The following is a 72,089-nucleotide window of genomic DNA, read 5'->3' as shown; positions in this document are numbered from 1 at the left end:
TGTTTGAGCTGGGGGTGGGGGAACTCTCTTGTGGCCGGCGGTACAGGCCCAGGGCCCCTCATGTTACAACAGTGTGTCTGACGTTGGGTGCGCACCACCACCGCCAGAGACACTTTATTGTACTATGAGGGACCCAGTGGCAGTGCCGTCGACCAAATGCGGGCACACCCACCTCTTCCGACAAACAGCACTCTCACGGGTGCTTGCGCCAAGTGGCGATACCACGGCCCTGTGTGGGGAGTTTGGCCATTTAGGGAGGTGTAAACATGTCATATGCTGGACAATCAGCTGCTGCAAATTACGAGATTGGAAAAGACATTCAGAGTAGTCCACAGGCAAGACCTTTTCATAGGAAAGCTAGGTGTCGGCCGGGCAAGGTGGGGCAAAAGAATTCGAAATCCAGTTGTGGTTCATTTTAATAAAGGTTAGATCATCAACATTTTGGGTAGCCAGACGAGTCCTTTTTTCGGTTAATATTGAACCTGCAGCACTGAATACTCTTTCTGATAGGACACTAGCTGCCGGGCAAGGAAGCTCCTGCATTGCATATTCTGCCAATTCTGGCCAGGTGTCTAATTTGGATGCCCAGTAATCAAATGGGAATGACGGTTGAGGGAGAACATCGATAAGGGATGAAAAATAGTTAGTAACCATACTGGACAAATGTTGTCTCCTGTCACTTTCAATTGATGCAGCAGTACCTGTCCTGTCTGCGGTCATAGCAAAATCACTCCACAACCTGGTCAGAAAACCCCTCTGTCCAACGCCACTTCTGATGTGTGCACCCCTAACACTCCTGGTCTGCTGCCCCCTGGAGCTCGTGTGAGAACGATCACGGGCGCTGTGTGCTGGGAATGCCTGAAGCAAACGGTCAACAAGAGTTGATTGTTTGGTTGCTAATATTAGTTCCAAGTTGTCATGTGGCATAATATTTTGCAATTTGCCTTTATAGCGAGGATCAAGGAGGCAGGCCAACCAGTAATTGTCATCGTTCATCATTTTAGTAATGCGTGTGTCCCTTTTGAGGATACGTAAGGCATAATCCGCCATGTGGGCCAAAGTTCCAGTTGTCAAATCTGCGGTTGTGCTTGGTTGAGGGGCAGTTTCAGGCAAATCTACGTCACTTGTGTCCCTCAAAAAACCAGAACCCGGCTTTGCCACGCCACCAATTTCCAGTGGCCCCGGAAAAGCTTCCTCATTAAAAATATACTCATCCCCATCATCCTCCTCGTCCTCCTCCTCCTCTTCGCCCGCTACCTCGTCCTGTACACTGCCCTGACCAGACAATGGCTGACTGTCATCAAGGCTTTCCTCTTCCTCTGCTGCAGACGCCTGATCCTTTATGTGCGTCAAACTTTGCATCAGCAGACGCATTAGGGGGATGCTCATGCTTATTATGGCGTTGTCTGCACTAACCAGCCGTGTGCATTCCTCAAAACACTGAAGGACTTGACACATGTCTTGTATCTTCGACCACTGCACACCTGACAACTCCATGTCTGCCATCCTACTGCCTGCCCGTGTATGTGTATCATCCCACAAAAACATAACAGCCCGCCTCTATTCGCACAGTCTCTGAAGCATGTGCAGTGTTGAGTTCCACCTTGTTGCAACGTCTATGATTAGGCGATGCTGGGGAAGGTTCAAAGACCGCTGATAGGTCTACATATGGCTGGAGTGTACGGGCGAACGGCGGATATGTGAGCAAAGTCCGCGCACTTTGAGGAGCAGGTCGGATAACCCCGGATAACTTTTCAGGAAGCACTGCACCACCAGGTTTAAGGTGTGAGCCAGGCAAGGAATGTGTTTCAGTTGGGAAAGGGAGATGGCAGCCATGAAATTCCTTCCGTTATTACTCACTACCTTGCCTGCCTCAAGATCTACTGTGCCCAGCCACGACTGCGTTTCTTTCTGCAAGAACTCGGACAGAACTTCCGCGGTGTGTCTGTTGTCGCCCAAACACTTCATTGTTGTGAATTCTGTGATCAAGCTCCCTCCTGTGGTCATGAGTGGTACTGTGGCTTCTGAGTTTCCTTCCTCAGGTGATGAGGTTAAGTCGTTAGGTGCTGCTCTATTTAACTCCACCTAGTGCTTTGATCCTGGCCTCCAGTCAATGTTCTAGTATTGGTCTTGCTTCCTCCTGGATCGTTCCTGTGGCCTGTCTGCTCAGCATAAGCTAAGTTCTGCTTGTGTTACTTTTTGCTATATTTTCTGTCCAGCTTGCTTTTTTGGTTTTTCTAACTTGCTGGAAGCTCTGAGACGCAGAGGGAGCACCTCCGTACCGTTAGTCGGTGCGGAGGGTCTTTTTGCCCCTCTGCGTGGTTGTTTGTAGGTTTTTGTGTTGACCGCAAAGCTATCTTTCCTATCCTCGGTCTATTCAGTAAGTCGGGCCTCACTTTGCTAAATCTATTTCATCTCTGTGTTTGTATTTTCATCTTACTCACAGTCATTATATGTGGGGGGCTGCCTTTTCCTTTGGGGAATTTCTCTGAGGCAAGGTAGGCTTATTTTTCTATCTTCAGGTCTAGCTAGTTTCTCAGGCTGTGCCGAGTTGCATAGGAAGCGTTAGGCGCAATCCACGGCTACCTCTAGTGTGGTTTGGTAGGTTTAGGGATTGCGGTCAGCAGAGTTTCCACGTCTCAGAGCTCGTCCTATGTTTTGTGGTTTTTGTCAGGTCACTTGTGTGCTCTGAACTTCAAGGTCCATTGTGGTTCTGAATTACCTATTCATAACAGTACTGGAGGCCCAAAGTACTATGCTTCTCAATAGAGGGAAAAAAGAAGTTCTGAGACCATTTTTTTTTCTTTGCACTGTGTTTTGCCTTTTTTTTCCCCTAGACATTTGGGTGGTTCAGGACACAGGTGTGGTGATGGACATTAAAGGTCTGTCTTCATATGTGGATCTTCTCACTGCAAGAGTACAAAATATTCAAGACTTTGTGGCTCAGAATTCTATGTTAGAACCAAGAATTCCTATTCCTGATTTGTTTTCTGGAGATAGAGCTAAATTTCTGAGTTCCAAAAATAATTGCAAAACTGTTTCTGGCGTTGAAACCTCGCTCCTCTGGTGACCCAGTTCAACAAGTTAAGATCATTATTTCTTTATTACGTGGCGACCCTCAAGACTGGGCATTTTCCCTTGCACCAAGAGATCCTGCATTATGTAATATTGATGCGTTTTTTTCTGGCGCTCGGATTACTGTACGATGAACCTAATTCAGTGGATCAGGCAGAGAAAAATTTGCTGGCTCTGTGTCAGGGTCAGGATGAGATAGAGATTTATTGTCAGAAGTTTAGAAAGTGGTCTGTGCTCACTCAATGGAATGAATGTGGTTTGGCAGCAATCTTCAGAAAGGGTCTCTCTGAAGCCCTTAAGGATGTCATGGTGGGATTTCCTATGCCTGCTGGTCTGAATGAGTCTATGTCTTTGGCCATTCAGATCGGTCGACGCTTGCGTGAGCGTAAATCTGTGCACCATTTGGCGGTATTATCTGAGCATAAACCTGAGCCTATGCAGTGCGATAGGACTTTGACCAGAGCTGAAAGGCAAGAACACAGACGTCAGAAGGGGCTGTGTTTCTACTGTGGTGATTCCACTCATGTTATCTCCGATTGTCCTAAGCGCACTAAGCGGTTCGCTAAGTCTGCCACCATTGGTACGGTACAGTCGAAATTTCTTTTGTCCGTTACTTTGATCTGCTCTTTGTCTTCCTATTCTGTCATGGCATTTGTGGATTCAGGCGCTGCCCTGAATTTGATGGACTTGGAGTTTGCTAGGCGCTGTGGGTTTGTCTTGGAGCCCTTGCAGTGTCTTATTCCATTGAGAGGAATTGATGCTACGCCTTTCGCCAAGAATAAGCCTCAGTATTGGACCCAGCTGACCATGTGCATGGCTCCTGCGCACCAGGAGGATATTCGCTTTCTGGTGTTGCAAAATCTGCATGATGTGGTCGTGTTGGGTTTGCCATGGCTACAAGCCCATAACCCAGTATTAGATTGGAAATCAATGTCTTTGTCCAGCTGGGGTTGTCAGGGGGTACATGGTGATGTTCCATTTCTGTCTATCTCATCATCCATCCCTTCTGAGGTTCCAGAGTTCTTGTCTGATTACCGGGATGTATTCGATGAGCCCAAGTCCAATGCCCTACCTCCGCATAGGGATTGTGATTGTGCTATCGAGTTGATTCCTGGTAGTAAGTTTCCTAAGGGTCGACTGTTTAATTTATCTGTACCTGAGCATGCCGCTATGCGGAGTTACGTAAAGGAATCCTTGGAGAAGGGTCCTATTCGGCCGTCGTCGTCGCCATTGGGAGCAGGGTTCTTTTTTGTGGCCAAGAAGGATGGTTCGCTGAGACCTTGTATTGATTACCGCCTTCTAAATAAAATCACGGTCAAATTTCAGTACCCCTTGCCGCTGCTATCTGATTTGTTTGCTCGGATTAAGGGGGCTAGTTGGTTCACCAAGATAGATCTTCGTGGTGCATATAATCTTGTGCGTATTAAACGGGGCGATGAATGGAAAACTGCATTTAATACGCCCAAGGGCCATTTTGAGTACCTAGTTATGCCATTCGGACTTGCCAATGCTCCATCAGTATTTTAGTCCTTTATGCATGACATCTTCCGAGAGTACCTGGATAAATTCCTGATTGTATACTTGGATGATATTTTGGTCTTCTCGGATGATTGGGAGTCTCATGTGAAGCAGGTCAGAATGGTGTTCCAGGTCCTGCGTGCTAATTCTTTGTTTGGGAAGGGGTCAAAGTGTCTCTTTGGTGTTCAGAAGGTTTCATTTTTGGGGTTCATTTTTTCCCCTTCTACCATCGAGATGGACCCTGTTAAGGTCCAGGCCATTTATGATTGGACTCAGCCGACATCTCTGAAGAGTCTGCAAAAGTTCCTTGGCTTTGCTAATTTTTATCGTCGCTTCATTTGTAATTTTTCCAGTATTGCTAAACCATTGACCGATTTGACCAAGAAGGGTGCTGATGTGGTCAATTGGTCTTCTGCTGCTGTGGAAGCTTTTCAAGAGTTAAAGCGTCGTTTTACTTCTGCCCCTGTGTTGTGTCAACCAGATGTTTTGCTTCCGTTCCAGGTTGAGGTTGATGCTTCAGAAATTGGAGCGGGGGCTGTTTTGTCGCAAAGAGGTGCTGATTGCTCGGTGATGAAGCCATGCGCCTTCTTTTCCAGGAAGTTTTCGCCTGCTGAGCGAAATTATGTTGTTGGCAATCGAGAGTTGCTGGCCATGAAGTGGGCATTCGAGGAGTGGCGTCATTGGCTTGAAGGAGCTAATCATCGCGTGGTGGTCTTGACTGATCACAAGAACTTGACTAATCTCGAGTCTGCCAAACGGTTGAATCCTAGACAGGCTCGTTGGTCGCTGTTTTTCTCCCGTTTTGACTTTGTGGTTTCGTACCTTCCGGGCTCTAAAAATGTGAAGGCGGATGCCCTGTCTTGGAGTTTTGTGCCCGACTCTCCGGATTTGCCTGAGCCGGCGGGTATTCTCAAAGAGGGAGTAATTGTGTCTGCCATCTCCCCTGATTTGCGGCGGGTGCTGCAAAAATTTCAGGCTAATAAACCTGATCGTTGCCCAGCAGAGAAACTGTTTGTCCCTGATAGGTGGACGAATAAAGTTATCTCTGAGGTTCATTGTTCGGTGTTGGCTGGTCATCCTGGAATCTTTGGTACCAGAGATTTGGTGGCTAGATCCTTTTGGTGGCCGTCTCTGTCGCGGGATGTGCATTCTTTTGTGCAGTCCTGTGGGATTTGTGCTTGGGCTAAGCCCTGCTGTTCTCGTGCCATTGGGTTGCTTTTGCCCTTGCCTATCCCAAAGAGGCCTTGGACACATATCTCTATGGATTTTATTTCGGATCTCCCTGTCTCTCAAAAAATGTCGGTCATTTGGGTAGTTTGTGAACGCTTCTCTAAGATGATCCATTTGGTACCCTTGTCTAAATTGCCTTCCTCCTCTGATTTGGTGCCATTGTTCTTTCAGCATGTGGTTCGTTTACATGGCATTCCAGAGAACATCGTTTCTGACAGAGGTTCCCAGTTTGTTTCGAGGTTTTGGCGAGCCTTTTGTGCTAGGATGGGCATTGATTTGTCTTTTTCCTCGGCTTTCCATCCTCAGACTAATGGCCAGACTGAACGAACCAATCAGACCTTGGAAACATATCTGAGATGTTTTGTTTCTGCTGATCAGGATGATTGGGTGTCCTTTTTGCCGTTGGCTGAGTTCGCTCTTAATAATCGGGCCAGCTCGGCTACCTTGGTTTCACCGTTTTTCTGCAATTCTGGGTTCCATCCTCGTTTCTCTTCAGGGCAGGTTGAGTCTTCGGACTGTCCTGGTGTGGATACTGTGGTGGACAGGTTGCAGCGGATTTGGACTCATGTAGTGGACAATTTGGCCTTGTCCCAGGAGAAGGCTCAACATTTCTCTAATCGCAGACGCTGTGTGGGTCCCCGACTTCGTGTTGGGGATTTGGTTTGGTTGTCATCTCGTTATATTCCTATGAAGGTTTCCTCTCCTAAGTTTAAGCCTCGTTTCATTGGTCCGTATAGGATTTCTGAGGTTCTTAATCCTGTGTCTTTTCGTTTGACCCTTCCATATTCTTTTTCCATCCATAACGTATTCCATAGGTCATTGTTGCGGAGATACGTGGCGCCTGTGGTTCCATCTGTTGATCCTCCTGCCCCGGTTTTGGTGGAGGGGGAGTTGGAGTATATAGTGGAGAAGATTTTGGATTCTCGTGTTTCGAGACGGAAACTCCAGTATCTGGTTAAGTGGAAGGGTTATGGTCAGGAAGATAATTCCTGGGTCTTTGCCTCTGATGTCCATGCTGCCGATCTTGTTCGTGCCTTCCATATGGCTCATCCTGGTCGGCCTGGGGGCTCTGGTGAGGGTTCGGTGACCCCTCCTCAAGGGGGGGTACTGTTGTGAATTCTGTGATCAAGCTCCCTCCTGTGGTCACGAGTGGTACTGCGGCTTCTGAGTTTCCTTCCTCAGGTGATAAGGTTAAGTCGTTAGGTGCTGCTCTATTTAACTCCACCTAGTGCTTTGATCCTGGCCTCCAGTCAATGTTCTATTATTGGTCTTGCTTCCTCCTGGATCGTTCCTGTGGCCTGTCTGCTCAGCATAAGCTAAGTTCTGCTTGTGTTACTTTTTGCTATATTTTCTGTCCAGCTTGCTTTTTTGTTTTTTCTTGCTTGCTGGAAGCTCTGAGACGCAGAGGGAGCACCTCCGTACCGTTAGTCAGTGCGGAGGGTCTTTTTGCCCCTCTGCGTGGTTCTTTGTAGGTTTTTGTGTTGACCGCAAAGCTATCTTTCCTATCCTCGGTCTATTCAGTAAGTCGGGCCTCACTTTGCTAAATCTATTTCATCTCTGTGTTTGTATTTTCATCTTACTCACAGTCATTATATGTGGGGGGCTGCCTTTTCCTTTGGGGAATTTCTCTGAGGCAAGGTAGGCTTATTTTTCTATCTTCAGGTCTAGCTAGTTTCTCAGGCTGTGCCGAGTTGCATAGGGAGCGTTAGGCGCAATCCACGGCTACCTCTAGTGTGGTGTGATAGGTTTAGGGATTACGGTCAGCAGAGTTTCCACGTCTCAGAGCTTGTCCTATGTTTTGTGGTTTTTGTCAGGTCACTTGTGTGCTCTGAACTTCAAGGTCCATTGTGGTTCTGAATTACCTATTCATAACACTTCATAGCCAATACAGCCTGCTGACGCTTGCCAGTAGCTGCCCCATAATGGGAAAACTGGTGTGCAACAGTGGCAGCTGCGGATGGAGTGGTTGGGCGACTGCGGTCTGTGGACGAGCTCTCGCTTCTGCAGGAGGACGAGGAGGAGGAGGAGGGGGTGCGAACGCCTACAGCCAACTGTTTCCTAGACCGTGGGCTAGGCAGAACTGTCCCGAAATTTATGTCCCCTGTGGACCCTGCATCCACCACATTCACCCAGTGTGCCGTGATGGACACGTAACGTCCCTGGCCATGCCTACTGGTCCATGCATCTGTTGTCAGGTGCACCTTTGTACTCACAGATTGCCTGAGTGCATGGACAATGCGCTCTTTAACATGCTGGTGGAGGGCTGGGATGGCTTTTCTCGAAAAGAAGTGTCGACTGGGTAGCTCGTAGCGTGCTTCAGCGTACTCCATCAGGGCTTTGAAAGCTTCGCTTTCAACTAACCGGTAGGGCATCATCTCTAACGAGATTAGTCTAGCTATGCGGGCGTTCAAACCCTGTGTACGCGGATGCGAGGATAAGTACTTCCTTTTTCTAACGAGAGTCTCATGTAGGGTGAGCTGGACTGGAGAGCTGGAGATCGTGGAACTAGCGGGTGTGCCGGTGGACATGGCAGACTGAGAGACGGTTGGAGACGGTATTGTTTCCACCGGTGCCCTAGATGCAGTGTTTCCTACTACGAAACTGATGATTCCCTGACCCTGACTGCTTTGGCCTGGCAAAGAAACCTGCACAGATACTGCAGGTGGTGCGGAAAATGGTGGCCTTACAGTGACGGAAGGGATGTAGCGTTGCTGACTAGCTTCATTGGCCGAGGATGCTACAACCTTAAGGGACGTTTGGTAGTTAGTCCAGGCTTGAAAATGCATGGTGGTTAAATGTCTATGCATGCAACTTGTATTTAGACTTTTCAGATTCTGACCTCTGCTTAAGGTAGTTGAACATTTTTGACAGATGACTTTGCGCTGATCAATTGGATGTTGTTTAAAAAAATGCCAGACTGCACTCTTTCTAGCATGGGATACCTTTTCAGGCATTGCAGACTGAGCTTTAACCGGATGGCCACGCTGTCCTCCAACAGGTTTTGGCTTTGCCACGCGTTTTGTGCCAGATACGGGCCCGGCAGATGGAACCTGTTGCGATGTTGATGCCTGCTGCGGCCCCTCCTCCTCCATTTCAGAACTACTGCCGCCTGCACCCTGTTCCCCCAATGGCTACCAATCGGGGTCAACAACTGGGTCATCTATAACCTCCTCTTCTATCTCGTGTGCAACTTTGTCTGTGTCACCGTGTAAGTCGGTGGTATAGCGTTCGTGACGGGGCACCATAGTCTCATCAGGGTCTGATTATGGATCAGTAGACTGCGAGGGCAATGTTGTGGTCTGAGTCAAAGGAACAGCATAGTAGTCTGGCTGTGGCTGTGCATCAGTGCACTCCATGTTCGATTCAACTAGTAATGGGCATGGCCTGTTAACTGTTTCACTTTCTAAGCCAGGGACGGTATGTGTAAAGAGCTCCATGGAGTAACCCGTTGTGTCGCCTGCTGCATCCTTCTCTGTTGTTGTTTTTGCTGAAGAGGACAAGGAAGCAACTTGTCCCTGACCGTGAACATCCACTAACGACGCGCTGCTTTTACATTTACCAGTTTCAAAAGAGGAGGCAAAAGAGCTAGAGGCTGAGTCAGCAAGGTAAGCCAAAACTTGCTCTTGCTGCTCCGGCTTTAAAAGCGGTTTTCCTACTCCCAGAAAAGGTAGCGTTCGAGGCCTTGTGTAGCCAGACGACGAACCTGGCTCCACAGCTCCAGACTTAGGTGCTATATTTTTTTTCCCATGACCACCTGATGCTCCACTACCACTACCATCATTACCAGCTGGCAATGAACGCCCACGGCCACGACCTCTTCCACCAGACTTCCTCATTGTTTTAAAAACGTAACCAAAGTAACGGTATTTGTTGCTGTCAAACAACTTACACGGTGAGCTATAACTTCAGTATGATTTAGATATCCCTTTACAGGTGGGTGAGACCGCAAGGAAAAGCAGGCACAATGTTACACACTCTGTTTTCTGTGGCACCAAATGAGAGAGATGCCACACACGCAGGACTGTCACTCAAGCACAAATGTCAATATTAATCTCCCACTGTTTTTTTTTATTTTTTCAGGGAGAATTTAGAAACCAAATAAAAAAAAAAAGGCTTTCTATGGCCCACTATTTGAGAGAGAGATGGCACACTCAGGAGTCAGGACTGGCAGACAATTAGAAAGGCCAATATTAATCTCCCACTGTTTTTTTTTTATTTTTTCAGGGAGAATTTTGAAACCAAATAAAAAATAAATAAATAGGCTTTCTATGGCCCACTATTTGAGAGAGAGATGGCACACTCAGGAGTCAGGACTGGCACACAAGCAGAAAGGCCAATATTAATCTCCCACTGTTTTTTTTTTTAATTTTTCAGGGAGAATTTAGAAACCAAATATATATATATATATATATATATATATATATATATATATAAAAAAGCTTTCTATGGCCCACTATTTGAGAGAGAGAGATGGCACACTCAGGAGTCAGGACTGGCACACAAGCAGAAAAGCCAATATTAATCTCTCACTGTTTTTTTTTTTTTCAGGGAGAATTTAGAAACCAAATTAAAAAAAAATAGGCTTTCTATGGCCCACTATTTGAGAGAGAGATGGCACACTCAGGAGTCAGGACTGGCACACAAGCAGAAAGGCCAATATTAATCTCCCACTGTTTTTTTTTATTTTTTCAGGGAGAATTTAGAAACCAAATAAAAAAAAAAATAGGCTTTCTATGGCCCACTATTTGAGAGAGAGATGGCACACTCAGGAGTCAGGACTGGCACACAAGCAGAAAGGCCAATATTAATCTCCCACGGTTTTTTGTTATTTTTTCAGGGAGAATTTAGAAACCAAATTTTTAAAAAAATAAATAAATAGGCTTTCTATGGCCCACTATTTGAGAGAGAGATGGCACACTCAGGACTGGCACACAAGCCCAAAGGCCAATATTAATCTCCCAGTGTTTTTTTTTTAGGGAGAATTTATAAACCCAAGAAAAAAAAGAAAAAAAAAAGGCTTTCTATGGCCCACTATGTGAGAGAGATGGCACACACAGGGATGGCACTCTAGCAGAAATGCCAATCTTAATCTCCCACAACTTAGTTTTTTAGGGAGAATTAAAAAAAAAAAAAAAAAGGGACTGTCCTACAATTACTATCTCCCTGCAGTAATCTCAGCCAGGTATGGCAGGCAGCAATAAGGAGTGGACTGATGCACAAATTAAATAAAAAGTTTGGACAAACAAAAAAGATAGCTGTGCAGAAAGGAAGGAACAACAGGATTTGTGCTTTGAAAAAAGCAGTTGGTTTGCACATCGGCGTACACACAGCAATGCAGCTATCAGGGAGCCTTCTAGGGCAGCCCAATGAGCTACAGCGCTGAGGAAAAAGAAATGTAGCTTCCACTGTCCCTGCAAACATAAGGTGGTGTTGGACAGTGGAAATCGCTACAGCACAAGCGGTTTGGTGGTTAATGGACCCTGCCTAACCCTATCCCTGCTTCTGACGAAGCGGCAGCAACCTCTACCTAGGCACAGATCAGCAGCAGTAAGATGGCGGTCGGCAGGAACGCCTCTTTATAGCCCCTGTGATGCCGCAGACAGCAAGTCAATCACTGCAATGCCCTTCTCTAAGATGGTGGGGACCAGGACCTATGTCATCACGCTGCCCACACTCTGCGTCCACCTTCATTGGCTGAGAAATACCGCTTTTCGCGTCATTGAAACGCGAAAGTCGCGTAACGCATGGCCGACCCCACACAGGGGTCGGGTTTCATGAAACCCGACTTTGCCAAAAGTCGGCGACTTTTGAAAATGAACGATCCGTTTCGCTCAACCCTAATGGTGAGTATGTACTCTATGTTATATGTACTGTATGTCTGTATGTATTTATTATATGTAATGTATGAATGTATTGTATGTAGTATGTACGTAGTATGTGTTAGGGGTCGAGTTCCTGCCTCTGCACAGGGGGAATCTCGGGCCATCTCCGCTGCAGTCTCCCATTCTTCTCCTGCCGCAGTGGAGCCTGCTCAGCGGAGACGTCGATCCCAGCGTCTTGCTCAGTCTGACTCTGTGCTAAAAGTTACTGCTGCATTTCCTGCTTCTGCCATTGAAGTCAGTGCTGAGCAGCGGCGAGCAGACACTTCTGGGACTATGTCCTGCTTTTCACGTTCTGAGCATGCCCAGAGTAAGATTTCTCAGTGGAGATTGAGGGTCACATGATCAGATACTGCAGCTAGGTCTTTGGTCCTTCTTGGAAGGTCCTTGTAGGTGCTAGGACTAAGTCCTGCTTTGCACTCTGAGCATGCCCAGGGCAAGATCTCTCAGTGGAGATCTGGGGTCACATGCTCAGGTACTGCAGCAACTCCTTTGGTCCTTCTTTCAAAGGTCCTAAACGTGCTGCAACTATTTAAGGCTCGCATGGCCGCACAGCCATGCGCTAGTATCAATTCTAATATGTGCTTTGCGCCAGTGTGGTTATGCATGTATGTGTTCAGGGACCCAGCTGAAATAAGCCCCTAGAATGCTGGCACCTCCGGTGAGGAGATTGTGTGAATCTGATTCAGGGACCCGGCTGAAATAAGCCCCTGGAATACCGGCACCTCCGGTGAGGAGATTGCGTGTGTGCATAACCACTGACTGCTATCAGTTCAGCAGTAAGCTTGTGCTCCTGTGAGGCTAGCAGGGTGCAGTGATTTCCTCTCCCGGCTGCTCTGTGATGTAACAGAGCTAGTCTATACTGCCAAACAGTGCCACCATTCACTAGCAGCAGGTTCCTCCTGCGCGGTGGACCCCGGGCTGCGAACACACCATTTATAATAAACATCTATTTTTACTCGGTGCGTTCCGCTAGCCCCAACAGTATGTATGTAGTATGTATGTAGTATGTATGTAGTATGTATGTATGTTGTATGTATGTATGTATGTAGTTTATTGTATGCATGTTGTATGTATGTGGTATGTTGTATGTATGTTGTATGTATGTATGTATGTAGTATGTCTGTTGTATGTATGTAGTATGTAGTATGTATGTAGTATGTTGTATGTAGTATGTATGTTTGTGGTTTTTTTTTTTTTTTTACATTCAACACGTTAGCCGGATGATGGGACTACTACTGTCCCATCATTGGCTGATGTGTCAATCACTGCCATTGTAGCAGGCATAGCACGATGGGACTTGTAGTCCCATCAGACGATGCCTGCACACAAAACACAAAGACCCCCGAGAAGCCTGTACAGACCCCCGGAAGGCCACACAGACCCCCGAGAGGCCCGTACAGACCCCCGGCAGGCCGCACAGACCCCCGGCAAGCCGCACAGACCCCCAAGACTCCCATACAGACCCCCGGCAGGCCGCACAAATCCCTGGCAGGCCACACAGACCCCCGAGAGGCCCATACAGACCCCCGCCAGGCCCACACAGACCCCCGGCAGCCCACACAGACCCCTGAAAGGCCCATATAGACCCCCAGCAGGCCCGCACAGACCCCCCACGGTCCCACACAGGCACGCAGTCTGCACCCACACACCACCCACACTCTTCCCCCCTCCGGAACTTGATGTGCAAGGAAAGAAAGGGTTTATTTTCCTTCCGATATTTGTTTCCTATTGACTTGTATTGGTTTCCGGTATCGGTATCGGCGATATTCGATATTTTTGGGATATCGGCCGATCCAATCCGATCCCGATATTTCCGGATATCGGAAGGTATCGCTCAACACTAATAATAACTGATCTGCTGTGAACATCCCTTATTTTTCCCATACTGTTATACAATTTATATATTTATAGCTATTTATTTTATTTAATCTTGAGATGACTAGTAGGCTTCCATTCTTGTAAAATTATCAAATAAGGTATTTAAGGGGTTCAGCAAGGACTTACTGATCTAGTACATCCATATTCTTTAGAATCAACTGCCAAACAGCACCATCTGCTCCTATGGTGATAAATATTGTGAACATTTCCTGCACTTGATGTATTAAGTCATGCAGTAGTAGTTTAACTGAATCATTTTCTGGTGAATTTCCTGGACTAGTGGGTAGAAAATAAGACCTATAAAAGACATTCAATGTTCAGAATTCCATGTTAAGATTGTGTGATTCAAAGTTAAAAAACCCATTAGGGTATGCAGTGTCAATTAAATGGATGATTAGAAATAAATTAAAGGGAGAATTTAGAAACCAAATAAAAAAAAATAAATAGGCTTTCTATGGCCCACTATTTGAGAGAGAGATGGCACACTCAGGAGTCAGGACTGGCACACAAGCAGAAAGGCCAATATTAATCTCCCACTGTTTTTTTTAAATTTTTTCAAGGAGAATTTAGAAACCAAATATATAAAAATAAAAGCTTTCTATGGCCCACTATTTGAGAGAGAGATGGCACACTCAGGAGTCAGGACTGGCACACAAGCAGAAAGGCCAATATTAATCTCCCACTGTTTTTTTTTTATTATTTTTTCAGGGAGAATTTAGAAACCAAATAAAAAAAAATAAATAGGCTTTCTATGGCCCACTATTTGAGAGAGAGATGGCACACTCAGGAGTCAGGACTGGCACACAAGCAGAAAGGCCAATATTAATCTCCCACTGTTTTTTATTTATTTTTTCAGGGAGAATTTAGAAACCAAATATGAAAAAAAATAGGCTTTCTATGGCCCACTATTTGAGAGAGAGAGATGGCACACTCAGGAGTCAGGACTGGCACACAAGCAGAAAGGCCAATATTAATCTCCCACGGTTTTTTGTTATTTTTTCAGGGAGAATTTAGAAACCAAATTTTTTAAAAAATAAATAAATAGGCTTTCTATGGCCCACTATTTGAGAGAGAGATGGCACACTCAGGACTGGCACACAAGCCCAAAGGCCAATATTAATCTGCCACTGTTTTTTTTTTTCAGGGAGAATTTATAAACCCAATAAAAAAAAAGAAAAAAAAAAGGCTTTCTATGGCCCACTATGTGAGAGAGATGGCACACACAGGGATGGCACTCTAGCAGAAATGCCAATCTTAATCTCCCACAACTTATTTTTTTAGGGAGAATTAAAAAAAAAAAAAAAAAGGGACTGTCCTGCAATTACTATCTCCCTGCAGTAATCTCAGCCAGGTATGGCAGGAAGCAATAAGGAGTGGACTGATGCACAAATTAAATAATAAGTGTGGACAAACAAAAAAGATAGCTGTGCAGAAAGGAAGGAACAACAGGATTTGTGCTTTGAAAAAAGCAGTTGGTTTGCACAGCGGCATACACACAGCAATGCAGCTATCAGGGAGCCTTCTAGGGCAGCCCAATGAGCTACAGCGCTGAGGAAAAAAAAATGTAGCTTCCACTGTCCCTGCAAACAAAAGGTGGTGTTGGACAGTGGAAATCGCTACAGCACAAGCGGTTTGGTGGTTAATGGACCCTGCCTAACGCTATCTTTGCTTCTGACGAAGCGGCAGCAACCTCTCCCTAGGCTCAGATCAGCAGCAGCAAGATGGCGGTCAGCGGGAACGCCTCTTTATAGCCCCTGTGATGCCGCAGACAGCAAGCCAATCACTGCAATGCCCTTCTCTAAGATGGTGGGGACCAGGACCTATGTCATCACGCTGCCCACACTCTGCGTCCACCTTCATTGGCTGAGAAATACCGCTTTTCGCGTCATTGAAACGCGACTTTGGCGCGAAAGTCGCGTAACGCATGGCCGACCCCACACAGGGGTCGGGTCGGGTTTCATGAAACCCGACTTTGCCAAAAGTCGGCGACTTTTGAAAATGAACGATCCGTTTCGCTCAACCCTAATGGTGAGTATGTACTCTATGTTACATGTACTGTATGTCTGTATGTATTTATTATATGTAATGTATGAATGTATTATATGTAGTATGTATGTAGTATGTGTTAGGGGTCGAGTTCCTGCCTCTGCACAGGGGGAATCTCGGGCCATCTCCGCTGCAGTCTCCCATTCTTCTCCTGCCGCAGTGGAGCCTGCTCAGCGGAGACGTCGATCCTAGCGTCTCGCTCTGTCTGAATCTGTGCTAAAAGTTACTGCTGCATTTCCTGCTTCTGCCATTGAAGTCAGTGCTGAGCAGCGGCGAGCAGACACTTCTGGGACTAAGTCCTGCTTTTCACGTTCTGAGCATGCCCAGAGTAAGATCTCTCAGTGGAGATTGAGGGTCACATGATCAGATACTGCAGCTAGGTCTTTGGTCCTTCTTGGAAGGTCCTTGTAGGTGCTAGGACTAAGTCCTGCTTTGCACTCTGAGCATGCCCAGGGCAAGATCTCTCAGTGGAGATCTGGGGTCACATGCTCAGGTACTGCAGCAACTCCTTTGGTCCTTCTTTCAAAGGTCCTAAACGTGCTGCAACTATTTAAGGCTCGCATGGCCGCACGGCCATGCGCTAGTATCAATTCTAATATGTGCTTTGCGCCAGTGTGGTTATGCATGTATGTGTTCAGGGACCCAGCTGAAATAAGCCCCTAGAATGCTGGCACCTCCGGTGAGGAGATTGTGTGAATCTGATTCAGGGACCCGGCTGAAATAAGCCCCTGGAATACCGGCACCTCCGGTGAGGAGATTGCGTGTGTGCATAACCACTGACTGCTATCAGTTCGGCAGTAAGCTTGTGCTCCTGTGAGGCTAGCAGGGCGCAGTGCTTTCCTCTCCCGGCTGCTGTCATGTAACAGAGCTAGTCTATACCGCAAAACAGTGCCACCATTCACTAGCAGCAGGTTCCTCCTGCACGGTGGACCCCGGGCTGCGAACGCACCATTTATAATAAACATCTATTTTTACTCGGTGCGTTCCGCTAGCCCCAACAGTATGTATTTAGCATGTATGTAGTATGTATGTAGTATGTTGTATGTATGTATGTAGTATGTTGTATGTATGTATGTATGTATGTAGTGTATAGTATGCATGTTGTATGTATGTGGTATGTTGTATGTATGTTGTATGTATGTATGTATGTTGTATATATGTAGTATGTATGTAGTATGTTGTATGTAGTATGTATGTTTGTGTTTTTTTTTTTTTTTTACATTCAACACATTAGCCGGATGATGGGACTACTACTGTCCCATCATTGGCTGATGTGTCAATCACTGCCATTGTAGCAGGCATAGCACGATGGGACTTGTAGTCCCATCAGACGATGCCTGCACACAAACACAAAGACCCCCGAGAAGCCTGTACAGACCCCCGGAAGGCCACACAGACCCCCGAGAGGCCCGTACAGACCCCCGGCAGGCCGCACAGACCCCCGGCAAGCCGCACAGACCCCCAAGACTCCCACACAGACCCCCGGCAGGCCGCACAAATCCCCGGCAGGCCACACAGACACCCGAGAGGCCCATACAGACCCCCGCCAGGCCCACACAGACCCCCGGCAGCCCACACAGACCCCTGAAAGGCCCATATAGACCCCCGGCAGGCCCGCACAGACCCCCCACAGTCCCACACAGGCACGCAGTCTCCACCCACACACCACCCACACTCTTCCCCCCTCCGGAACTTGATGTGCAAGGAAAGAAAGGGTTTATTTTATTCCGATATTTGTTTCCTATTGACTTGTATTGGTTTCCGGTATCGGTATCGGCGAAATTCGATATTTTTGGGATATCGGCCGATCCAATCCGATCCCGATATTTCCGGATATCGGAAGGTATCGCTCAACACTAATAATAACTGATCTGCTGTGAACATCCCTTATTTTTCCCATACTGTTATACAATTTATATATTTATAGCTATTTATTTTATTTAATCTTGAGATGACTAGTAGGCTTCCATTCTTGTAAAATTATCAAATAAGGTATTTAAGGGGTTCAGCAAGGACTTACTGATCTAGTACATCCATATTCTTTAGAATCAACTGCCAAACAGCACCATCTGCTCCTATGGTGATAAATATTGTGAACATTTCCTGCACTTGATGTATTAAGTCATGCAGTAGTAGTTTAACTGAATCATTTTCTGGTGAATTTCCTGGACTAGTGGGTAGAAAATAAGACCTATAAAAGACATTCAATGTTCAGAATTCCATGTTAAGATTGTGTGATTCAAAGTTAAAAAACCCATTAGGGTATGCAGTGTCAATTAAATGGATGATTAGAAATAAATTAAAAAGAGAATTGTCTTATGTGCTAGTAGTATCTCTTTATGCCACTTGACTAAACAATTAATTTCTTAGTAGCCTGGTACACAATATGTTTGCAGAACTAATACATCTACATTTTTTAGACATTAGGGCAGATTTTCCCTAATAATAGTGTCATGGTTCCTCCCCTCAGTGTGTCTGGGATGCAGTTACTGACAGCTCAGCCATTCAATCTGGTACAGGGGTGTGCTGAAGCTGTCAGTGCTTTAATTGACAGCTTAGTCATCTAGTCTGGTGCAAGGGCTGTCAGAGCTGTCAGTGTGTTGATTGACAGCTTTCCCATCCAATCTGAGACTGGGAGGCATCGGCTATCTCCAGGTGTTCATTATCCCCGGTAATTTCCAGGCTATGTAACTGAGCTGTTTCTCCCAGACTTCTGCCAAACGTACATTCAGCTACTGGGTGGTTTGTTCCTCTGTGCTTGCATTTTGTTTACAGATCTTTCGTTGCCTGACCTTGGACCTCATTTGACCATCCGTCTGTTTAACCCCTTCTGCTCTAATCTGCTATCCTCCTGATTTTCAGACTTTGGAACGTTACTTAACCGTGTATTTTTCTCTACCTTCTGTTTATAATGTACCCTCCTGGCTTTTGACCTTGGACTCCTTGACTATCCTGACTCACAGATTGGCCATGAGAAGTGACTCAGAGTCACAAATACTAAGAAAAGTTTAATACAAGAATAGTTCATTTTGTAACATTGCACAAGTGGAGATCAATGTGTCAGAATTTATTTAATAGAACTAACACATACACATTATCTCCATCATACACACAACATTGACACTGTCACAAAAGGAAAAGTATACTTTTATATAAGTTATCATGGCACTTTATGTGCATTGCATCCACTAAAGATCTTAATTATATTTCCAAATGACTTAGCAACTCTGCATTTTCTTCTCTCCTTTTATCACATATATCCATTGTCTTTTGTTGAATCAACAAAGTTGTTAATTCATTTAGATTGGGCATTCACTTCTTTTCTTTTGTAGATTTATTCTGTATTACGTGAATGTGCCTATATTTACTAGCATAATCCCATAATTGGGATTTCAATTTTAGGCTTTAGCCTGAAGCGAAAAACTGGTTTGCTGTTTGTTTTTATGACATTACATATTGCTTTTCGTTTTTCTATTATTTTACTCCATTGTACAGCCCTCTTTAGTTCGACCCTAGAATGGAACCGAACCCTGACCGATTTGACAATGATGACCTGTGGAAACCCCCTATAAAGCTGAGCTTAGCAATCCAAGTGTAAATAAAAGGCAATGTGAGTCAATGCTGCCCTCTGGCACTGTGTAACTAGATTTAATCAGAAACGGGAGCAAAGTCCACTGAGTAATGTGTTACATGGAACATACCGTGTACTTAAGGCTACGTTCACATTAGCGTTCCGCTAATGTGCGTCGCTGTTGCGTCGGCGACGCAGCGGCGACGCGCCCCTATGTTTAACATTATTATTGCGTTTTCCGACAAGTGCGTCATTTTCGACGCTAGCGTCGGACGCAAGAAAATGCAACAAGTTGCATTTTTCGTGCATCCGATTTTCGTCCAAAAACGACGCACGCGTCGCAAAACGCAGCGTTTTTGCGTGCGTTTGCGCGCGTTTTTTGTGCATCGTGCGTTGCGTCGCCGTTGCGTCGCCGACGCATCGGCGCGCAACGCTAATGTGAACGTAGCCTAAAAGAAAAATGTTTAAGGTGACAAGTAGAGATCAGTGAATACATTCGCATGACACTGTTTCATAAGCCACATCTGTAGTCCTTGGCTGCTGAATGGGTGCCCTGCAAGCTGCCTCCAGCTTGTTGGAATCTCCGAAGCCTTCTATGATTTGTAGGTGTAAGAAAATAAATGTCAAAAATAGCTCATTTGGAAAATAGGAACAGCATTACTGCCATAGAAAATAGGCAAATGCTACTTTAAGTATATATGGAATATTGGAAAAATGGAGCTGCTATTTTGCTACAAGAAAATTACAAAAAATGAAAGAAGGTACTTAGCACATAAATTAGCCTATTCATGGGAGTCCAACAGGTGTACCTCATTGTTGGGACCCTAGACTGATAATTCACATCTCTTGGGCTGAAAAGCCCACAATTTGTAGGGTAGGAAGGTTCCAGCTTATTAAAACTACTTAAGACACAAGCATGATGTCATACTACGCATTCTAATCAGAGAAGGATTCTGGCAGGCTGGGACTCCCATCCAGCTGGTATGGATCACTGACTTGACACTTGGACCTTTGTAATGTGAATCCATTTGTTCATCGCTATTGACCATAGAACCAGTATCAATAGACTCTACAAGAGTCTTGAAATTTTATGCTATTAATAAAAAGTTTTCCAGACCAATATTAGATGAACAAATGTTGATTATTTTTGCTGCCCTATACTAATTTTGATTAATGAAATCATCATAAATTACATTTCCTTTAATTATTTAACCCTCTAGTTACCAAGTTTATTTTAACCTTAATGACCTATAAGACACATATCCATTACTAATCCAATAGTTAGATTGTAAATAGACACACAGCAAGAATAGAGCATTTAATCTGAGATAAAAACAAAACACACTTTTCCTGTTTTTATTTAAAAATAACAAAACACGGTTATACTCACCTAATGCCCATTCCATTGAATCCCTCTGCTCCTGTAATTAAACAAAAAAAATAAAAACCACACTATCCTCACCTGTCCAACATTGTGTCCCATGCCTTAATCCATGTCTGGGGATAAATAGTGTTCAACCTGGACAGTGCCACGATGCGACCGTCCAGGCTGAGAACCACTGGAGAATGAGCTGGTCCTTTATCCATGGCCCCTTACCAGCCTGAGAATACCAGCCCCCAGTTGTCTGCTTTAGCAAGGCTGATGGTCAAAAATGGGGGGGGCCAATGCTGTTTTATAAAATTATTTATTTAAATAATTAAAAACAGAGTGGGGACCCCTCTATTCTTGATAACCAGCCCTCCTAATGCTGACATCTGAGGGTTGGAGTCACAAGACGTCAGTTTTGCCTATTTGGTTATAAAAAATACAGGGGACTCCATGACATTTTTTAAAATTATTTATTTAGAACACAGGCGTAGGTTGATGAATACTCCCATCATCCGCCACCTGCTTTTGCTGTTATTAGTGGCAGCAGGCGTAGGCTGATGGGAGCAGTAGTCCCACCAGCTGACGCCAGTGACCGCAGTGACTCACGCTGTCATTTGACAGTGTGGGAAACGCGGATGTCTGACTAGCGGTAGTGATTTTACCGCCAATGAAAAGCAGTGTTTGCCGCTCTGTCATGCATGTGACAGCGTGGCAAACACTGGATGTTTAGGCCCTTTATTCAACTGAATGGTGTCTGGGTTCAGGTTTGGTTCTGGTACCCGAACCCAAACTTCTTTTAACTGTTCAGCCACACCCGCTGAATCAAAACATCCAGGTGTCCGCCCATCTATATTCGTGATACATGACTCCATTCATCCTCCCTTCAATGCGGTGCTGTCATCCTGTCCCCTTTGCAGGAAAGCACCCCCAAAGTATGATGTTTTCTTTTCTTTCTTCTTGTACTTATCCTTCTTATTTCTCCAAATACGGTGAGTGGAGTTGGATCCTTCTTATTCCTCCAAACACGGTGACTGGAGTTGATACCAAAAAGTTCTATTTTGGTCTCATCTGACCACATGACCTTCTCCCATGCCTCCTCTGGATCATACAGATGGTCACTAGTGAACTTCAAACAGGTCTGGACAGGTACTGGCATGAGCAGGGAGACCTTGTATGCCCTGTATGATTTTAATCCATGACGACATAGTCTGTCACTAAAAGTAATGTTTGAGACCCATCTCACTCAACACCCCCCAACGGACCTATCCATTAAAGTAAATTGCTGCTCACTCTTCCCAATCCCACAAGCTCACTGCATTGGGGTAATCCTTGACTCTGATCTCTCCTTCAAACCACATATCTAAGCCCTTTCCATTTCCTGCTGACTTCTGCTCAACCAAGAATCTACAAAAACCCTAATCCATGCAATTATCATCTCCTGCCAAGACTAGTGTAACCCCCTACTTAGCGGCCTCCCTTCTAAAAGTCTTGCTCCCCTACAATCTATTCTAAACTGTGCTGCCAGACTAATCCACTTATCCCTCGCTATTCCCCGGCCTCTCCCCTCTGTCAATCCTTTCACTGGCTCCCCATTACCAGCGACTCCAGTTCAAAACCCTAACCATGGCATACAAAGCCATCCACAACTTGTCTCTTCTATAGATCAGTGGTCTAGTCTCCCGATACTTACCTGCACACAACCTCCGATCCTCACAAGATCTCCTTCTCTACTCCCCTCTTATCTCTCCACAATTGCATACAAGAGTTCTCCCGCTTATCCCCCCTACTCTTGTACTCTCTACCACAGCACATCAGACTCTCGCCTACCATGGAAACTTTCAAAAGGAACTTGAAGACCTACCTCTTCCGACAAGCCTACAACTTGCAGTAACTACCAAACCACTGCACGACCAGCTCTACCCTTATCTATTGTATCCTCACTAATCCCTTGTAGATTGTGAGCCCTCATTGGCAGGTCCTCCCCTGTACCAGTCGTGACATGTATTGTTTAAGATTATTGTACTTGTTTTTTTTTATTATTTATACCCCTTTTCATATGTAAAGCACCATGGAATAAATGGTGCTATAATAATAAATAATAATAATAAAAGACTGTGATCCCAGCTCTCTTCAGGTCATTCACAGGGTCCTCCCATGTAGTTCTGGGATGAATCCTGACCTTTTTCAGAATTATCATTACCCCACGAGGCGAGATCTTGCATGGAGCCCCAGACTGAGGAAAATTGACAATCATCTTGCGTTTCAAATAATTGCACCAACAGTTAATGCCTTCTCACCAAGCTGCTTGCCTAGTGTCCTGTATCCCATGTCAGCCTTGTGCAGGTCTACAATTTTATCCCTGGTAACCTTTGGACTTTGTCATGGTGGAGAGGTTGCAGTGTGATTGATTGTGTGGACAAGTGACTTTTCTGCAGAAAATGAGTTCAAACAGAAGCAATTAATGCAGATAATGAGTGCAGAGTAGGAGGGCTTCTTAAAGAAAAACTAACAGGTCTGTGTGAGCCAGAATTCTTGCTGGTTGGTAGGTGATCAAATGCTTTTTTTTTTGCAATAAAATTGTAGCGCTACTGCCTGCGCCCCTGGACGGTGTCCCCTTTTCATCCATGCAGGGATGCTGGCTTGCTCACCGTCTCAGCCATGTGACGTGGTCTTACGGAGTATCCCTCATGCTTCCTATTGTGTGCACTGCATTTCCCAGACCTGCACCTAGAAAACTCAGTGTCCTATTTCTGTCATACAACTCCAGAATTCAGTGAGGGTGTTGTCAGGTAAAAGACAAGCCCTACTCAGAAACAGTCAAGTCATGGACAAACAGTTTGAGCTCCAGATCGGAAAGTTACACACAGAGAAGATTGCCTTCCATGTGCTGTCTGATATTCCCACCAGTCATCCATAGCTGTGAACCCAGGTGCCTGTTCTAGTCTGGAGATCACACGTGGTGCTTTTTTGGGGACAGTAACCAGAGGTGTCTGGTCCCGATAAGCCCAGGTCAGCCAACACTGTTACCATCTTCTCCACCAGGTCTGCTAATTGCCAAGTAGCTGTTTGCTGGTGTCTCTGAAGAAAGGGAAGCAAAGGCAATGTCCCCACACAGTCCTGACTAGAGATGAGCAAAGCTTTCAAGGTTTGGTTCAGATTTGGTGTTCGCCAAACAGTTCATCAAACATATCCAAACCCCATTGAATTCAATGGGAGGCAAAAAACAAACACATAGACAAAACCTTCAGGGGTGCCAAAAAGCTGCCAAAAGAGCTCAAATTAGGGGCAGACACCTGGAAAGTGACATCAATTCACCTAGAGTACAAAATAGTATAATTGCACAGCATGGATGCATGGGATAGGGCCTGCAGCAGCATTTCTAGCTGAAACATTGATCAGTAACAGATGGATGAGTGACAGGTGTAGACCTGCTGCTTTAAGAGGTCTGCCAAATTCAGGCAACACACACGAAGTAGACCCAACTTGGAGTCCAAACATTTCCCCAAATTAGGGACAGACATCAAGAGAAGTGACATCAATTGACCTACAGTACAAATGTTATAGTGGCGCAGCAGTCCTGCATGGGCCATGTATGAGACAAGGTATGGCCCAGCATTTACAGCTTTGAAATTAAGTTGAAATAAAGAGATGGGTGAGGGATCGGTCTAGGCCTGCTGTGCTTGGAGCCCTGACAAATTCAGGCAACACACATGAAGTAGCTTGGAGTCAAAACATTTACAAAAATTAGGGGCAGACAACAGGACAAGTGGCATCAATTTACCCACAGTAGAAAATTGATAATGATACAGCAGCCATCAGCCATGTGCCATGCATGAGGCCTCAGGGTCTGGGTCAGCATTTATAGTATTTATTCAAGCTTAAATTAAGACTAGATGGGTCAAGGAGCAATGCAAGCATGCTTTGCTGGGAGCTCTGATACCTCATGCAACAGCTCAAACTGCTTTTCTGCTCAGCCATATTCAGGTGGCACGAATATCAGCTTGGTCAACTACTATTGTTAGAAACATTTAAGGATCGTAACACAGGTAGTTGACTGAAAGTAAGTGCAGGCCTGCTGGTCAGGGAGTCATGTTTCTACAGGTAACACACATGAATGAGACCCAACTTGAAGTGCAAACATTTCCTAAGTATAATTCCACACACCACTAAAGTGTCATCAATTTACCCAGAGCAGAAATAGCATAATTGCCCAGTTTTTAAAAAAAACTTGTGTTACTGTACAGTCTTCTCGACTTTCTTTGGCAGCCACACTGCGGTATTATTAAAAATAATATAATAATAATAATTTTTATTTATATAACGCCAACATATTCCACAGCGCTTTACAAATTATAGAGGGGACTTGTACAGATAATAGACATTACAGCATAACAGAAATACAGTTCAAAACAGATACCAGGAGGAATGAGGGCCCTGCTCGCAAGCTTACAAACTATGAGGAAAAGGGGAGACACGAGAGGTGGATGGTAACAATTGCTTTAGTTATTCGGACCGGCCATAGTGTAAAGCTCGGGTGTTCATTTAAAGCTGCATAACTGCCTAAGTATGTATCAGTACAGACACAGAAGGCTATTAACTGCATAAAGTGAATGAGAACATAATGCGAGGAACCTGATTTTTTTTTTTTTTTTAAATAGGCCACACAGGGATCGTTAGGTTAATGCATTGAGGCGGTAGGTGTTGTGAATTCTGTGATCAAGCTCCCTCCTGTGGTCACGAGTGGTACTGCGGCTTCTGAGTTTCCTTCCTCGGGTGATGAGGTTAAGTCGTTAGGTGCTGCTCTATTTAACTCCACCTAGTGCTTTGATCCTGGCCTCCAGTCAATGTTCTAGTATTGGTCTTGCGTCCTCCTGGATCGTTCCTGTGGCCTGTCTGCTCAGCATAAGCTAAGTTCTGCTTGTGTTACTTTTGTTGCTATATTTTCTGTCCAGCTTGCTTTTTTGGTTTTTCTTGCTTGCTGGAAGCTCTGAGACGCAGAGGGAGCAACTCCGTACCGTTAGTCGGTGCGGAGGGTCTTTTTGCCCCTCTGCGTGGTTGTTTGTAGGTTTTTGTGTTGACCGCAAAGCTATCTTTCCTATCCTCGGTCTATTCAGTAAGTCGGGCCTCACTTTGCTAAATCTATTTCATCTCTGTGTTTGTATTTTCATCTTAACTCACAGTCATTATATGTGGGGGGCTGCCATTTCCTTTGGGGAATTTCTCTTGAGGCAAGGTAGGCTTATTTTTCTATCTTCAGGACTAGCTAGTTTCTGAGGCTGTGCCGAGTTGCATAGGGAGCGTTAGGCGCAATCCACGGCTATCTCTAGTGTGGTTTGATAGGTTTAGGGATTGCGGTCAGCAGAGTTTCCACGTCTCAGAGCTCGTCCTATGTTTTGTGGTTTTTGTCAGGTCACTTGTGTGCTCTGAACTTCAAGGTCCATTGTGGTTCTGAATTACCTATTCATAACAGGTAGGCCATTCTGAACAAATGAGTTTTTAGGGTATGCTTAAAACTGTGGGGATTGGGGATTAATCGTATTAACCTAGGTAGTGCATTCCCAAGAATCGGCGCAGCACGTGTAAAGTCTTGGAGACGGGAGTGGGAGGTTCTGATTATTGAGGATGCTAACCTGAGGTCATTAGCGGAGCCGAGGGCACGGGTAGGGTGGTAGACTGAGACCAGAGAGGAGATGTAGGGTGGTGCTGAGCCATGGAGTGCTTTGTGGATGAGGGTAGTAGTTTTGTACTGGATTCTGGAGTGGATGGGTAGCCAGTGTAATGACTGGCACAAGGTAGAGGCATCGGTGTAACGGTTGATGAGGAATATGATCCTGGCAGCAGCATTCAGGACAGATTGGAGCGGGGAAAGTTTGGTAAGAGGGAGGCCGATTAGTAGAGAGTTACAATAGTCCAGACGAGAATGAATAAGTGAAACAGTAAGAGTTTTTGCAGAGTCGAAAGTAAGAAAAGGGCGAATTCTGGAAATGTTTTTGAGATGCAGGTAAGAAGAGTGAGCCAGTGATCGGATGTGGGGGGTGAATGAAAGCTCGGAATCAAGGATGACCCCAAGGCAGCAGGCATGTTGCTTTGGAGTAATGGTGGAACCGCACACGGAGATGGCAATGTCAGGCAAAGGTAGGTTAGTAGAGGGAGAGAACACGAGGAGTTCAGTTTTTTGACAGGTTTAGTTTCAGATAGAGGGAGGACATGATGTTAGAGACAGCGGTAAGACAATCCCTGGTGTTTTCTAAAAAGGTTGGCGTGACAACAGGAGAAGAGGTGTATAATTGGGTGTCGTCAGCATAGAGATGGTACTGGAAACCAAATCTACTGATTGTTTGTCCAATAGGGGCAGTATACAACGAGAAGAGGAGGGGGCCTAGGACTGATCCTTGAGGATCCCCAACAGTAAGGGGAAGGTGAGAGGAGGAGGAACCAGCAAAACATACAGTGAAGGATCGGTCAGAGAGATAGGAGGAGAACCAGGAGAGAACGGTGTCCTTGAGGCCGATGGAGCGGAGCATAGTGAGGAGGAGCTGATGGTCCACAGTATCGAATGCTGCAGAGAGATCCAAGAGAATTAGCATGGAGTAGTGACCATTAGATTTAGCTGTTAGTAGGTTGTTAGAGACTTTAGTGAGGGCAGTTTCAGTAGAGTGTAAAGAGCGGAAGCCAGATTGAAGAGGGTCGAGAAGAGAGTTATCTGAGAGATAGCGGGTTTGTTATTATTGTTTGTTATAGTGCCATTTATTCCATGGCACTTTACAAGTGAATAGGGTATACAGAATAAAAACAAGTACAATAATCTTAAACAATTGAAGTCATCGACTGGTACTGGAGGAGAAAGGACCCTGCCCGTGAGGGCTCACAGTCTACAAGAGATGGGTGAGTATACAATAGGTGAGGGTAGAATGATTTGTGCAGTGGTATCGTGGAGCAATGGTTAGTGTAGGTTGCAGGCTTGTAAGAAGAGATGGTTCTTCAGAGAAGAAGACATAAAAGAGGAGTAGAGAAGAAGATATGGTGATGACCGGAGATTGCATGCAGGTAAGCACCAGGAGACTAGGTCACAGATGTGTGGAGGAGACAGGTTTTGGATGGCTTTGTATGCCAAAGTTAGGGTTTTGAACCGGAGTCTCTGGGCAATGGGGAGCCAGTGTAGAGATTGACACAGGGGAGAATCTGGGGAATAGCAATGTGACAGGTGGATTAGTCAGGCAGCAGATTTTATGATAGATTGAATGGGTTCGAGAGTGTTAGAAGGAAGGACACAGACCAGGAGGTTGCAGTAGGTGAGGCGGGAGATGATGAGGGCATGCATTAGTATTTTTGCAGTTTGTTTCATGGTTGAGGAATTTGCTGATCCAAGAGATATTTTTAAGTTGGAGTCGCCAGGAAGTGGAAAGGGCTTGGATCTCCGATTGAAAGGAAAGATAAGAGTAAAGCTGGCGGGACTGGAGCAGTGGGAAGCCATTGACTTTGAAGGATTTGTTAGTTGGGGAGTTGAATGAGATGATGAAAAGAGGATGAATTAGATTTTATCCATGTTAAGTTTTATAAATCTAGCAGAGTAGAAATATGAATTACCAGACAGACATTGTGGGATTCTGGTTAGTGAGGAAGTGATATCAGGTCCAGAGTGTTATATCTGTGTGTCATCAGCATAGAGGTGATAGTGAAAGCCGTAAGAATCCATGAGCTGTCCAAAGCCGAAGTTGTAGATGGAGAAGAGGAAAAGCAAAGGTCCTACACTTGAAACTTGGGGCACCCCGACAGATAGGGGGCAAAATGAGAAGGTCGTGTGTGAGTTGGAGACACTGAATGTCTGGTCTGTTAGGTATGAGGGGATACAACATAGGGCCAAGCCTGTGATACCAAGAGATGAGAGTCTGTAGTAATATGGAATGGTCCACTGTCAAATGCAGATGACAGGCCCAGGAGGAGGAAGTAGTGTTGCTTGGATTTGGCGGTTAGTAGGTCATTGTTGCAGTCAGTGCAGTTTCAGTGGAATGGAGCAGTCGGAAGCCAGATTGTAAGCAGTCAAAGAGGGAGCAGGAGGAGAGGTGGGAAGACAGTTCAAAATGGACGTGCTGTTCCATTAGTTTTAAGGCTTAGGGGAGATGTGATATGGGCCAATAGGCACAGAGTATAGGTCAAAGGAGGTCTTTTTGAGGATGGGTGTGATCAATTTATGTTTGAAGAATGGGGGGAAGACAACAGTTGTTAGTGACAGGTTGAAGAGGTGGGTTAGGGTTGTGATAAAGACTGTGGTAAGGTTTGGAATGAGATGGGTCGGGATTGGGTCAAGTTCACAAGTGGTGAAACGTGATTTGGAGAGTAAGGGCTTGTTTTCACTTGCGAGGAACACGTCCGTGTCTCGCATGTGGAAACAAAGCTCTGGTGCCGGCACTCCAGAGCGGAGCGTGCGGCTCCATGTGTTCCTATGCGGCCGCACGCTCCACTCTGGAGTGCTGGCACCAGAGCTTCGTTTCCACATGCGAGACACGGACGTGTTCCTCGAATGTGAAAACAAGCCCTTAAGAGGAAAGTTGATTTTCCGTGATGGTGGAGAAGTTGGTTTGAGAGGAGGAGAGTTGAGTATTTATGAGGAGGGGCTGTGGGGACTTTGAACAGGGATGATATGAGAGATGAGAAGTAGGTTTGTTTTGCTGCAGTGAGAAATTGTGCAGCATTTTGACAACTTGTGTTACTGGATGAGCTACTCCACGCTCTTTCTTTAGCCGCACAGCAGTACGCTTTGTAAATGAGGGCCAGAAAGAACCTGCGATCCAGTTGATGACAAGCTCTGCATCAAGTGGCCTCTCCTCCACATTAACATCACATACAGTATAGTCGTCAGAAGTGGCACTCCAGTTACCCTTGTTTTCCTCCAAATCACCACTCTCCAACCGCTCAACAATCTGTGGAACCACATTCTATTCCACATGCATAAGAGTTCTGCTCCAAAGATTCACAGGCTCAGATGAAGGAAAGCATCTGCACTGATGGGCAAAATTTTTTCAGTTGGAATCGGGGCTGGATGAAGTAGGGTCTGAGCAGAATCCAGACCCTCGTCACCAAAAGTTAACCCCCAGGGTGAAGGTCAACCTTCAACAGCTCACTCACTGGGAAAAAGGTGAAGGATTCTATTCTCCTCTGTTCCTGAGGAAAAAGCCAGATGGAACATTCAAAACAATCAAATTTAATGAAACTGAACAAGTTACTGAAGGTTCAAACCTCCAAGATGGAAAAAAATTCTGTTTCCGGGCTGTTTTATGACTGTTCTGGACCTAAAGGACGCATAATATCATGTCCCCATCCACAGAGACTATTAGAAATTCCTCAGGGTAGCAGTCCCTATAAATAGAGTAGTAAAGCACTATAAGTTCACGACCCTCCCATTCGGTCTAACCATAGCTCCATGGGTGTTCACAAAGATAGTGGCAGAGGTGATGGCACATTTGAGGGAACAAGATATCTTAATTGTCCCATAACTAGATGATTTTCTGATAATAGGCAACTCCCCCAGCATTGCAAGAACCAATTAGAAAAAGTCATGGATTCCTTGACCAACTTAGACTGGCTTTTGAATCTAGGGAAATACAAAACTGTGGTGAATCCAGTGCAGGAATACCTGGGTATCATACTAGATTCAAAGTAACAGAAGTGTCGCCTCCCGACAGAGGAAGTTCAGAAAATCAAAGCCCTGGTATCTTGGATAAGGGACCTCCCCTCTATGACTTTGCGGAAAGCGATGTCCCTCCTAGGTTCCATGATGGCTTGTATTCCGGCCGTTCAATGGGCTCAGACACACACTAGAGAGTTGCAGTGGGAAATTTTATCAGCCAAAAACTCTCTGAAAGGGCATTTAGAAAGGCAGTTAACCTTGTCATCAGAAACGGTACTTTCTTTAGAATGATGGATGAGGATAAACATTCTGTGGGTAATTTCAATCTCTCAGGTTTTGACCACGGATGCAAGCCCCAGGGGTTGGGGGGCTCACCTGAACGACCAGATAGCTCAAGGGGTCTGGACAAAGAATCTAAGATTAGTATCCTTAAACATGAAGGAACTATTGGCAGTGAAATTTGCCCTTCTATAATTCTTGAACACACTCCAGGGACAACAAAAATGAGTATTCTCAGACAACCAGGTTGTGGTAGCATACTTAAATCACCAGGGAGGAACCCAGTTCCGCCCTCTTATGGAAGTAACAAGGTCCATTTTTCAGTTAGCTGAAGACAACTTGGGGTCTCTATCTGTGCTCCACATAAGAGGGACAGAGAATAACAGGGCGGATTTCCTGAGCCGGACCCAGTTGAGACAGGGCATGTGGGAACTGAATTGGTCAGTGTTCGATCAGATTGCAGAAAGGTGGGGATCTCCTTCCATAGATCTATTCGCCAACAGTCAGAACAGGAAAGTAGATGCTTTCTGCTCAGTAGATCCCAAAGGGAATCCCGTAGCGTTAGATTCCTTTATGATTCCATGGGACCACTAGCTTATGCTTTTCACTGATTCTGGTGAGTCTAAGGAAAATCCAGGGAGACAGGGCAAAAGTGATCTTAACAGCCCCCTTCTGGCCAAAGAGGATGTGGTTTTCTTGGCTGAAGATGATGTCCATCTCTGACCTCTGGGTACTTGCAGAGCTTCTGGACCTTCTTTCCCAGAGACCGGTTCTTCATCCTCAGGTAACAAACTTACACATGACAGTCTGGAATTTGAAAGGGCTCTCCTGCGTAATAAGGGATTTTCCCCAAACTTAATCTCCACCTTGCTACAAACTAGAAAGCCCATAACCACCAAACTGTATAGGAAAACATGGAGAAAGTTCCTTTCAGCTTCAGGTTCCAAGTTAGAAGGAGTGGTTCCACTAACAGCCATCTTGGAGTTCCTACAGAAGGAATTGGAATATGGGCTAGCTACAAGTATTCTAAAGGTTCAAGTCGCAGTATTAGGGGCCCTATACAATCATGACCTGGCTAGGAATCGGTGGATATCCAGGTACATCAAAGCATCGGCCAGGTCTAGACCCATTCTCTCTCAGAGTACTCTTCCTTGGGATTTAAACTTGGTCCTTACAGCCCTGACTAAACCTCCTTTCAAACCTTTAGCAGAGGCTTCGCTGAGAATCCTGTCCCTTAAGACATCACTTTTAGTAGCTCTCACATCAGCTCCTAGAGTCAGTGACATCCAGGCATTATCAGCGAGCCCTCCCTTCACACAAATCTTGGAGGACAGAGTTATTCTTAAGAATGACCCAGCCTACCTACCAAAAGTGGTGTCGCATTTCCATAGATCTCAGGAAATCTCCCTCCCTTCTTTTTGTCCCAATCCCAAGAACAGAGAATAGAGAGTAGTACATACACTAGACATCAGAATGTGCCAAATCCAATACCTAGTGACCACACAAGAATGCAGGAAGGATAGGTCTCTATTTATGTTCTTTCAGGGTCCTCGAAAGGGGTCAAAAAGCTTCTAAGGACACGTTGTCAAGATGGATTAGGGACGCCGCCACCCTGCCATACTCCTCATGTGGGGCAGCCACCACGGAGAAACTGAAAGCTCATTCGATGAGGGCAGTGGCAGCCTCCTGGGCAGAAAGAGCTGTTATCTCAATTAGAGCAGATATGTAGAGCCGCTATGTGGTCTTCTCCCTCTACATTCTTCATTCACTATCGGCCGGATCTAACCTCTTCTTCAGACCTTACTTTTGGTAGAAGGGTTCTGGAAGCGGTGGTCCCTCCCTAGTGATACATTCTAAGCAATTCTCATTGTGGTGTCGTCATGGGGGAAGGAGAAAGACGTAATTACTTACCGATAAAGGGATTTCTCAGAGCCCATGACAGCACCCATACATTCCCTCCCTTCACGGGTTGATGTGCACACTAAGTTTTGTTATTTTGCCTACTTATATGTAATCACATGGTGTTCCTGTTAAGCTTCATAGTAATGTTGAATATTATGTTATTAACCTGGTGGTCCTCTCGTGCTCTGTAAATAACTGATGTGGGAGAGCGGTACTGCCCTTTTTATTTGTAGGCTTCCTGTCCTTGAAGGGCGGTTCCCCTCTCTCCGTGGTGTCATCATGGGCTTTGAGAAATCCCGCTACGGATAAGTAACTACATCTTTTGCCAGCATGAGCGACAAATTTTTTACCCAATCTGAATCCTTGACTTTTGCTGCACCAGCCCTAGTCGCAGTCCCCACAGCCGTACATACTCAACCTGCGACTTGCGCTCCCAGAGTGAAATCCATCCCAGCAGATCCGCCAAGTTTCTACCCTGAAAAGCTTAAGAAACTCCAAAACCTTGGGCCAGTAGGAGAGGCTGCCCTTGGCGAGACCTCTTCCTTTCCACTAAAGTCTTTTTCAGTGCCTTATGGGGGCTTTGGTTCAGCAGGTGTATTTAAGTTGCATGCCATACGGAATCAGTGTATGATTCCTGTTCAACAGCTCCAGAATCCTGTGAGGGAGTGTGTTGTTTGGAGATGGGCAAGCTCTAGTCAAGAACAGCCTAGTCTTCAAGGAAGAACTACAGCTCCAAGTTGGAACGTTATACATCTTCCACATGCTCTCTGTTATGCCCATAGGTCATCCCGAGCCGAGAACTCTACTGCCCGTTCTGGCCTGGAGACCCAGCGTGGTGCTTCTTTGGCAACAACCAAATCATGGGAGGTGTCTGGTTCCCATATGTCAAGGTCAGTCAGCAGTGTAGCCATCTTCTCCACCTGGCCTGCCAGTCATCAAGTTATGGTGTGCTGTTGTCTCCAAAGAAAGGGAACCAGTGACAATTTCAACACACATATCCAACAATTGTACTAATGATCAGTTCACATGAACCTCCCGGTCTCTAGGATGGTTTTGTCTGGATAATGGCCAGAAGATGGACCCAGTGCTGGAGCCTTCAGTTCCTATGTGGCCGGTTGATGAAGATATCAAAATGGAAACTTTCAAATCTCTGCTTTCCACCAAAAAGGAGGATGAAGTCCAGATTGTGGTATCTTCTATGGTGGTAGCTGACTTTATCAGAGAGAGAAAGACTTGGCATTCCGAGATTCCTGGTATCACGTCTGCCTCATTCTACCCTTAGGATGTCTTCATGGACTGGACTGTGCATGGTCCTGAGGAGAGTTAGGATTTACTCCTTCTGCAGACTATCCTCAGGGGCTTGAAGAAGAGGGAGGTACTGTAACATCACTGCCGGCATCACTGCATGGCTTCCCATCTCCCATCAGGCTGATACACTTACTTACTCACCACTCCGGGCCATGCTGTGAGTTTTGCCTGCTCCATGCTGTGAGTTTTGCCTGCTCCATGCTGTAAACCAAATGTCCTCTTCTTGCACACAGCAAGAAGCTGTATGCTTAGGGCAGCGGCGGCGTCTGTACTTCCTGATTTTTAAAGGGACAGTGTGCACATTCCTAACGTATCCTCAGCCTATTGCCAAGAGGAGGTGGGTACTTAAGGTATCTCCATCAAAGGGAAAATACCTGAGCAATATTCTCACTCAGTCTGTGTTCAACTTCTGAGTGGCCAGGTCCTGTCCCTGCTTTTGTGTCTGTCACCCTGGGGGCTGTATATCCAGGTCAGAATCCTGTATCATGAACTAGTACTTGTGCTTCATCTTGTCTGAACTAAGTCCTATCCTGTCCCTGTTTGCATCTTAGTCTGGAATCTTCTCTACCCTAATGTGTCTATCCTTGTTCCTACTCCTTAACTCACCTTTTTGGTACCAGCACCTGTCTCTATCCGGTTGACGCTGCACAACGTTAGTGCCCCTGGTGCACACTTGTTACTTCACTGTAAGTACTTGTGTGAATCTGGTTGTCAGCTCCCTTTTCTACATCTGCGGCCCTGCTCTACTCCCTGTCCGCATCAGCGGCCCAGCTCTGTGATCTCTCCGCATCAGCGGCCCTGCACTGCTCCCTCTCCGCATCAGTGGTCCTGCTCTGCTCCCTCTCCACATCAGCAGCCCTACTCTGCTCCCACTCCACATCGCCGGCCCTGCCCTACTCTCTCTCCGCATCAGTGGCCCTGCTCTGCTCCCTCTTTGCATCAGCGGCTCTGCTCTGCTCCCTGTCCGCATCTGTGGTTCTGCTCCCTCTCAGCATCTGCTGCTCTGCTCCCTCTCCACATCCGTGGCTTTGCTCTCCTCCCTCCTATCTGCTGCTTTTCTCTGCTCCCTCTCCGCACCTGCAGCATTGCTCTGCTCCCTCTCCGCATTTGAGGCTCTGCTCTGCTCCCTCTCTGCATATACGGCTCTGCTCTTTTTCCTCTCCACATCTGCAGCCCAGCTCTGGTCTCTCTGCCTCTGCTGCTCTGCTCCCTCTCCGCGGCTCTGCTCTGCTCCCTTTCTGCCTCTGCTATGCTTCCTCTCCGCCCCTGCTATGCTTCCTCTCCGCCTCAGTGGCTCTGCTCTGCTCGCTCTCCGCATCAGCGGCTCCTTGTTTGTCCAGTCTGACCTGAGTCCTACCTGTCTGCACATCCCACTTGTACCTGCTTGTGTCCCAGTCCTTCCTGAAACTGCCTCCAGTCTGTACTGGTTCCTACTTGTTCTTATATTCCACTCTTACCTGCCAGTCTTCCTGCCTTTCCCTCAACAGTTCCTGTTCCTCCAGTCTGAATTGTGCCCGCCTGCCTGCCAGAGTGTCAGCCGTGCGCGCCTGGCTGCCAGGGTGTCAGTCATGCCCGCCTGCCTGCCACAGTGCCAACTGTGCCCACCTGCTTGCCAGAGTGTCAGCTGTACCGGCCTGCATGCCAGAGTGTAACTGTGCCCACCTGCACATCATTCTTATCTGCCAGTACTTGCCAGTCTAAACATCAGCTATCTACAATACTCGCCTGCACCTGTCTTTAGTGTCCTGTGCCCCTGTGGGGTCAGGTGGTACTGCCAGATGCCACCCTGGAATGGTACCTGGCAGCTGTCGCACAAGTCTGACTTCACCACCAGTGGACACCAAGGTAGCTGATTAGTCATGCCCCTCCAGGGTTAGTCTGGTTTTTGGCACAGTGGGGCCACAATCCTCGCTCGCGCCATCCAGTCTGGGCATGAGCGTTACACTGACAGACCATGTGACACTTTGATTGCACACAGGGGGACTTCCTTTCACCAAGCATCTGACATATGAAGGTAATTGCTTGCACCAGAATTTTTTAGGGGCTTCATTGCAAAGAGGTGAATACATATGCACATGCCAATTTTTAGTTATTTGATCCATTAAATTTAATCTATGCCTATATTTTTCTCATTTCACTTCACCAACTTTTAGACTATTTAATGCTGATTCATCAAACACAAATTGGATTTCCCTGGAAATGTAGCAAAGTAGGTAAAAAGCCAAAGGGGTGAATAATTTTGCAAGCTATTGTAAGTGTAAATTGATCAGTGATTCCAAAGTGTTTCTTCAGTTTGACTGTAACTTATTTGGACATATGTGACAAAACAGCAGAAGTGATGAATTGAGAATGATGAGGAAGATAATCCTAGTGACAGCTGCACCCAGAATCTGGATGGGGTCCAAGATACAGATCAACAGAAGAAAGAAGAGAGCCTCCAAAAGCATTTGAACACATGCTCTAATTAAACATTACACAAAAATAACTCATTATTAAAGTATAAATGATGCAAAGAAATTCTCTGGCATTTTTCCTGTCTACAGCTATCCCACTGGTATTCCCTTGATGTATTACATGTTTATTAGAAGTGTTAGGCTATGTGCACACGTTCAGGAATGTGTGCAGATTTTTCATGCAATTTTCCTGAAGAAAACCTGATGTTTTCTTCCGGAAATCCGCATGCGTTTTTGGTGCGTTTTTTTCTAGCGTTTTTAATGCGTTTTTTAAGCGTTTTTAATAACAAATAAAGTTGGTTAAAAAAAAAAGGAAAAAAAGAGACTCTCATAGGTCATTTCCTGTTCCATCCCCTCTTCTCCATTTTGCTTTTTTGCTGCTTTCAACATGCCGCACGTTCAGCCCCATTGGCGTCTTTCGCCACAACAAAACCATCTTTTGTTGCTGACGGCACTGATTTTGCTGCACCACCACACTGAGCAGGTAATATAATGTCATTAGATGTGCACACTATGCGGACTATGCTGTGGATTTGTAGTGTTTCTGTTGCTGCTGATCGGCTACTTCCCACTTCCGTAACGCTTCCTCGCAATCTGTCGTTTTGGGATAAAACGGATCCTGCATATGTGCTTGCAGGATTTTATTTTCCCATACACTTGTATTAGCAATGGTTTGCGACGTTTTGCCGTACGTTGCATCCATTGTGCGATGTATGTGTCTTTTTTTGGCAGACCGTCGAGACGTAAAATCCTTACCTATATGTTTTTCTTGGTGCATCGCATCCGCCATTTTTGACTGCTCATGTGCGCCAGAAAATACACCCCCTCCTCCCCAGACTGCAGAATGGGCAGCGGATGTGTATAAAAAATACATCTGCTGCCCACGTCATGCAGTTATTTCACAACGTCCATGGGTATGTCGGCGTCAGTGTATTGCGACGGAACAGTACTGATGGAAGTGAAAGTAGCCTTAGCAGCGATTGTCTATGCGTTGTACAGTACCATATATATATATATGTAATTGTCTATTTTTCCGTATGTCTGTCTGTCTGTCTGTCTGTATTTCTGTCTGTCCTTGAAATCCCGTGTCCCTGCATGGTCGATGCCGCCAGGCAGGCCTCGACCAATCAGCGACGGGCACAGTACCGACTTTGAAATACCGCGTCTCTGATTGGTCGAGGCCGCCAGGCCAATCAGCAACGGGCACATCGACGTTGATGTCAAAATGGTTGCCATGGCGATGATGATGTCATAAAGGTTGCCTCGATCAAACATCGACGGACACAGTCTGCCGCGAATTCTTGAATCATCATTGTCCATATACTACTGGGACATGCATATTCTAGAATACCCGATGCGTGAGAATCGTGCCACAATTCTGTGTAAATAATAAATACTATATTCTCCCATAGGAGCAATCTCGGAGAAGGAATAGAAGACGTCCAAAACGGATGTGGGTTCATCCCATTATTAATGAGCGGGAGGAAAAGGGACACTTCCATGTCCTTTACCAAGATTTAAGGAGGTAAGATATAGGTAGAAATGATATATTGTCTTCTGTGTTCACGTTTTTTTTTTTTGATGTTATAAACTGTTGTGTTATATATCTGTGGTTTGAGAATTTTTTTTTTTTTACATTCAGTTTTCCTGAAAAATTTATCCAGTTTAGCCGGCTTACGATTCAGGCATTTGATCGCCTTCTTATAATTCTGGCTCCACAACTCAGCTACGAAGACACATGTATGCGAAGATCAATCTCTGCTGAGGAAAGGCTGCTCATCACCTTGCGGTAAGGCCCTTTTTAAAAAAAAAAAAAAAAACTCCACACATTGGCCCCATAGTTAATGCTGCAACAGTGCCCCCATAATGCTGCTATTACGTCCCAATGCTGCCAGTTCCTCCATAATGCTGCTATTACGTCCCAATGCTGCCAGTGCCTCCATAATGCTGCCACTGCGCCACAATGCTGTTAGTGCCCCTATAATGCTGCTGCTGCCACAGTGCCGCCCTAATGCTGCCAGTGCGCCACAATGCTGCTAGTGCCCCTATAATGCTGCCACAGTGCCGCCATAATGCTGACAGTGCGCTACAATGCTGCCATTGCCCCCATAATGCTGCAATTATGTCCCAATGCTGCCAGTGCCCCCATATTTCTGCCACTGCGCCACAATGTTTACAGATCTAGTGCCCCTGAATCGTACTAGTTATGTTGTCATGCATATTTTTCTATTCGCCACGACAGCACCCACTAGAGAGAGGGGATCCAAAGACATACTGATAGGAATTCTAGATTGTGAGCCCAATCGGGGACAGTGATGATAATGTGTGCAAAACTGTAAAGCGCTGCGGAATTTGTTAGCGCTATATAAAAATAAAGATTATTATTATTATTTATCCGCCCCTAGGAACAGGAAACCTACAGAGAGATAAAAGGGGCGGCCCCCCCTCGCTCCTCAGTTGGTTTCCTGTTCCCAAGGAGGGAACCCTCAGAGAGAATCTCTGCAGCTAAGAAGAGGAAAAGCTCGCCTGGAACACAGCCTGTACGTCTCTGCTGAGCGACAGGGGCCCCAGAGCGAGCATCAGAGACGGGGGTTCCTGTTGGTTCCCCCCTCATCTGGATACATCAGCATGCCGGGATCACAACAGTCTCCCTGTTGGGAGACCGTTGGTTTTTGCTCCACCGCCTAAAGAATCCCCGTCAGCACACCAAGTAAGTGTCGCTATGGAAAGCGCTTACCCTCCGGCCACAGTGGGGCATGAACGGCCGCGGTAGCAGGAGCTTCTCTTCCTCTGCAGAGAAGGAAGACGCGCGAGCGCATGCAGGCGCTGTATGGTCGGCGTACCCGGATGTAAAGAGCAACTTCCGGGTATGCGGGGTCAGCTGAGCATGCTGGCGTGGACGCCTTGGCGCTCAACAGCGGTGGAGAGGACCAATAAAGTTGGTCAGGTAAAAAAAAAAAAAAAAAAGGGGGGAGGAAAGATGGGGGCGTGTATCCCTTGTAAGAACGGCTCTATATAAGGCTGAAGACACATGGCACTGTGCGCACCATGTCGTCTCAGGAAGATATTGAGCGCCCACTGGAGGTTGTAATCCTGCCTAGTGGTGATGCTAATAAGAAAATCAGCGGACACTCAAAAATGAGTGATTCCACGGATAAATCAGGGAAAAAATCGTCCCGTTCCAAACCCCAGGCCGACCAGACAACTCTGCAGCCGGTATATATTTTATTTTCCGGATAAGTGTATATATAGCTTCATATCTCTTACAGTAGTCTCCTCTGCTTGTGTCTTTTTTATAGGCTAAGCGGACGTCAAAATCTAAACATAAGCAGTGTAAGATATGTAATGAGCCCCTACCTGACTCATATATTAAGGAGCTATGTCAACATTGCATTGATAACACTTTACAGCAGGAGAGTTCGGTCAGGATGAATGACATACGTCTCATGATCCGGGAAGAGCTTCAGTCCTTGAGGGGTAGTCCGGCGGTTAATATGGAAAGGAGAAGTAGAAGGACTCTTTCACCTATAGCCGACACATCAGCAGAAAGTGGAGAGGTGGACTCAGACATCTCTCAGAGATTGGATTCCTCGGAGGAGGAAGATTATGTCTGTTTTCCTACAGACAATGTAAATAATTTGGTTAAAGCTGTAAGAGGAACAATGGGGGTGTCAGAGTCTAAAGATCCCCAGACACCACAGGACATCATGTTCGCAGGTTTATCGCAGCGAAAGGGCCAAGTATTCCCTGTGAATCAGGCCATTAAAGACCTTGTTAAAAAAGAATGGGCTAAAGGACAGAAGGGCTTTGTACCGGTATCATGTAAGAGGCGGTACCCCTTTGATGATGAGGACTTGGCAGTTTGGTCTAAAATTCCTAAAGTGGATGCGGCTGTAGCATCAACTTCTCGCCGATCCTCCTTACCCGTAGAGGATGCGGGCTCCTTGCCTGACCCCATGGATAGAAAATCAGACGCTCTGCTTAAGAGGTCATGGGAAGCTTGTGTCACGGCATTTAAACCGGCGATCTCAGCCACGTCCACTAGTAGATCTATGCTGGTCTGGCTGGAGCAGTTGGACCAAAATATTAAGAGTGGTGTATCTAGGGAGAAACTACGTGCCTCTATTCCTTTGATTAAGGGGGCGGCAGCCTTCATTTCTGATGCCTCTATAGACTCTCTCCGCCTAGCAGCCAGAACAGCCAGCCTCACTAATACGGCACGGCGCGCTTTATGGTTAAAGAATTGGAAAGAGGATGCCCAGTCCAGGGCTAAATTGTGTACTATACCCTGCCAGGGTGAGTACCTCTTTGGAACGGTCTTAGACGAAATTCTCACTAAGGCAGGTGAAAGGAAGAAGGGGTTCCCTAATCCCTTTATTCCTTCTTACAGAAGGGCGTTCAAGAAGCCACCATTCGGAAGGAAGGGAGGCTTCAGGGACCGATGGAATAACAAGGATTTCAAACAAAGAGGAAATTTGTTCAATAAGCGCCCCTTCAAGCCAGCAGATAAATTCCGCTGATTATATTTCACCGGTGGGAGGAAGACTAAAACAATTTAGTAAGCAGTGGAAAGACATAACGGTTAATCCATGGGCCATTGATTTAATATCTTCAGGCCTCACATTAGACTTTATTAGAAGACCTCCGGACTCCTTCCTCCTTACCACCTTAAGATCCAGGCCTCAACAAGAGGCACTTGAAACCGAAGTTAAATCCCTCTTACTCAAACAAGTGCTGGTAGAGGTTCCATCTTCCCAGATAGGGAGGGGATTTTACTCTCCCTTATTTCTGATTAGTAAGCCTGATGGCTCTTTCAGAACTATAATTAACTTGAGAAAACTGAACTCCTTTATAAGACCCAAAACATTTAAAATGGAATCCATACGTTCGGCCATAAAAAATCTATTTCCAAACTGTTACATGGTAGTATTGGATCTTAAAGATGCTTATTACCATATTCCTATACACCATTTACATCAGCAATTTCTTCGAGTAGCAGTTTGTATAGAAGGGCAAATTCGTCATCTACAATACCGGGCAATGCCCTTCGGTTTATCTATGGCCCCAAGGGTTTTTACTAAATTGCTACTGGAAGTAATGTCCTTTTTACGGGTAAAAGATACCTTGGTCATTCCGTATTTGGATGACCTATTGATTGTAGGTAAGAACTCCCTACAGTGTGAGCAGAGGTTACAGGAGGTAGTGTCATCCTTACAAAACCTGGGCTGGCTGGTTAATTGGGAAAAATCTAGACTCCAGCCAGTAACGTGTCAGAAATTCCTTGGGCTCCTTCTAGATTCAGTTGACCAGATTTGCAAGCTTCCTGAGGATAAGAAAACTTCCATATTCGATAAAGTGTCCTTAGCGATCAGAAAGCGTAGTATGTCATTAAGGAATGTCATGTCACTACTAGGTTCTCTAACATCGTGCATTCCTGCGGTCCAGTGGGCGCAGTTCCATACTAGACATCTACAAAAATTTGTATTGGATGAGGATATTAAAAATAGAGGATGTCTGGATAGAACAGTTTTCCTAACGTCAGAAGTAGTACACTCCCTTATGTGGTGGTTGAATCGGAAAAATCTTTCGAGAGGGGTTCTATGGGTAATCACCCCTTCTAGTATAGTGACCACAGACGCTAGTCCTGAAGGCTGGGGGGCACATTTTCAGGATCAATGGGTCCAGGGTCTTTGGTCCAGTTCAGAACTTAATAATTCCTCAAATGTCAAAGAGTTGAGGGCTATATACTACTCCCTACTTCACTTTCTTCCTCAGCTCAGCGGCTCACACACAAGAGTATTCTCCGACAACACCACTGCGGTGGCGTATCTGAACCATCAAGGAGGTACAAGGTCGGACAAACTCAGAGAAGTGGCTTCAGACATCATGGAGTTGGCCGAAGGTCATCTGCTATCCTTGTCAGCAGTGCACATCAGGGGCATAGACAATTTTCATGCCGATTTCCTCAGCCGTCACACTCTTCATCAGGGAGAATGGATGCTGAACAGGAAGATTTTCAGATTAATAACAGCTCGATGGGGTGTTCCTCAAATAGACTTGTTTTCCACAAGAGCCAACCGTCAGGTCAGGAGGTTTGCCTCTCTATGCAGGGAGGACAAGCCGGACATACTCGATGCCCTCCAGGTACCATGGACATTCGACCTGGCCTATGCTTTCCCCCCATGGAATCTATTACCTATAGTAATAAGAAAAATAAGGGAGGAAGGCGCAAGAGTTCTGTTAATAGCCCCATTCTGGCCCAAAAGGCCATGGTTCTCATGGCTGAGGGCGATGTCAGTGTCAGACCCGTGGATTCTGCCTCAGTCCAAGGACTTGCTCTCTCAGGGACCATTCCTCCATCCTCAGGCAAAGGGCATGAACCTGACTGCCTGGAGTTTGAGAGGCAGTTACTAAGTATAAGGGGGTTTTCTAGTGGGTTAATTAACACTCTTATGAAGAGTAGAAAACCTTCAACTACTAGAATTTATGTTAGAATTTGGAGAAAATTTCTTCAATTCCATACTGCACAACTTTCATCTGAAGTTCCTATATTTCCAGTGTTGGAATTTCTACAAAGAGGTTTGGAATTAGGACTCTCTGTAAGCACTCTGAAGGTCCAGGTTTCAGCTTTAGGAGCTCTTTTTAATTATGATGTGGCGGGTAATAGGTGGATATCCCGATTCATATCTGCCTGTGAGCGTTCAAGACCAATTAGCATACCGCAGGTGCCTCAGTGGGATTTATCCATAGTCCTGGAAGCATTGACACAGCCACCGTTTGAGCCTCTCCATACAGCCTCACTAAAAAATATTTCTTTGAAAACGGTATTGTTAGTGGCATTAGTTTCTGCTAGAAGAGTGAGTGATCTCCAGGCATTATCTATAGATCCTCCCTTTTTATCTGTAACATCAGATAGGATAATTTTGAAAACAGACCCTTGTTATCTTCCTAAAGTAGCCACTACTTTTCATAGAACCCAGGAGATCTTGTTACCTACCTTTTATGAGAACCACTCAACTCCAGAAGAAGTAAAACTTCATACTCTAGATGTAAAAAGAATTGTGCTAGCCTATTTAGAGAGAACCAGGGACTGGAGGAAGAGTAGGGCTCTCTTTGTGTCTTTCCAGGGTAAAACCAAAGGTACCAGAGTGACAAAGAACACATTATCTCGCTGGATCAGAGAGGCCATAATCCTGGCGTATAAAGCTGGAGGTAGAGATCCTCCAATGCGTATAGGAGCACACTCTACAAGAGCCTTGTCGACTTCCTGGGCAGAAAGGGCGAATGTGCCAATAGACCTTATATGTAAGGCTGCAACTTGGTCTTCACCTAATACCTTCTATAAACATTATAGATTAGATCTATCCTCTGCTTCTGATCTGACTTTTGGGGTATCGGTCCTTGACTCAGTAAACCCACCCAGTCTATAGTCTCTGAAATTCTCTCTAGTGGGTGCTGTCGTGGCGAATAGAAAATACCGGATTACGTACCGGTAATGCTCTTTTATAGAGCCCACGACAGCACCCTTTCACATCCCTCCCTTTTCTGTATATAGTCGCACGTGGTGCTTCTTTGGTGAGGTGTAAATATTAGAAGAAAGTAGCATAAGGTTGTAAATATGTATATATATATATGAATATACCTGAACCTGTTAACTAAAACCTGGCGGCGGTTCCTCCTATTCTCTGTAAAACAACTGAGGAGCGAGGGGGGCCGCCCCTTTTATCTCTCTGTAGGTTTCCTGTTCCTAGGGGCGGATCCCCTCTCTCTAGTGGGTGCTGTCGTGGGCTCTATAAAAGAGCATTACCGGTACGTAATCCGGTATTTCATAATTATTTAAAATATTCTAATTTTTTCACATTTTTTTCCAGGTTTTTGGCCACAGGAGAGAGCTACACATCCCTGCACCTCCAATTTAGGGTTGGCAAATCCACCATCTCTCTAATTGTGAGGTGCACATGTGCCGTCATCTGGCAGAAGTTGCAGCCCATCGTGATGCCTTGCCCAACCGAAGAGACTTGGCTGCAGGTAGCAGCAGGCTTTCAGTCTGTGGCCAATTTCCCCAACTGCATAGGTGCTGTCGATGGTAAACATGTGAGAGTGCTGAAGCCACCAAGATCAGGATCACGCTTCTTTAATTATAAAAAATATTTTTCTGTGGTCCTGATGGCGGTGGCTGATGCCCATTACAAGTTTGTTGCCATCGACGTTGGTGCTTATGGCAGTTCTGGGGACTCTCGGGTGCTGCAATCATCACAGATTGGACTTCAAATTCTTCAAGATGGCGGAACGCTCCCAGCCCCAAGACCTTTGCCTGGTTCCACACATCCTGTACCCTTTGTGATGGTATCGAATGAGGCATTTCCCTTAAAAACTAACCTGCTGCGCCCATACCCACGAAGGGCACTGGATGACCGGCGGAGGATTTTCAACTATCGGCTGAGCCGTGCACGAAAATATGTGGAATGCACCTTTGGGATCATGTGTAGTCAGTGGAGGATCTTTCACACTGCCATCCAGCTAGATACGGAGACCGTGGACACTGTGATCAAGGCATGCTGTGTTCTCCACAACTACGTTCGGGAATACAGCACAGAGGTAGTTGAGGAGTCACAGCTGTCTGAATTAATTGCAGTGGACAACTTGGGTCAAGGCAGGCAATCCATCTCGGGGGTGCGTGTGCGAGAAACCTTCACTGACTACTTCATGAGTCCTGAAGGTGCCGTGCACTGGCAATACTCCTGTGCCGGTGTTGAGCAGCCTGAACAGCAGAGAAGATCAAACACTTAATCCCCATCAAGATGTCAGCCTGTTCAGAAGAGCAAATCGGATGGCTAACCCCAAAATAATCACAGCCCTTGTGTTCTTCATCAGTACAGCTGAGCAGATTGGATGGCTAACCCCATGCATTCAATGTCCTTTTGATCTTTATCATTTAAAAAACAAAAGGAATTAATAAATAAGAATTTTGTTTGAAAAATCAAACCTTGTGTCCGCAACTTACTCTTTAGTCACTGACAGTTATTATCCCATTACTCACAGTTCATAATTTGCTAATTGAAATAAACTTTTTTTAGAATATGAAATTACCAGACATTTTTGCAAAAAACAAATTTAGTTTTTATTCATAAATAACACTGTGTACTACACATAAAAACAAAACGTCTTTAAATGACGTTGGTATTATAACACAAGGACAAACATTGTCCAGAACAGTCCATCAAAAATGGACAATATAACAACCTGTCAACAGGACAAAATACTGCATCAACAATGGATTTGTGAACAACCTGTCAACAGAACAGTTGGGTTGGGGACAGAAATCCAAACAAATTGACCTTTGTCTGGACACACATATTTCCCAAAAATATATGTATAATTTTTTTCCAAAACAAAATATGTGTACTACACATAAAAATGTAACGTCGGTAACAGACGTAGCTTGTAGAAAAAAAGGACAAACATTGTCCAAAACAGTCCATCAAGAATGGACGCTATCAAAACCTGTCAACAGGACAAAAGTGCATCAACTATGGATTTTTGAACAACCTGTCAACAGGACAGGGGGGTTTAGGACCTAATTCATCAAAATTGCTGGTACTCTGGCTCGTACCCATACCCCGGAAACATATCTTGCGACGAAATACTCGTGTTTTGGGAAACATTATGGCCAGAACTTTGACGAGTTGGACAGTGGCTTGAATTATAGGCTTCAGCTGCGTCGGGCCTGTGTGCTGCATGAAAAAACCTTTGAGAAGCAGCTGCTGGTGGTGGTGGTGGCGGCCCACTTGGGATCGTAAATGCTTTCATAATTCCCACCACTATGTCTTGTGGTGGGGGGATTGCTGATGGGACAGCAGCAGACATTAGGACTGCATTAACTGCTGTCATGCACAGGCTCTGCCTGTCCCATGTCATGGACCTTAGGCGGCTAGCTACCACAGATCCAAATTTATCCATTTCATCTTGTGGAGATGAATGGTCTATCATATTGAGGGTTCGACTTGTGAGTGCCTCAATGGCACCAGTCGAACCATCCTTTTTTTTCCCCTTCTTGGGTGCTGGCCTAACCATTGGCACAGGACGGGCAGAACCAGACCCCAACCCAGTGGGCCTTGAACCCCCAACAAAGGAGCTGGACGCAGCAGAAGAGGCAGGAACAGCAGCGGAAGACAACACCGCCGCATCCACCGCAGATGACGAACTTGCCACAGTACAGGTGGGGGGCATAACTGCAGCTTGCATGGATGATGACTGCCTAGGCAAGGGTGGATTTGGTGAGGAGCAAATAGGATAGTCCTCCACCTCCTCTCCATCACCCAGCTCCAGGCTGTTGTCTTCCTGGACCGGTGGGGTTTCGGCCCTAACATTGCCTTCAGTTCTGTACAAGGAATAAAAAAAGACTTTGTCAATACAAGAGTACTGTGAAACGTGGAAAATTCCAATAAATATATATATATATAAAACTTACCGCCGCAAATTTCTGCTTGTTAAAATGAATTGCAGCTGGTCTGCAAACGGCACCCTCTTTTTTGAGGGCGAGCTGCCACTTTCTACCTTCTGTGCCTTCATCAGTCTGTCGGTCACTGATCTCCAACGTTTTTTCACATCTTCCACTGAAATTGAAAAATTTATAAAAATTAGAAAGGAAATAGATGGTGGCCCAGTTCTAACGCATCGGCTACTACAGAATATGCATGAACACGTAGTATATTGGACAGGACAAGTACTATATTGCCCAGCCACGTATGTCCACAAGTTTAACCAATCCAAAGTGGCACTGGACAGAGGGGATTTATGATCAGGTTGTGCAGTGATTTCGCAGAGACCGCTGACACGACAGGTACTGCTGCATCGAACTTGCCGCTTGCACTGTTAAGGACAGGGCGGGAGGTCGGAGGGTGAGAATAACGTTATTTTTATTATTTTTTAATTTCAATCTTTGTACTATTGATGCTGCATACGCAGAATCTATAGTAAAAACATTGTCAAACAGGGTTAGGTGTATAACCAGAGTGTGTAACACCTCGCTTTGTTAACGATGTCATTAACCCTGTGTGAAGCATGACTAGAGGGGAGTATGGAACGGGCACTGACTGCGGTGAGGAAAGAGCGGCCATATTGACACCAGTCTGAGCCCGTCGCACATTGGTTGTGACAATGTTTGTGTGCTTTTTGCCACAACAAACCAGCCACTTGGATTACATGAAAGACAAAATCACCAAACAATGAATATCCGTGACAGACAGAAGGCCAGACCTAAAGAGGGAAGTGACACAAATAGACAATTAGATAGTACATACGTAATAAAAATAACACGAATTTAACATACTTACAAATAAGTTTTTGGCCCGCTTTTGGTAGCTGAGGCCACTGTGGATAAATTTCTGTTACAATGGCTGGCCAGGCATCACGTTTAGAGGCGGAGGCTTTGTACTCCTCACTCGCACGGTCCCAGACCTCCGGGTGTTTTTCTATCTACAATTTTGATAGAGAACCAGTCACTATATTTGATAAAATTATTATTTTGATAAGAAATGTAAAAAAATCAGTACACTTATGGTGCCACGATTCTAACGCAGCAGTTATTAGACATATGTATTTCTGTATATAGCAGCCACATACTATGTAGCACAGTCCACGACATTTTTTAGAATACCCGATGTGTGAATACAGGCCACGCAGTACATAACAGTGTACACGCAGTATATGGTCGGCGTCACACTCAGCATAAGACAATACGGTCCGTATTTTACGGCCGTAAATCGGTGACAATTCCCCAAAATATTGGTCCATATCTCCTACGTAGGCAGGGTGTGTCAGCGTATTTAGCGCATGGCATCCTCCGTATGTAATCCGTATGGCATCCGTACTGCGAGATTTTCTCGCAGGCTTGCAAAACCGACACACGGACATACAATGGATCCATGTGCTCCAAAAAATAATAAAAACATATACTCTCTCTCTCTCTCTCTCTCTCTCTCTCTCTCTCTCTCTCTCTCTCTCTCTCTCTCTCTATATATATATATATATATATATATATATATATATATATATATATATATATATATATACAGTGGGGCAAAAAAGTATTTAGTCAGTCAGCAATAGTGCAAGTTCCACCACTTAAAAAGATGAGAGGCGTCTGTAATTTACATCATAGGTAGACCTCAACTATGGAAGACAAACTGAGAAAAAAAAATCCAGAAAATCACATTGTCTGTTTTTTTAACAATTTATTTGCATATTATGGTGGAAAATAAGTATTTGGTCAGAAACAAACAATCAAGATTTCTGGCTCTCACAGACCTGTAACTTCTTCTTTAAGAGTCTCCTCTTTCCTCCACTCATTACCTGTAGTAATGGCACCTGTTTAAACTTGTTATCAGTGTAAAAAGACACCTGTGCACACCCTCAAACAGTCTGACTCCAAACTCCACTATAGTGAAGACCAAAGAGCTGTCAAAGGACACCAGAAACAAAATTGTAGCCCTGCACCAGGCTGGGAAGACTGAATCTGCAATAGCCAACCAGCTTGGAGTGAAGAAATCAACAGTGGGAGCAATAATTAGAAAATGGAAGACATACAAGACCACTGATAGTCTCCCTCGATCTGGGGCTCCACGCAAAATCCCACCCCGTGGGATCAGAATGATCACAAGAACGGTGAGCAAAAATCCCAGAACCACGCGGGGGACCTAGTGAATGAACTGCAGAGAGCTGGGACCAATGTAACAAGGCCTACCATAAGTAACACACTACGCCACCATGGACTCAGATCCTGCAGTGCCAGACGTGTCCCACTGCTTAAGCCAGTACATGTCCGGGCCCGTCTGAAGTTTGCTAGAGAGCATTTGGATGATCTAGAGGAGTTTTGGGAGAATGTCCTATGGTCTGATGAAACCAAACTGGAACTGTTTGGTAGAAACACAACTTGTCGTGTTTGGAGGAAAAAGAATACTGAGTTTCATCCATCAAACACCATACCTACTGTAAAGCATGGTGGTGGAAACATCATGCTTTGGGGCTGTTTCTCTGCAAAGGGGCCAGGACGACTGATCCGGATACATGAAAGAATGAATGGGGCCATGTATCGTGAGATTTTGAGTGCAAACCTCCTTCCATCAGCAAGGGCATTGAAGATGAAACGTGGCTGGGTCTATCAACATGACAATGATCCAAAGCACACCGCCAGGGCAACGAAGGAGTGGCTTCGTAAGAAGCATTTCAAGGTCCTGGAGTGGCCTAGCCAGTCTCCAGATCTCAACCCTATAGAAAACCTTTGGAGGGAGTTGAAAGTCCGTGTTGCCAAGCGAAAAGCCAAAAACATCACTGCTCTAGAGGAGATCTGCATGGAGGAATGGGCCAACATACCAACAACAGTGTGTGGCAACCTTGTGAAGACTTACAGAAAACGTTTGACCTCTGTCATTGCCAACAAAGGATATATTACAAAGTATTGAGATGAAATTTTGTTTCTGACCAAATACTTATTTTCCACCATAATATGCAAATAAATTGTTAAAAAAACAGACAATGTGATTTTCTGGATTTTTTTTTCTCAGATTGTCTCCCATAGTTGAGGTCTACCTATGATGTAAATTACAGACGCCTCTCATCTTTTTAAGTGGTGGAACTTGCACTATTGCTGACTGACTAAATACTTTTTTGCCCCACTGTATATATATATATGTGTTAGTGAGACACACACATATATATATATATATATATATATATATATATATTTCATACAGCAGTAGTTAGCTTAAAAGCCGGTAATTAAATTCCCGACTTTTGCTATCTCCTTCCTAAACCCGACATGATATGTGACATGGTGACATACAGTAAACCATCTCATATCCCCATTTTTTTGCCTTTCCACACTAATATTGTTAGTAGTGTGTATGTGCAATATTTGGGCTTTCTATCTACTAAATTAAAGGGTTAATTTGGAAAAAAAATGGCGTGGGCTCCCGCGCAATTTTCTCCGCCAGAGTAGTAAAGCCAGTGACTGAGGGCAGATATTAATAGCCTGGAGAGGGTCCATGGTTATTGGCCCCCCCCCGGCTAAAAACATCTGCCCCCAGCCACCCCAGAAAAGGCACATCTGGAAGATGCGCCTATTCTGGCACTTGGCCACTCTCTTCCCATTCCCGTGTAGCGGTGGGATATGGGGTAATGAAGGGTTAATGCCACCTTGCTATTGTAAGGTGACATTAAGCCAGATTAATAATGGAGAGGCGTCAATTATTACGCCTATCCATTATTAATCCAATTTTAGTAAAGGGTTAAAAAATACACACACACATTATGTAAAATGATTTTAATGAAATAAAAACGAAGGTTGTTGTAATAATTTATTGAACCCTCAATCCATCTGAAGACCCTCGCCCTGTGACAAAGAAAAAATAATAAACCAACAATATCCTAACCCTCCGCAGATCTGTAACGTCCAACGATGTAAATCCATCTGAAGGGGTTAAAATATTTTGCAGCCACGAGCTTTGCTAATGCAGTCATGCTCATGGCTGCAAAAACCCCGGAGAATGTAGGTAAAGTTGGTCAATGACCTATATTTACCTGCATTTGTGGTGAGGCGCCCTCTGCTGGATGTTTCTAGATCGTGGGAACTTTCCTAGAAAGCTCCCAGGCTCTAGTTCATAAGAGGGCGCCCTCTGCTGGTTGTCCTCATATGAACTAGAGCCTGGGAGCTTTCTAGGAAAGTTCCCACGATCTAGAAACATCCAGCAGAGGGCGCCTCACCACAAATGCAGGTAAATATAGGTCATTGACCAACCTTACCTACATTCTCCGGGGTTTTTGCAGCCATGAGCATGACTGCATTAGCAAAGCTCGTGGCTGCAAAATATTTTAACCCCTTCAGATGGATTTACATCGTTGGACGTTACAGATCTGCGGAGGGTAAGGATATTGTTGGTTTATTATTTTTTCTTTGTCACAGGGCGAGGGTCTTCAGATGGATTGAGGGTTCAATAAATTATTACAACAACCTTCGTTTTTATTTCATTAAAATCATTTTACATAATGTGTGTGTGTATTTTTTAACCCTTTACTAAAATTGGATTAATAATGGATAGGCGTCTTATTGACGCCTCTCTATTATTAATCTGGCTTAATGTCACCTTACAATAGCAAGGTGGCATTAACCCTTCATTACCCCATATCCCACCGCTACACGGGAATGGGAAGAGAGTGGCCAAGTGCCAGAATAGGCGCATCTTCCAGATGTGCCTTTTCTGGGGTGGCTGGGGGCAGATGTTTTTAGCTGGGGGGGGGGCAAAAACCGTGGACCCTCTCCAGGCTATTAATATCTGCCCTCAGTCACTGGCTTTACTACTCTGGCGGAGAAAATTGCGCGGGAGCCCACGCCATTTTTTTCGGCCATTTAACCCTTAATTTGCCTTCAACCATTAAAATTTAATAGCTACAGGCAAGTAAAGGGTTAATGGCGTAAAAAAATGGCGTGGGCTCCCGCGCAATTTTCTCCGCCAGAGTAGTAAAGCCAGTGACTGAGGGCAGATATTAATAGCTTGGAGAGGGTCCACGGTTTTTGGCCCCCCCGGCTAAAAACATCTGCCCCCAGCCACCCCAGAACAGGCACATCTGGAAGATGCGCCTATTCTGGCACTTGGCCACTCTCTTCCCACTCCCGTGTAGCGGTGGGATATGGGGTAATGAAGGGTTAATGCCACCTTGCTATTGTAAGGTGACATTAAGCCAGATTAATAATGGAGAGGCGTCAATAAGACGCCTATCCATTATTAATCCAATTTTAGTAAAGAATTAAAAAAAAAACACACAGTCTGGAAAAAGTATTTTAATTAAATGATCACAACAGGTTTTTGACAATTTTTTTATTTTACAGCAAAGGGTTAACTATTCTGGCTGACCGGAGATGGACTGATAAGTTCATCTCCGGTCAGCCGGTGAGTCCGCGCAGCCGCAGTGATCAAAGAACGAGTCCCCCCGAACAGCGCGAGCTGCCTTCGGGAGAACTCGGTATACAATGAACGGGATCGCTTTACGATCCCGTTCATTGTATCGGCGGCCGCGGTTTAGAGCAGCCGCATGTTATGTGGCTGCTCTAAACTGTAGATCATCGTGGGACACTCGTTTATTTGGATGCTGCGGAGGGTAGGTATATGTTGTGGTTTGTTTTTTTACTATTTTTTCTGACGAGGGATTCGTGGAATTGGGCGTATAGGTGAGTACGGGTTTTTTATTTTTTTATTTATTTGAGGTGGCGATCGGCGGGGACAGGTAAGTATATTTTATTTTCACAGGTAACCACTGGTCACCAATGAAAGTTTATAGGGGTGTGGGGGGGGGTGGGGGGGTTTAATACGGGCCACTGGCCACCAATGAAACTTTATAGGGAGGGGGGGGTTAATAAGGGCCACTGGCCACCAATGAAACTTTGTAGGGAGGGGGGGGGTTAATAAGGGCCACTGGCCACCAATGAAACTTTATAGGGAGGTGGGGGGTTAATACGGGCCACTGGCCACCAATGAAACTTTATAGGGAGGTGGGGGGTTAATACGGGCCACTGGCCACCAATGAAACTTTATAGGGAGGTGGGGGGTTAATACGGGCCACTGGCCCCAATGAAACTTTATAGGGAGGTGGGGGGTTAATACGGGCCACTGGCCACCAATGAAACTTTATAGGGAGGGGGGGGGTTAATACGGGCCACTGGCCACCAATGAAACTTTATAGGGGGGGGGGGGAATACGGGCCACTGGCCACCAATGAAACTTTATAGGGAAAGAGGGGGGCATTGTGGATTTAAAAAAAAGTGTTTTTTTTGCACGCAGGAACAGTTCGATGGGAAATACTGCTCCCATCGAGCTGAGCCTGCTGCTACTATAGGGAATAGACATAGGCCGATGGGAGTAGTAGTAGTCTCATCGGCCTATGTCTGACAACACACATACACCATATACACCACACACACGAACACACACATAGACACTTACCACACTAATCATGAAAGGCACATCCAGCGCCATCCGGTCATACCAGTCCATGCTGGCAGCCATCATCCAGGAAGACGAATATTGTCTTCCTGGATTATGGGATGCTCCTGGCATGATGGGATGGCCATGTGACTTCCGGTCGGCCGCACTGTGTACCTCCGCAAATCTGCTTGAATTCCGCAAATTTTTTATAGATTTGCGGAATTCAAGCGGTACAATACAAGTCTATGGGCACGGAATCGCCGCGATTCCGCAAATTAATGAACATGCTGCGTATTTTACCGCGAATCTTTTCCGCTGCGGAAAAATACTCAGTATGTGCACATAATTTGCGGTTTCCATTATAATTGATAGGATGCTTAATCTTAGCGTTTTTTTCGCGGTTTTATAGCGTTTTTATAGCGAAAAACCGCGGGAAAACCGCGATAAAAACGCTACGTGTGCACACAGCCTTAGGGTATGTGTCCACGTTCAGGATTGCATCAGGATTTGGTCAGGATTTTTCATCAGTATTTGTAAGCCAAAACCAGGAGTGGAACAATTAGCAGAAAAGTATAATAGAAACATATGCACCACTTCTGTATTTATCATCCACTCCTTGTTTTGGCTTAGAAAACCTGATGGAAAATCCTGATCAAATCCTGATGCAATCCTGAACGTGGACACATACCCTTACAGAAGAGTACCAGCAGTCTGTATGCTCTATTAACATTGGACATGGAAAACCACATCTTCCATGCTTCAGCTACCTTAGTTTTAGCAGCCAGCCTCCGCTTGCGTTCATTCAGTTGGGGCAACCCAATTATGTACACTTTGATGTGTTAGGGGAATCTTACTTAATCTGTTGGCGGGTAAAAGAAGAATAGGAAATTTTGACTATTAAAAACCCATTAGGGTCACTCAAGCAAAAAGTTCATGTTGCTATACAAAAACATAGTTGTTGGTCAACAGCTATCTTAAGTCTATGTACCAGTTCTAAAGGTGAGAAAAAGGAGGACAGCAGTACCGCAGTAGGCAATATGTTGTTAAAGGGAAGGTGCCATAAAAAACTATAGAAATTTTTTTTTCCAGCAATTGAAAAAATGTAAAGAATTAATAGAATTAATGTTTAAATGTTGTTAAAAAATATTATCATTTGCTTATAATGTAGTAAAATATGAAAAATAATTTTAAAAGGTTTGGTATTTCCACTTCTAAACACTAGGGGGAGCAGCTACTGAAATTGAACAAAAACCTAGTGTACAACTAGCTCACATTACTGCACTGCAGTAATTTTGGGCGGAGTCTGCTGATATGTGTGATGTCACTCCTCTCCTCCCATTCTGGGTGGTTGCTAAGGGATAAGAGAGGATGAGATTTAGGAACACAGTAAGCAGACATTTTTTGGGTGACTGCAAAGTTATACTGACAAGTAGACAGTCATCGAGGATGGCAGGCAGCAAGGATCCTAGCGGATATATGGGGGAAGGAGCAGGGTGACAGCAGCACAGAGTATTTCAGGAGAGCAGTGTGTTGGCCTATAGGGGGGCACCCTGTTCAGTGCACGGAGCAGCCAGGGATTATACATAGAGCGCTGTCTTTTATACACATGGATGGACCGTCTTCTCCCCAGAAATCCAGGACACATTTCTGCTGATTGATAGCCTGTTCTGATCCAGACATTGCATGCAGACCCCATTCCCCTCCTCAGATCCTGTCTTCTCCATCTTGTCCTGGCGATGTGTGAAAGCGAGGTGATAGGCGCAGTCCGGGGTGATGCTGGGAAGCAGGCTGGGGGGAAGGGGAGTGTAGCCATATAATAATGATAAAAATTAGACCCCTCTCTACAGCTGCCTTAAAAGCTCTCCCCTGACTGCACCTAACTGGAGGTCACGCTGCCCCCTCTATTACCCCAGACCCATGTGCAATGATAATTTGAGAGAAACAGCAATAGCCTAAAAACTCAACTTGTTCAGTTGTGTTGGGGCGGAGCTCTCTTGAATTCAATTCACTGAAAAGGGCAAAAATACAATAATAACGTAAAAAAATACATGCTTACCATTACCTGGTAACAATGCTAAAGTAGTGCAGAATGCTGAAGACTGGCTTACAGCCTATTGATGATGCTCATACTATTAGATCAGGTGGGCAGCCCAGCAACATGTAAGGAGAAACTCCACAAAAACAGATACCCCAACTACACCCATTAATACTTTAAAGTCTGGCTGCATCCTGAAAAGATTAAAACGTACATGATGTATTATTGCTCACCCTCCTGATCTAATAGTATGGGAATAACCAATGGGCAATAAGTCAGCATAGTACACTACATATATGTTTGAATGGCACCTTATATACGCCTTATCTGTGTGCATTTATAATACTGAGTTACCACCAACCCCATGGATGGCATGTGTATGAGTGGGTGTTCATCAGTATTTTACACCTATGCTGCCTCCACCTTTTTTCATGGGCAGAGCTGCCACTAGGAATTGCAGGGCCCCATACTGGCAAAATTTTATGGGGCCCCTTGAGACTCTGCTCAGGCTCCACCCCAGGCCCACCTCCACCCCTCGAACTGTCCACAGTCCCACCACTCTCTCTTGGAAAAACACTTCTGCACCACATTCTCAACAATTTCACGTTAAAAGTTCCTATCACCAGATGACATACATAGACAACAGCTTTTGTTTTGTCCAAAAGATTTTTTAATCTGCCATGACGACAATTTTTCGATTTTTAATATGACCAATACTATCACATACAAAGGACAAATACCACCACACCATGACCAGACCACATATTACCACCACACAGTGACCGAATACTACGCTACTGATCATTAAAGGGAACCTGTCAGCAGGATTGTGCATAATAACCTACACAGTGTCAGATCAGCGCTGTTATACTGATTAAAATGATACCTTGGTTGATGAAATCCATCTCGTGGTTGTTGTTTAATCTTTATTTTCAGTTTTGAGTTAAAGGGAACCTGTCACAAGAATTTGGCGGGACAGGTTTGCGGTCATATGGGCGGGGTTTTTGGGTGTTTGATTCACCCTTTCCTTACCCGCTGGCTGCAATATTGGGTTGAAGTTCATGTCTGTGTCCTCCGTAGTACACGCCTGCGCACTACACTACAGGAACCTAGAATGAGATCCAGTCACCTTTTGGATCCGTTACATGGCCTTTTTTTTCTTTTTTATTGATCGGCTTGCTGACACACTGCAAATGCAAAGTAATGAAGATTATTTCCCCTGATAAATTGTCACATACGGTTATCTCTACCCAGATTGCGCCAGTCACACAACTGCTAAATAAAGATATACTATTTTTAAGAACAATAGAAAATTAAGATTTTTTTTACATTGGTTTGTTGATACACTGCAAATGCAGAGTAATGAAGATTATTGGCCCTGCTAAATTGTCACGTACGATTTATCTCTACCCAGATTGTGCCAGTTGCACAACTGCTAGATAAAGATATGCTATTTTTTTTAAAAAATAGAAAATTAAGATTTTTTTTAAATCGGCTTGCTGACACACTGCAAATGTGGAGTAATGAAGATTATTGCCCCTGAGAAATTGTCTCCTACGATTATCTCTACCCAGATTGCGCCAGTCACACAACCGCTAGACACATATTAAGTATTTTAAGTGGAAAATTGCAGAAAGCTGCAGCATGTACTTGCAATGATCAGAACACGCAGGTGCCTGCCTATGACTCATTCTCCTTCCCTCCCTCCTATTAAATCTCCCACTACTAAATTCTCACCTAACAAAAGCAAGTAATCTTGCCAGTCTTTAGCTCTTAAAAGAGCTTTTTGGAATATATAACGCTCACTCCCTATCACTGGCCCTATGCTCCTTTCACTCTCCCTACAATCACACTACGCTCTCACTACGCTGCTTCCAGCTGCAATGTGCGCAAGATGGTGCCGGCAGCATTTAAATAGTCCCTATGATGATGGAAGGCCAGCCAATCACAGTAATGCCACATCAAAGAAGGAGCCGGCATTACTGTGATTGGTAAGCCTGCCCGCATGTTCATTGGCTGCAAATAAAGTGCCAAACACACTGGGCAGGTCACTCATATATACCGAGGCAAATACCTAATTACTTGCCGAGTAACGAATAGCCCGAATACCATACTATTTGTGCGAGTAACGAATAGTGCAGAATGTAATCGCTCATCATTAAGAATGAATATATGTACATATATATATTTATATACAGTACAGACCAAAAGTTTGGACACACCTTCTCAGTTAAAGATTTTTCTGTATTTTCATGACTATGAAAATTGTACATTCACACTGAAAGCATCAAAGCTATGAATTAACACATGTGGAATTATTTACTTAACAAAAAAGTGTGAAACAACTGAAATTATGTCTTATAGTCTAGGTTCTTTAAAGTAGCCACTTTTTGCTTTGATGACTGCTTTGCATACTCTTGACATTCTCTTGATGAACTTCAAGAGGTAGTCACTGGGAATGGTCTTCCAACAAACTTGAAGGAGTTCCCAGAGATGCTTAGCACTTGTTGGCTCTTTTGCCTTCACCCTGCGGTCCAGCTCACCCCAAACCATCTTGATTGGGTTCTGGTCTGGTGGCTGTGGAGGCCAGGTCATCTGGCTTGGCACCCAATCACTCTCCTTCTTGGTCAAATAGCCCTTACACAGCCTGGAGGTGTGTTTGTGGTCATTGTCCTGTTGAAAAATAAGTGATGGTCCAACTAAACGCCAACCGGATGGAATAGTATGCCACTGCACGATGCTGTGGTAGACATGCTGGTTCAGTATGCCTTCAATTTTGAATAAATCCCCAACAGTGTCACCAGCAAAGCACCCCCACACCATCACACCTCCTCCTCCATTTTTCACGATGTGAACCAGGCATGTAGAGTCCTTGCGTTCACCTTTTCTGCATCTGGATCGCCCCCATGGGCAAGTGGTACTCGGTACCGGGTCCTTCGATTCTCAAGGGGGATGTAACAGTGGCTGACCCGGTCAGTGGCCCTCGGGACGTCCGAGTATAAAGGAAAAGGTCTTTAAAGGGATGTTCGTGATGCCACCTGTGGTATTCAGTCAGGGTGACCGACGCTGCTTTAAGGGGTCCGCTGGGGTGATGTTATGGCAGCTAGATGGTATACCTTCCCACAGGTGAAGTATGTCCCCAGGGCTTCCCAGTGTGTAGATGGTGGATGGTGAGAGGCGCAGTGAAGAACGAGGACACAAGGTTGCAGTCTCTTTACCTTTTATTGAAGGCTTCAGCATCCACAGTCCAGGGTACCAGACCACAGGGCAGGCAGAGTCTGGCCGGTTTGGAGGCAAATCCAGAGTCCCCTTATCCAAGTGGAAATCAGTATCCTTCCTTTGCGCTGCAGTGTTGTAGTCCCTTACTGCTAAGCCTCTCATTAGGTCCTCACAGATGTTATAGATGTTATGTCTCTCTCTCTCTGTCCCCCGGATAGGATAGGATAAACCCATATGACTGGTGGCTTAAGGCTGTTTGTAGGGACTCTAGCATGCCCCGGCCTCTGAGAGGTGCCACCGTGCCTCCTGAGTGTAGGTGCGGACAGGTAACTTGCAATTAGCTGTCCTGTCAGTCACTGAAGTAAAGCGTAGAGGTCCTTACTCCCTCGGTATTCTGGCTACCGGATTTCTGCGCCTCAGAAGGAAGGAGCCTGCTCCTGGCTGATCTCCCTCTGATATCCCCTCCTTTGCTCTGCTTTCCTTTACGCTTGCTGCAATATGTTCTGCTTTCTATCCGTCTGTTTCCTAGGAGCTGCAGCACTTCAGGCCACGGGGGCTCCTATCCTTCCTCTCCCTCTGTCTTCCTGACAGGAACTGAACCTTTTCCCTCCAGATCAGGATGTTCTTATAGGGGAGTTCACCTTAATCAGGCTTAGAGCTCCCCCTTTTCGTCTGGAGTGTGAACATGTTGCATGCATTGTGTTACCTGACAAAGAGTTCTTCATTGCCTCCAAACGTAACATCACTCTCCCCTAGAGGAGAATGATATTACTGCAATGACCAGGACCCTGGGGTGCTGCACTAAAAGTTGGATTGCCCCCAAGGGCAGTGGGTACTCGGTACCGGGTCCTTCGGTTCTCGGGGGATGTCATGGTGGCTGACCCGGTCAGTGGCCCTAGGAACGTCCATTGAAAAAGGGGGAAAGGTCTTTAAAGGGATATGTTTGTGACGCCACCTGTGGTATTCGGTCAGGGTGACCAACGCTGCTTTAAGGGGTCCGCTGGGGTGTTGTTATGGCAGTTAAATGGTATACTTTCCCACAGGTGAAGTAGGTCCCCAGGGCTTCCCAGTTTGTAGGTGGTGGTATGGTGAGAGGCGCAGTGAAGAATGAGGACACAAGGTTGGAGTCTCTTTACCTTTACTGAAGGCTTCAGCATCCACAGTCCAGGGCACCAGACCACAGGGCAGACAGAGTCTGGCCGGTGTGGAGGCAAATCCAGAGTCCCCTTATCCAGGTAGAAATCAGTAGCCTTCCTCTAACGCCTGGGTGTTGTAGTACCTTATTGCTGAGCCTCTCATAAGGTGCTCACAACTGTTGTAGATGTTCTAGATGTTATGTCTCTTTCTGTTCCCCAGATGGATAGGACAAACCCGTATGACTGGTGGCTTGAGGCTTTTTATAGGGACTCTAGCACACTCCGGCCTCTGAGAGTTGCCACCGTGCCTCCTGGGTATAGGGCGGATGAGTAACTTGCAATTAGACAATTAACTGTCCTGCCGGTCTCTGGAGCAAGGCATAAAGGACTGTTGCTCCCTCGGTGTTCCGGCTACTAGATCCTGCGCCTCAGAAGGAGGCAGCCTGTGCAGGGCAGATCTCCTTCTGGTTTCCACTCCTTTTGCTATGACTTCTTTCTCACTCTCTACAATACAGTTCTCTTTCGTGTCCTTTGGGGCAGGTGCAGGTCCGTGTCCTTCTATCTAGGTCTCTGACAGGATCCCACCCCTGTCAGGGACCAACTACCTGAGCGGAGCTCAGCTAGCCACTGCATGAGTGAAGCCCAGTCAGCATCTGCCTAACTTCCTATCCAGACCACCAGTTTTACCTAATTTTGAAGAGTGCCCTAATAAATAGGAGCATAGCTCCCCCTGGTGGACTGGAGTATAAAATGTGTTGTATGTTTGTGGTACCTGGTAAAGAGATCTCCTTTATCGCCTCCAAATCTAACATCACTCCCCCCTAGAAGAGAATGATATTACAGCAACGACCAGGACCCTGGGGCGCTGCATATCACACAAAGACACGGTGGTTGGAACCAAAGATCTCAAATTTGGACTCATCAGAACAAAGCACAGATTTCCACTCGTCTAATGTCCATTCCTTGTGTTCTTTAGCCCAAACAAGTCTCTTCTGCTTGTTGCTTGTCCTTAGCAGTGGTTTCCTAGCAGCTATTTTACCATGAAGGCCTGCTGCACAAAGTCTCCTCTTAACAGTTGTTGTACAGATGTGTCTGCTGCTAGAACTCAGTGTTGCATTGACCTGGTCTCTAATCTGAGCTGCTGTTAACCTGCGATTTCTGAGGCTGGTGACTCGGATAAACTTATCCTCAGAAGCAGAGGTGTTTCTTGGTCTTCCTTTCCTGGGGGGCCCTCATATAAGCCTGTTTCTTTGTAGCGCTTGATGATTTTTGCCACTGCACTTGGGGACACTTTTAAAGTTTTCCCAATTTTTCGGACTGAGTGACCTTCATTTCTTAAAGTAATGATGGCCACTTGTTTTTCTTTACTTAGCTGCTTTTTTCTGGCCATAATACAAATTCCAACAATCTATTCAGTAGGACTATCAGCTGTGCATCCACCAGACTTCTGCACAACACAACTGATGGCACCAATGCCATTTATAAGGCAAGAAATCCCACTTATTAAACCTGACAGGGCACACTAATTAAATGAAAACCATTCCAGGTGACTACCTCTTGAAGCTCATCAAGAGAATGCCAAGAGTTTGCAAAGCAGTCATCAAAGCAAAAGGTAGCCACTTTGAAGAACCTAGAATATCTAATATATAATTGCCTAGAATACTACTTCCTGCAATTTGTGCCAACTTCCGTGGCTTTGTCCGGAGCTAATGTCCGGAGCTAATGTCCGGAGCTAATGTCCGGAGATTAATTGCCTAGAATACTACTTCCTGCAATTTCTGCCAACTTCCGTGGCTTTGTCCGGAGCTAATGTCCGGAGCTAAAGTCCGGAGCTAATGTGCGGAGATAATGTCCGGAGCTAATGTCCGGAGCTAATGTCCGGAGCTAATGTCCGGAGATAAGTGACGTCAACAGTGTCCAGTGTCTGATTGGTTGCCGCCTGCTGCGAGCGACCAATCAGAAACGTGCCGTACTGTGACACACTCCGCCCACCATTTTGGTGTGATTTTTGAATTTTTACCTCACAGCAAGTTTCTACTGCGTGGAGGCGGGCCCAGTGACGTTGCTCTTCAAGCTCCTGCCGAATTTCGTCAAAAAAATGATAATACCATTTACCAAAACTATATATATTTAGTTGTGAAGTGGTTCAGTGACATTTTCACACCAATTTTGAACTTTTGTTTGGTGTTTTCTCCATATACTGCCTATTATTTTTGTTCTTTCTTACTATTATTTATTAATTGTATTATTCTTACATTTGAATAAATAAAGTATATATGGATTCTAGACTCCCGATTCTTTAGAATCGGGCTGCCATCTAGTAAGACATAATTTCAGTTGTTTCACATTTTTTTGTTAAGTATATAATTCCTCATGTGTTAATTCATAGTTTTGATGCCTTCAGTGTGAATGTACAATTTTCATAGTCATGAAAATACAGAAAAATCTCTAAATGAGAAGGTGTGTCCAAACTTTTGGTCTGTACTGTGTATGTGTATATATATATATATATATATATATATATATATATATATATACAGTGGGGCAAAAAAGTATTTAGTCAGTCAGCAATAGTGCAAGTTCCACCACTTAAAAAGATGAGAGGCGTCTTTAATTTACATCATAGGTAGACCTCAACTATGGGAGACAAACTGAGAAAAAAAAATCCAGAAAATCACATTGTCTGTTTTTTTATCATTTTATTTGCATATTATGGTGGAAAATAAGTATTTGGTCAGAAACAAAATACTTTGTAATATATCCTTTGTTGGCAATGACAGAGGTCAAACGTTTTCTGTAAGTCTTCACAAGGTTGCCACACACTGTTGTTGGTATGTTGGCCCATTCCTCCATGCAGATCTCCTCTAGAGCAGTGATGTTTTTGGCTTTTCGCTTGGCAACACGGACTTTCAACTCCCTCCAAAGGTTTTCTATAGGGTTGAGATCTGGAGACTGGCTAGGCCACTCCAGGACCTTGAAATGCTTCTTACGAAGCCACTCCTTCGTTGCCCTGGCGGTGTGCTTTGGATCATTGTCATGTTGAAAGACCCAGCCATGTTTCATCTTCAATGCCCTTGCTGATGGAAGGAGGTTTGCACTCAAAATCTCACGATACATGGCCCCATTCATTCTTTCATGTACCCGGATCAGTCGTCCTGGCCCCTTTGCAGAGAAACAGCCCCAAAGCATGATGTTTCCACCACCATGCTTTACAGTAGGTATGGTGTTTGATGGATGCAACTCAGTATTCTTTTTCTTCCAAACATGACAAGTTGTGTTTCTACCAAACAGTTCCAGTTTGGTTTCATCAGACCATAGGACATTCTCCCAAAACTCCTCTGGATCATCCAAATGCTCTCTAGCAAACTTCAGACGGTCCCGGACATGTACTGGCTTAAGCAGTGGGACACGTCTGGCACTGCAGGATCTGAGTCCATGGTGGCGTAGTGTGTTACTTATGGTAGGCCTTGTTACATTGGTCCCAGCTCTCTGCAGTTCATTCACTAGGTCCCCCCGCGTGGTTCTGGGATTTTTGCTCACCGTTCTTGTGATCATTCTGACCCCACGGGGTGGGATTTTGCGTGGAGCCCCAGATCGAGGGAGATTATCAGTGGTCTTGTATGTCTTCCATTTTCTAATTATTGCTCCCACTGTTGATTTCTTCACTCCAAGCTGGTTGGCTATTGCAGATTCAGTCTTCCCAGCCTGGTGCAGGGCTACAATTTTGTTTCTGGTGTCCTTTGACAGCTCTTTGGTCTTCACCATAGTGGAGTTTGGAGTCAGACTGTTTGAGGGTGTGCACAGGTGTCTTTTTATACTGATAACAAGTTTAAACAGGTGCTATTACTACAGGTAATGAGTGGAGGAAAGAGGAGACTCTTAAAGAAGAAGTTACAGGTCTGTGAGAGCCAGAAATCTTGATTGTTTGTTTCTGACCAAATACTTATTTTCCACCATAATATGCAAAAAAAAATGATAAAAAAACAGACAATGTGATTTTCTGGATTTTTTTTTTCTCAGTTTGTCTCCCATAGTTGAGGTCTACCTATGATGTAAATTACAGACGCCTCTCATCTTTTTAAGTGGTGGAACTTGCACTATTGCTGACTGACTAAATACTTTTTTGCCTCACTGTATATATATATATATATATATATATATACATATATATATTAGATTGTGGCCCGATTCTAACGCATCGGGTATTCTAGAATATGCATGTCCCCGTAGTATATGGACAATGATGATTCCAGAATTCGCAGCAGCCTGTGCCCATCGCTGATTGGTCGAGGCAACCTTTATGACATCATCGTCGCCATGGCAACCATTATGACATCTACGTCGATACTGTGCCCGTCGCTGATTGGTCGAGGCGAATTTGCGGCAGACTGTGCCCGTCGCTGATTGGTCAAGGCAACCTTTATGACATCATCGTCGCCATGCTGTGCCCATCGCTGATTGGTCGAGACCTGGCGGCCTCGACCAATCGGAGACGCGGGATTTCCAGGACAGACAGACAGAAAAACCCTTAGACAATTATATATATAGATATATATATATATATACACTGTATATATATATACAGTGGGGCAAAAAAGTATTTACTCAGTCAGCAATAGTGCAAGTTCCACCACTTAAAAAGATGAGAGGCGTCTGTAATTTACATCATAGGTAGACCTCAACTATGGGAGACAAACTGAGAAAAAAAAATCCAGAAAATCACATTGTCTGTTTTTTTAACATTGTATTTGCATATTATGGTGGAAAATAAGTATTTGGTCAGAAACAAAATTTCATCTCAATACTTTGTAATATATCCTTTGTTGGCAATGACAGAGGTCAAACGTTTTCTGTAAGTCTTCACAAGGTTGCCACACACTGTTGTTGGTATGTTGGCCCATTCCCCCATGCAGATCTCCTCTAGAGCAGTGATGTTTTTGGCTTTTCGCTTGGCAACACGGACTTTCAACTCCCTCCAAAGGTTTTCTATAGGGTTGAGATCTGGAGACTGGCTAGGCCACTCCAGGACCTTGAAATGCTTCTTACGAAGCCACTCCTTCGTTGCCCTGGCGGTGTGCTTTGGATCATTGTCATGTTGAAAGACCCAGCCACGTTTCATCTTCAATGCCCTTGCTGATGGAAGGAGGTTTGCACTCAAAATCTCACGATACATGGCCCCATTCATTCTTTCATGTACCCGGATCAGTTGTCCTGGCCCCTTTGCAGAGAAACAGCCCCAAAGCATGATGTTTCCACCACCATGCTTTACAGTAGGTATGGTGTTTGATGGATGCAACTCAGTATTCTTTTTCCTCTAAACACGACAAGTTGTGTTTCTACCAAACAGTTCCAGTTTGGTTTCATCAGACCATCGGACATTCTCCCAAAACTCCTCTGGATCATCCAAATGCTCTCTAGCAAACTTCAGACGGGCCCGGACATGTACTGGCTTAAGCAGTGGGACACGTCTGGCACTGCAGGATCTGAGTCCATGGTGGCGTAGTGTGTTACTTATGGTAGGCCTTGTTACATTGGTCCCAGCTCTCTGCAGTTCATTCACCAGGTCCCCCCGCGTGGTTCTGGGATTTTTGCTCACCGTTCTTGTGATCATTCTGACCCCACCGGGTGGGATTTTGCGTGGAGCCCCAGATCGAGGGAGATTATCAGTGGTCTTGTAAGTCTTCCATTTTCTAATTATTGCTCCCACTGTTGATTTCTTCACTCCAAGCTGGTTGGCTATTGCAGATTCAGTCTTCCCAGCCTGGTGCAGGGCTTCAATTTTGTTTCTGGTGTCCTTTGACAGCTCTTTGGTCTTCACCATAGTGGAGTTTGGAGTCAGACTGTTTGAGGGTGTGCACAGGTGTCTTTTTATACTGATAACAAGTTTAAACAGGTGCCATTACTACAGGTAATGAGTGGAGGAAAGAGGAGACTCTTAAAGAAGAAGTTACAGGTCTGTGAGAGCTAGAAATCTTGATTGTTTGTTTCTGACCAAATACTTATTTTCCACCATAATATGCAAATAAATTGTTAAAAAAACAGACAATGTGATTTTCTGGATTTTTTATTCTCAGTTTGTCTCCCATAGTTGAGGTCTACCTATGATGTAAATTAAAGACGCCTCTCATCTTTTTAAGTGGTGGAACTTGCACTATTGCTGACTGACTAAATACTTTTTTGCCCCACTGTATATAAAACGTTCTGTTTTTTGCCTGATTGGCTGTTGGCTTTAAAGGTTCAGTTACTGCAGGTTCAGTTACTGCACTGGCAGAATCGGCCGCTGGGGCCCGGAGAGCGGAAGTTAGGGGGCCCAATCCAGGCCACCACTGCTCACTGGGCCCCATGTGCCAGTGAGGGCAGTAATGCCCTGATGGCGGCCCTGATCATGGGGCTTGCTCCATTTTCTAGTATATCAGTATTGTGACCAGGTATTGGTAAGTAAGACTTCTAAAGGTAACATCCTCACCTGTGACCTCTTTGCTTGTAATCAGTGTGTGTGCATAAAAGCTGAATGAGTTTCTAGGATCCAGACAGACTCTTGCATCTTTCATCCGACCACTGACATTTCTTGATTGTGAGTCATGGGGAAAGCAAAAGAATGGTCAGCGGATCTATGGGAAAAGGTAGTTGAACTATATAAAACAGGAAAGGGGTACAAAAAGATATCCAAGGAATTGATAATGCCAGTCAGGAGCAGTCAAACTGTGATTAACAAATGGAAAATCAGGGGCTCTGTAAAAACAAAACCATGGTCAGGTATGTTCTGTTTGATGAATCCTGTCATAAATCACACTCTGTGAGTATCTCCAGGCTCTTTATTCACATCATGTGTCAACCTCCATTACATGAATTCCGCGGTCCCAGTTTCTGGACAACCTTTGCCTTTTGCCAGTGTTTGTCAAATGTGGTGCTTGGCTGCAGCCGAATGTTCTGTTTGATGAATCCTGTCAATTTCGTAAGATCCATTACATGAATTCCGAGTACAACAACATCCAACAAGTTCCAAACAAAGAAAATAGAACACACATAAAAGTAGTGAGACCCCTAGAGGCCACATGAACATATAACATATTGCTACATCCTTTCTCTTTTAACTAGAGGAACAATAAAAGATACTAAACTAATGTATACTATGACAAAGTAAGAAATTAACCTAGTACGTCCAGTTAGATATAATCTTTGAGGTGCGCCGGCTTTTTGCTAATTCTGCCAGCTCTGGTAATATAAGATGTGTCACTTTCTACATCTGGTACATCTGGTAGTTCTTCTGATATTGTCTGTCTCTGGCCAGAGTCCTCACCCTGATGATCAGCTGTCACTGTTGGTGCCTGACTTGTACTTGCTGCCTCGTTGTCTTGGGTGTCTGGATACTGTTCAAAAGGCCATGAATCATCTCTTTCTTGCGTTTTCCTCAAATATCTTCGATTCCTCCTTAGTCTTCTTCCGTCGTCTGTTAGAATTTCGTAAGACCGCGGTCCCAGTTTCTGGACAACCTTTGCCTTTTGCCAGTGTTTGTCAAATGTGGTGCTTGGCTGCAGCCGAATGTTCTGTTTGATGAATCCTGTCATAAATCACACTCTGTGAGTATCTCCAGGCTCTTTATTCACATCATGTCTCAACCTCCATTACATGAATTCCGAGTACAACAACATCCAACAAGTTCCAAACAAAGAATATAGAACACACATAAAAGTTGTGAGACCCCTAGAGGCCACATGAACATATAACATATTGCTACAAGGTAGATCAACAAAAATGTCATCCACAACTGCCAGGAAATTTGTTCAGGATGCAAAGAAAAACCCACAAATAACATCAGCTGAAATGCAGGACTCTCTGAAAACTAGCAGTGTGGCTGTTTCAAGATGCACAATAAGGAGGCACTTGAATTAAAGGGAACCTGTCAACCCCAAAATTGAAGGTGAGCTAAGCCCACCGGCATCAGGGGCTTATCTACAGCATTCTGTAATGCTGCAGATAAGCTCCCGATGTATCCTGAAAGATGAGAAAAAGAGGTTAGATTATACTCACCCAGGGGCGGTCCCGCTGCGGTTCTGGTCCAATGGTCCAAAGAGGACATCATCGTAAGGAGATGGGATGCCCCGGACCAGACCATGATGCCCATTGGACCAGAACCACAGTGGGACCGCCCCTGGGTGAGTATAATCTAACCTCTTTTTCTCATCTTTCAGGATACATTGGGGGCTGTAGATAAGCCTTTGATGCCAGTGGGCTTAGCTCACTTTCGATTTTGGGGGTGACAGGATCCCTTTAAAATGGGCTGCATGGTGGAGTCACCAGAAGAAAGCCATTACTGAGCAAATGCCACAAAGTATCTTGCCTACAATACACAAAACAGCACAGGGAGGCATCAAAACTTCTGAATCAAGGTAATTTGGAGTCATGAGACCAAAATTGAACTTTTTGGCCATAACGATAAACATTACATTTGGGGAGAGGTCAACAAGGCCTATGATGAAAGGAACACCATTCATACTGTAAGGCATGGAGGTGGATTGCTGATGTTTTGGGGATGTGTGAGCTACAAAGGCACAGGAAACTTGGTCAAAGTTGAAGGAAAGATGAATGTAGCACGTTTTCAGCAAATACTGGAGGCAAATTTTCACTTATCAGCCTGGAAGCTGCACATGGGACTTACTTGGACATTCCAACATGACAATGATCCAAAACACAAGGTCAAGTTGCTCTGTCATTGGCACAGCAGAACAAAGTAAAGGTTCTAGAGGGGCCATCTCAGTTTCCTGACCTCAATATCATTGAGCCACTGTGGGGAGATCTCAAGCGCGCAGTTGATGCTAGACAGCCCAAGAATTGACAGGAAGGAGTATTTTTGCCAATAACAGTCGACAGCTTTACCATCTTAGAAAATAAAGAACTTCATCCACAACTACTACAGAAGATGTCAAGCTGTCATTGATGTTAGAGGGTAATATATAAAAAATGTTTCCAATGTAATTGGTACACAACAACCATAAAAACACAATTAAAAACCATACAACCGTCAGCACCCTGGGAAAATAACACAATAGTATACCTGTAAATCAAAAAACCTTTGTACATACAGATGATACCTACTGTGTATATATATATATATATATATATATATATATATATATATATATATATATACACATTTAGAAAAAAGACCTCAATCAGAACTCATAGTAAGGGGGTCCAAAAGAATGGAAAGTGCGCCCAAAAAGGCAGCAGTATGCACCCTCGACCGGCTGATGAAGGATTGCATACATGTGGCAAGATGTGCACTGGATGGCATTAACAAGAGTGGAGCACATTTCCTAATGGGGATTGCACCAGACAGAACTGTTAAATAAAAAATAAATGCAAAGTATCAAGAAAACACAGATAGCAATTCAGCAATTCCTCCCTTGGAAACTCCCTGAATCCAAAGTCACTGAATCACAAGTCACACTTACCGCCGTTCACACTTACGTTCAGGTCACACTCAGCTCATTCACACTCGCTAAGCTGAAGATTTAAAGCATTTTTTTTTCTCTTTCCCCTCAGCAGCAATCCACTTTGCTGTTCAATGCACTTCCAAAAAAAAAAAGGCTTCGTCAGGGGAAGTAGAGGACTTGTGACCAACCAGTGAATAAATAACCCAAAGGGCATTAATGCCTAATAGCTTACCAGTGCGGGCCGGTATAAACAGTCCCGGAAACGGAAACTCCGTAGGAAAGGCTGGGGTTGACGTAAATACCAGGGGAAGCATGTGCGCAAGTGCACGATGGAACGCAAGCAGTGCGAGCGCGCATGTGCAAGCTGGAAAGCAAGTCATGCATAGACCGAATTGCTTAGCTCCACACACTAACAACAATCAGCGGCAAGCATACGACCCCCGGGAGCCAGCACGACAGCCATAACTCTGTACAAGAGATCAGACATACATATAAAGAACGAGGCAAAAATGATATGTATAAGGAACAGGTTGTTAAAAATAGGTATCAAACAATATATATGTGCATGAAGAGAAATAACTATTAGAATTAGAAAAATGGTATAAATATAGCAATACATACTGTATAATACAGTATATAGTAGAAACATTAATATCTACAGAAAATCTATATATATAATTGTCTAAGGGTTTTTCCGTCTGTCTGTCTGTCTGTCTTTCTGTTTGTCTGTCTGTCTGTCTGTCCAGGAAATCCCACGTCTCTGATTGGTCGAGGCCGCCAGGCCTCGACCAATCAGCGACGGGCACAGTATCGATGTAGAAATCCTGCGTCTCTGATTGGTCGAGGCCGCCAGGCCTCGACCAATCAGCAATGGGCACAGCGACGATGATGTCATAGAGGACGTAGAAATCCCACGTTTCTGATTCAGGGAGGGGCACAGTATCGACGTAGATGTCATAATGGTTGCCATGGCGACGATGATGTCATAAAGGTTGCCTCGACCAATCAGCGACGGGCACAGTCTGCCGCGAATTCTGGAATCATCATTGTCCATATACTACGGGGACATGCATATTCTAGAATACCCGATGCGTTAGAATCGGGCCACAATCTAGTATTTATATATACCCTGTATGATAATTAGGAACCCAAAAGTCATCATTCCACAGCTGAAAAAATCTACCAAACAGGATAGAACCATAAAAAGACATATATAGTACATAAAAATAGGCACCAAACATACCAATATATAGAAGACCCAGAAAAACGGCCAATAAATGTATGCATATATACATATGATCATCACACCTAAGGATAACCTATGCCCCCATACCCCATGAGCCAATATCATAAGAGGGAGGCCAAAAAATAATAAACAAAACATACACACAATCCTATCCCCTATATCACTAAATGGACCATACATGAAACAAAATATATTTTAATTCATAAATACGCCTGATTCAAGTACATCATTCCCAGAAAAAGAAAAGGGCCAATAGATCAATAAACAGTCATCACGAACTAATGATGCATAGAAGGGACCTTTGATTGAAGCATTGAATCCAATTATATTGTCCATATCAAACTTGAAGTTCAAAACTCAGCCCAAGAATCCAGTAAAGAGTAAGGGTATGTTCACACGTTCCTGATTTCCATCCTTTTTTTTTCAGGACTGAAACCGCAGCTCTTGGCAGAAAACGCAGGTCCTTTTTTTGTGCTTTTTTGGTGCGTTTTTTGATGCGTTTTTTTATCCTTTTTTTATGCAGTTTTCTATGCAGAGTCTGTGTGTTTTCTAGGAAGTTTTTTAGGGTTAAAATGGCTGAAAATACCCTAACCCTACCCCTAACCCTACCCCTACCCCTAACCCTACCCCTAACCCTAACCCTACCCCTACCCCCAACTCTACCCTTAACCCTAACCCTATTCTAACCTTAGTGGAAAAAAAAAAATTCTTAATTTTTTTTATTGTCCCTACCTATGGGGGTGACAAAGGGGGGGGGGGGTGTCATTTACTATTTTTTTATTTTTTTATTTTGATCACTGAGATATAACCTATCTCAGTGATCAAAATGCACTTTGGAACGAATCTGCCGGCCGGCAGATTCGGCGGGTGCACTGCGCATGCGCCCGCCATTTTGCAAGATGGCGGCGCCCAGGGAGAAGACGGCCGGACGGACATCGGGAGGCCGGGTAAGTATAAGGGGTGGAGATTAGGGCACGGGGGGGGGCATCGGAGCACGGGGGAGGGGCATCGGAGCACGGGGGGGGCATAGGAGCATGGGGGGGTGGGATCGGGGCAGCCACACTCCGCCCATGCACTTCTGCCCGCTTCCCCGCACTTCCTGCTGCAGCGGTTCGGCACCACAAACCGCAATAAAACCCGCAGATATATTTTTGATCTGCGGGTTTTACTGCGGGTTTGACCTCACAATGGAGGTCTATGGGTGCAGAACCGCTGCGGCTCCGAAAAAAGAAGTGACATGGTACTTCTTTTTTCCCGCAGCTATTCAGCGCGGCTTTTTTTTTGCAATTCAGGAACATGTGCACAGCGGTTCCTGTTTTCCATAGGGTACATTGTACTGTACCCTGCATGGAAAACAGCTGCGGAACCGCAGCGGCAAAAACGCTGCGGTTCCGCAGTAAAAAACGCACTGTGTGAACATGGCCTTACTCCTCATTTAAACCTGCAGGAGTAATACATCCCAGATTAAAGATCCTGCGTGAGTCAGATTGTAATAAAAGTCTCTTAGGACAACCCCCCTATCAGAGATGAGTATTCTTTCCAATCCAACCACCCTTGTATTATTAGTCTTACCGGAATGGCATGCCAAAAAATGGGCGGCCACCAGAGTAAAAGTTTTGCCCTTCATATGGTCGCTCGATGCCAGGTTAATAGTAGAGAAGTGCTTCTGGATCCTACTTCATAACTCCTGAGCCGTTTGGCCAACATATATCTTTTGACAAGGACAAATTAGGACGTAAATAACACAATTTGTTTTACATTTAATATAGGATTTAAGCATATGTCTCCCACCATCAATCGGATTAAAAAATCCTTAGTAGCACCCATGTGGGAGCAAATATTGCAGTCACCACAGGCAAATGACCCCCTAAGAGATATACCACAATTAAGCCTAGTAG

At 45.0% G+C, this 72,089-nt stretch overlaps 1 protein-coding gene and 1 long non-coding RNA gene across 3 annotated transcripts; both read left to right on the top strand.

The window, feature by feature from the left end:
- Positions 1-36,525: 36,525 nt before the first annotated feature.
- Positions 36,526-37,922, top strand: LOC138637594 (uncharacterized). Of its 2 annotated transcripts, none has more exons than XR_011312413.1 (3): positions 36,526-36,623; positions 37,552-37,664; positions 37,782-37,922. It is a non-coding gene; the product is annotated as an uncharacterized lncRNA (long non-coding RNA). The 2 variants fall into 2 exon arrangements; XR_011312412.1 differs by having other exon boundaries at positions 37,552-37,675.
- Positions 37,923-38,102: 180 nt separating this feature from the next.
- On the top strand, positions 38,103-45,052 carry LOC138637748 (uncharacterized). The gene is made up of 2 exons (XM_069726661.1): positions 38,103-38,107; positions 44,011-45,052. The coding sequence occupies exons 1-2, from the start codon at positions 38,103-38,105 to the stop codon at positions 44,927-44,929; spliced, it is 924 nt and encodes a 307-aa protein (XP_069582762.1). The 3' UTR covers positions 44,930-45,052.
- The last annotated feature ends 27,037 nt before the right edge of the window (positions 45,053-72,089 follow it).

This window comes from Ranitomeya imitator, chromosome 5, assembly GCF_032444005.1.
Source record: "Ranitomeya imitator isolate aRanImi1 chromosome 5, aRanImi1.pri, whole genome shotgun sequence".
NCBI classification, from domain to species: domain Eukaryota; kingdom Metazoa; phylum Chordata; class Amphibia; order Anura; family Dendrobatidae; genus Ranitomeya; species Ranitomeya imitator.
This window is presented reverse-complemented; position numbering and strand designations above follow the sequence as displayed.